Source organism: Lithobates pipiens, unplaced genomic scaffold, assembly GCF_037356315.1.
Source record: "Lithobates pipiens isolate NorthernLeopardFrog02 unplaced genomic scaffold, aLitPip1_a1.2 Scaffold_16, whole genome shotgun sequence".
NCBI lineage: Eukaryota > Metazoa > Chordata > Amphibia > Anura > Ranidae > Lithobates > Lithobates pipiens.
The window spans coordinates 549,406,229-549,478,317 of record NW_027507748.1 but is presented as its reverse complement, the minus strand read 5'-3'; the positions used below and the strand labels follow the sequence as shown (position 1 = coordinate 549,478,317).

The 72,089-nt window shown below is 42.9% G+C and overlaps 1 protein-coding gene across 6 annotated transcripts; it reads left to right on the top strand.

Annotated features, from left to right (window-relative positions):
• Positions 1-17,933: 17,933 nt before the first annotated feature.
• IKZF4 (IKAROS family zinc finger 4) lies at positions 17,934-66,700 on the top strand. Of its 6 annotated transcripts, none has more exons than XM_077483415.1 (8): positions 17,934-18,061; positions 34,485-34,539; positions 39,631-39,732; positions 49,772-50,032; positions 54,825-55,028; positions 57,558-57,707; positions 63,005-63,133; positions 63,738-66,700. In XM_077483415.1, exons 1-8 carry the CDS (start codon positions 18,029-18,031, stop codon positions 64,439-64,441), a joined length of 1,638 nt encoding a protein of 545 aa, XP_077339541.1. In that variant the 5' UTR covers positions 17,934-18,028; the 3' UTR covers positions 64,442-66,700. The 6 variants fall into 6 exon arrangements, with proteins under 6 accessions (XP_077339541.1, XP_077339542.1, XP_077339540.1 ...); XM_077483416.1 differs by having other exon boundaries at positions 17,939-18,070; positions 57,573-57,707; XM_077483414.1 differs by having other exon boundaries at positions 17,939-18,070.
• Positions 66,701-72,089: the final 5,389 nt, after the last annotated feature.

Below are 72,089 nucleotides of genomic sequence, written 5' to 3'. Positions count from 1 at the left end.
CAATTTCCGCAGATATCAAAAATATTTTCTTTTCGGCCATCATTGACCTGAAGGCAGACTTACTGTCATTGACAGAAAAAATGGCCACGATGGAGAAAGCAGGCAGCAGGAGAGATATGGCCATAACTCACCTGGAAGCTACCATAACATCACACTCTGCCCATTTGATCAAGATAAGAAAACACCTAGAAGAGCTTGATAACAGAGGCAGACGGAACAATATCAGGGTGCGGGGGTCCCTGAAACTGTTAATCCAGATCAAATCCACTCAGCCTTGAGATCAATATTTAACAATGTTATGGAAAAACCTGCGGATTCTCCCATTGAATTCGTACAGGCTCACAGAGCTTTGAGAATGAAACCTCCTGATGCAGCTCCCCACAGGGACATAGTATGTTGCATTCAGAGCTTCCATTTGAAAGAAGAAATTCTTAACCAGGCCAGAAAGAATGATCAAATTATTTTCAACTAAAGTACAATCACTCTATATCAAGATCTGTCCCCTATCACTCTGCAGAACAGAAGGGCCATGTGCCCCCTGCTGGACATATTCAGAGAAAATGGAATTACATATATGTGGGGATTTACCTTTGCTTTGCATGCTACCGCAAAAGGGAAAATTGTATATTCTGCGTATGCCAGATGTTGTTTGCCCAATTACCAAAGATAATGTACTGAGATTTGATATGAGCTGCTGCCTGCTATAGGAGCCTGTAAATATCCTAAGCCCTTCTCTGTCATATCCTTCTGGACAAATGTCTCAGGGCTATGATCCACATACTGGTGTAACAGCTCCTTTACTCCAACATTTCACTCCCTATTGTTCTTATGGGTAATTGTATAGTTGCAAATGTTTGTCCCTTTACAAGTAATATTTCCAAATGTGGGTTATAGTTTTTACACACTATTCTGGTCTCACCATATGACCTCAACCAAGACCTGGAAGTCTTGGTGGTCACGGATACATTTTTCTGTCAGCATCCTATTAACACGTCTACCCATGAGTCAAGTGTTTAATGACTGTGCTGCATTTATTTTTATTTTTCTGCTCTGAAAGGATGTGGTGTTTGGTTTTGTTCTGAACTTTTTTTGTGATTCTCATGCAGAATAGAATATATGCTAGATCGCATTGCTATTAAGACAGTTCAGGAAACTGGCAACACGTGAATATAATTGGACCCCAGATACCCATAATATACAGGGCTACCAAGGTACCAGCTGGCTTTTCCACTTGCAGGACAACCCACTGAAATAGTGTCCCACCCCATTAGGCCTTTACTACCTAGTGTATTATGACCAACATCTTGTATTGCACATCACTGTCTGTTGGCAAGCCTAAAGGATAAAACTGCTCTAGGTGCTATACTACTCTCTCCAGACTAAGGTCCTGTGCTCACTTACATTTTCTGCTCATTCATATACCGTTCATATATTGCAATTGATGGTAATTTAGGCATGGTCTTTATTCATATTCAATGTTTAGCTACATTTTTTATGTATGACTTATTTGAGGCTGCGGGTCTCATTACTAGCTCTTTTTGTATGTTCAGTTATACACCTGTTTATTAAAAATCTAACTCCTAAATTAGCTTCTCACACTGCTCCCCACCAGTGTGTGGTGCTGCGTGACAGGGATTTGCACAGCTGCTGCTCATAATTGAAACAGAGCCTACAGCACCAGTTGCTGTAGGCAGATACTCTAACTTGTCTCTACACCCCTAGCTCCTACAGGGATTTCTGTGTATAATAAATTTCTATTGTTGTTTTCTTTTTTGTGTGTGTCATATAGGTATAGTTGCTCATTGAAACCATGGTATACTCGTCCTTAGGCCAGAGTCCCACCCTGATCTCACATTATGTCCAGGGGTTGAACTCTCCTGAGAAACTAACTTCCCTTCTTTGGGAACTTGGTGAAAACTTTTTTCGTCTTCCTACAAGAAACACATTTCCAGTCTGGGAAAATCACAAATTTGTACCATAAGTACTTTCCTAAAGTATATCATGCTATGAATACTGCTGCCAAAACCAAAGATTCTTATCAGCAAATCAGCGGGGTTTGAGGTTGCTCATCAACTGGCTGATCCAGACGGCAGGTTTCTCCTCCTCAAAAGGTACATGGGGATCGATACCATTAAACCTGGCAAATGTTTATTTCCCCAATACTACACATGTCTCGTTTTGCAGACATCTCATTGAAAAGTTGAAAGGCTTTGCCTCAGGGTGTATCGTATTGGGGGAAGATTTCAACTCGTGCTTTTGAATCTCCTCCAGGATAATTCCTTGGGGAAATCCAGCTTAATTTACCGCAGTTTAAAGCACATCAAACTCCTACTCCAAACTTTAACTCTCATAGATTCATGGCGCACGGTAAACCCGATGGTCAATGATTACACTTACTACTATGCACCTCATGATGCGATGCGATGAGCGCATTGGCATATAAACATGCTCAGACCTATTTCACTTACTGTAAATCCTCCTGAAGCTCATACCAAACCTTGTATGTGGAGACTGAACCCATTTCTATTGACAGATCCTGACTCACTCCAAAAAACGACTGAAACATTATGTAATTATTTTTCTGAAAATTACACGGAAGAACTTTCCCCTTTAACAATCTGGGAGGCACATAAGTGTGTCCTCAGAGGAGAAATCATGAAATTAGGGGCCCAACGCAAATGAACATCGGAATGGCAAATTGCTAACATGGTAACTAAGATAGCCCAACTAGAGGCGCTCTACAAACTCTCCTTGGGAAAACAATCAGCAGCCGAACTACTGGAGGCACGCCAAAACCTTCCGGATTAAAACTTAAAGCCAAACGCTCCCTTTTCTTCAAGAAAATTATTATGAGCATGGGGATAAAGGGGGAAATATTTTGCTAGAACTCTGCAGGAAGCTTCTCTATCATCAAATATTTTGGCGATTAAATTGGAGGAAAGCACACTACACCACCACACAGACAAAATTGCTTCTAGGTTTCAAACCCTAAACCACCAGACCTACAGGGAGATAGGAAGCAAATCATTAATGATTATTTGATACAAAGCGGTATGCCCACCCTTTCTACAGAGGATGAGGAGTCTCTGAATAAAAAGCCTTAAACCAGGTAAGAGCTCTGAACCAGACGGCCTTACGGCACATTACTACAAGACGTTTAGCAACATTCTTCAATATAACATACACTAAACTTCTTAATGTATCCCCAACAAATACCAAATTCATTTCTATTGGTACATGTCTCAGTGCTCCTCAAACTGGGCAAAGACCCAACTGAGTGCACCATCTACAGGCCTACATCCCTGGTCAATATCGATCTAAAATGACTTGCTAAAATTGTTGCCAACCGCTTACACACATTTCTTCCTCAACTGATAGGCCCTGAACAGTTGGGTTCATGCCAGGGAGGCAAGGGATAACGTAACAAAGGCCCGTAATCTGATCCAAACTGGTTTTGAAGGTTTTCTCCTGTCAACAGACGCAGAGAAGGCCTTCGACAGGGTATCATGGGACTTTTTATTGGCTACCTGTTCCCATATAGGCTTGAAACCACGTATGCTTACGTACTTACATGGATTTTCTCGTTGTATCAGAATCCAATGGCCAGGTTGAAAATCAATGGCACTTTTTTTAACGCAACCACACACGTCTATCCCTAATTTACTACATGCTTTTACTGTTTATGGATATCTTTCCAACCTTTAAAATAAATTACATCAAATCAGAGGCCATGAATCTTACTCTCTCCCCAAACACAGTTATACAGGCACAACATAACAGAACTCCTTTAAATGGGTGTCCCATGCACTCAAATACCTAGGGGTCTGGATTACACCTTTGCTGAACAATATCTTCACACATAACTTCAAACCAATGCTCTGTCAGATTGATCTTTCCAAATGGTCGCTCAAACACTTTTCCTGGTTTGGCACAGCTGCCATCATTAAAATGACCATACTTCCACGACTATTGTATCTTTTCCACACATTATCAATTAACTTACCAGCCAGCTTTTTTAAATAGTTACCAGCCATACTTTGGAAATTTCTATGGGCACACAAGAAACCTTGAATCAGTTTACGCTTGCGCATGAAGGCCTAGGTTTCCCAAATTCTAAACTATACTACACATTTGGTCAAAATTGCCAATTGACATTGCCACTTCACCAATAAGGATTGGGTATCCCTAGAAGAGAGTTTCACTAAGGGTTTTTTGAAATTTCCACTCTGGATTCCCTGGGCCAAATGTCCTCCAGATCTTAAACAACATCCACTAATTGGAGCACCTTTAAAAGTTTTCCACAAAACTACCCTATCTTACCACACTTCCACAGTCCCGGGACTGTTCATTCTGCTTTTCAACAATCCGGATTTTCCCCCAGGCTTGGGCTTGAAAATATTCCTCACAAAAGACACAGCTCCCTTCAGGGTTGGTGCAAGGTTTTTGACACCCTAGGCCACCCTCTTGGCTCCACCCCTTTTTCCTGCCCATGTAAACCCCACCTTTTTAATGAAGCACCCATCAAATGCAGCCCACCAGCGACAATCAAATGCAGCCTCACCAGCGCCCATCAATGAATGTTTGCTTGCTTCCATTCATTCAGGATTCGGGATACAGATACCTCCACCACTGCTGCGCCTCTGACACTATGTGCAAACTTAGCAGCAGCTGCCTGCTGATGCTGAGATTAGTTGCTTGCCGCAGAGAGAAGAGAGTAGGAAAACCAGTGGCTGGGCACCTTAGGCATCACCCCCCCCTAGGTGGCTGCCTAGTTTGCCTAGTGGTAGCACCAGCCCCGACTCCCTTACTAGGCTCACATTGTGTGGCCGCAGGCAGGATTTGAACTTACGATAAGTTGCTGAGTGACCTTGCACCTTCGGCCTTTACACACTGGAATTATAGGCAAATTTGCCACTACCTTCTTTCCACCCATAAGAAAGGTGATATGATCAGGGATCCTATACCCTTTGAATTAATCTGTTTGACTGGTGATCAGATTGAGAAAACTACCTCCCTAATTTACTCGTGTCTCCAACAGGCTGATACTGCTGATTCTGCCAGATTCAGAAGCCAATTGGAATTTGCTATTCATTTGCATTTCTCAGATACTCAGTGGAAAAATGCATGTATTCTAGCACATAAATGCTCAATTAGCACAAGATTACAAGAGAATTCCTACAAATTATCACATTGGTATGCAACTCCAATAAAGGTGAAAAAAATGGTACCCGTTGGCTTCGGATTTGTGCTGGTGATGCAAAGAGGCCACAGGAGACATGTTGCATATTTAGTGGGACTGTCCTAAAATAGCCTCTTACTGGACCAAAATTTTTGAATTGATCCTTCACATTACTGACACTTATTCCGCGTACACACGACCAGACTTTTCAACATCAAAAGTCTGACGGAATGATTCCGGCAGACTATTCGATCGTGTGTGGGCTGCAGCGGACTTTTGATTTGCAAAAGTCTGACAGACTTTAGAAATGGAACATGTTTCAAATTTTTCCACCAGAACTCCGCCGGACCCAGTTCCTACCGAGAAATCCGCTCGTGTGTGTGCTGGTCCGACGGACAAAAACCGATGCGAGGGCAGCTATTGGCTATGAACTTCCTTATTCTAGTCTGGTCGTACGTCATCACATTCGAATCCGTCGGACTTTGGTGTAATTGTGTGTGGCCAAGTTCGTTCATTCAGAAAGTCCGTCAGAACTCCGTCAGAACTCCGTCGAAAGTCTGTCGGACCTAAGTCTGGTCGTGTGTACGCGGCATAAGATCAAACTCACTCCTGCATGCTGTCTTTTATACATCTCTTCCCTCTTCCAGATGCAAATGATCCCTAACAAAACATCTGCTGAACGCTGCTAAATCCTTGATTCCCAAATACTAGAAACTGACAAAAATCCCCTCACTTAGAGAATGGGCTCATAGAGTAAACCACATTTTCGAAATGGAAGAAACACTTGCTATAACCAATGAAACTTCCGATAAGTTCTATAAAACATGGTCTGCCTGGTTTCAGTTTAAATACTCTGAAGATTATGCTGGTCTGACAAAAGGGTGAATGCATCCCTGAGCAACTATTGTAACTCTTAGTAGTTTGACCAACCTACATCTGTTGTATATGACCTACCATTTATAGAATACATCTATACCTGTGACAACCCAACGGGGTACCTTTTGACCCTTTTTTTTATTATTTTAATTTAATTTCTGTTTAGACCTCATAGTATCTATCTTTCATTTTTCTCTACATTTCCAATGAAGTCATCTGTGCTCTGTGTACCATTCTGGACTTCATTCTACTTAAAGATTTATAGGTATTAAACATATGTGAAACATTTGTTGAACAATGTTAATTATTATGCTACTACTTTACTGTATTAAGTTCAAATGTAATCAGCTTTGTTTTGTTTTTTTTTGTTTTTTTATTGGCTTCATCATTCTATATGTTGCCTAATTTTGCTCAATAAAAATTTTGTTAAAACAAAATATTTACACAAAACAGTGCTCTTGGGACACTTGGAATAAAGGGAGAATTATACTTTTGTTTCTAGCAAGTAATATCTTTGTTTTCCACGTGCATGTACATTCATTTGTTGAGTAAGCTGTTAAAGAGAAATAGAGCTGTACTGCTGCTAAATCCAAGAAGTCTGTCCTTTATTCACAGAATGAGCTCATTTACACCTTGACGCAGGCTCCACCACTGGTGCATTTTTTAATGTAACTGGGCTTAGTTGTGGTCCTCTGTGTCTAGCCTTTTTGTTTTTACTAAAAGCATGTACAACACCTCCTGATAAAGTCCAGAAAAATACAAGATTAGGCTCTCACACGATTAGTGCACACTAATTCAATGTGCATTTTATTTATTTCAGGTACTTATAGCGCATTCAATTTATGCAGCTTTTAGATATATATTGTACATTCACATCATTCCCTGCTTACAATCTAAGGTCCCTATCTCACATTCATGCATACATATAATAAGGCTTACCTGTAGGTACTGTGAGTGTCTCCTAAATTTGCACAGCTTACAGTGCCGGACCTTCAGAGCCTGTGCCGTAAAAGGCGGCTCCCACATGCATGGGCAGGAGTGATGTCATTGTGCTCCCCCGGGGAAGATGTCAGCCTTCTCAGTGGTGACATTTTGGGGCTGGAGAGCTTTGTTCTAAAGTAAGTCTATCATAATGTGCTAATACAGTGCCTTGAAAAAGTATTCGTACCCCTTGAATTTTCCCACATTTTGTCATGTTACAACCAAAAACATAAATGTATTTTATTGGGATTTTATGTGATAAGCCAGTGATTCTCAACCAGGGTTCTGTGGAACCCTAGGGCTCCTCCAAAGGTTGCTAGGGGTTCCTTCAGCATTGAGCAATTTATGCCTCTCAGATAAGTTCCCACTGACACCATTGATCTTTTTAGCTATCTGTAAGGAGGTAATTCTTCCCAATGACCACAAGTGTAAGGACCATTCTTACCACTGACCATCACACTAGTGTATCATGAGTTGTAGATTTCTAAAATTAGCAGGGGTTCTCCGAGACCGGAGAACTATTTCAAGGGTTCCTCTGTGTTGAAAAAGTATGTGATAGACCAACACAAAGTGGCACATAATTGTGAAGTGGAAGAAAAATGATACCTAAATGGTTTTCAAATTTTTTCACAAATAAAAAATGTGAAAAGTATAGCATGCATTTGTATTCAGCCCCCTTTACTCTAATACCCCTAACTAAAATCTAGTGGAAACGCCAGAGTCCACCTGTGTATAATTTAATCTCAGTATAAATACAGCTGTTCTGTGAAGCTCTCTGAAGTTTGTAAGAGAACCTTAGTGAACAAACAGCATTATGAAGGCCAAGAAACACACCAGACAGGTCAGGGATAAAGTTGTGGAGAAGTTTAAATCAGGGTTAGGTTATAAAAAAAAAAACACAAGTTTTGAACAACGCACAGATCACTGTTCAATCCATCATCTGAAAATGGAAAGAGTATGGCACAACTACAAACCTACCAAGACATGGCCGTCCATCTAAACTGACAGGCCAGACAAGAAAAGCATTAATCAGAGAAGCAGCCAAGAGGCCCATGGTAACTCTGGAGGAGCTGCAGAGATCTACAGCTCAGGTGGGAGAATCTGTCCACAGGACAACTATTAGTCGTGCACTCCACAAATCTGGCTTTTATGGAAGAGTGGCAAAAAGAAAGCCATAAGAAGTCCCATTTGCAGTTTGCAAGAAGCCATGTGGGGGACACAGCAAACATGTGGAAGCAAGTGCTCTGGTCAGATGAGACTATAGTTGATATTTTTGGCCAAAAAGCAAAATGATATGTGTGGTGGAAAACTAACACTGCACATCACCCTGAACACACCATCCCCATCTGTCACCACCAAACATGGTGGTGACAGAATCATGCTGTGGGGATGCTTTTCTTCAGCGGGGGCAAGGAAGCTGGTTAGAGTTGTTGGGAAGATGTATGGAGCCAAATACAGGGCAATCTTTGAAAAAAAACTTGTTTGAGTCTGCAATAAACTTGAGACTGAGGAGAAGGTTCACCTTCCAGCAGGACAACGACCCCAAACATACAGCCAGAGCTACAATGGAATGGTTTAAATCAAAGAATATCCATGTGTTAGAATGGCCCTGTCAAAGTCCAGACCTAAATCCAATTGAGAATCTGTGACAAGACTTGAAAATTGCTGTGCACTGACATTCTCCATCCAATCTGACAGAGCTTGAGCTATTTTGCAAAGAAGAATAGGCAAAAATTTCACTCTCTAGATGTGCAAAGCTGGTGTAGACATCCCCAAAAAGACTTGCAGCTGTAATTTCAGCAAAAGGTGGTTCTACAAAGTATTGACTCCAGGGGGGCTGAATACAAATACACACCACACTTTTCAGATATTTATTTGTAAAAATGGTGAAAACCATTTATCATTTTCCTTCCACTTCACAATTATGTGCCACTTTGTGTTGGTCTATCACATAAAATCCCAATAAAATACATTTACATTTTTGGTTGTAACATGACAAAATGTGGTAAAAGGGTATGAATACTTTTTCAAGGCACTGTACTAGGGCCAATTTAGATAAGATCCAATTAACCTACCAGCATGTCTTTGGATTGTGGGAGGAAAACAGATTACCCGGAGGAAACCCACACAGATACAGGGAGAACATGCAAACTCCAGGCAGGTAGTGTGCAACATATAACAATTAAAGTGCAATAATGACGCAATCAGTTCATATATCATGAGTTCACAAACATCTATGTGCAACAAGGAAACTACAATAAAGTGTCTGTATGAGTGTTAAATCATGTAAAAAATTAAGCAACAAAAGAAACACCAATAAAATGTCCATGTACTGTATATAGTACAGCACAAACTCTTCACCACCTCTGCTAACTGAATACATGTGATCTGGAGTGCCCCTTTAATAAAAATGAAAATCTATATGCACTTGAGATACAGTCTATAGAGCCCCTTTCACACAATAAGCCCTCTTGGATCCGCCTATTCATTTTTCAGGCAGATCCAAGTGGTCCATCCATTGACTTCTATTGGGAAGCGGATGTCAGTGGACATGTGTCCGCTGACACCTGTCTGCCATCCGATCCCCTAAAAACAGAGGTATGGTGATATGTTTGCCATCTTATCGGATCGGATGAGATCTGTTGAAAACGGACATGCTCTCCATAAGAATCAGCGGCGCTGTGAGAGACTCCTCCCCTCTCAGTTGGCAGAGATGGACCTTTCATTCGTGGGCTTAGTGGAGATCAACGGAGCGATCTGCTGAGCTGTCGGATTCCGCTACATGGATCAGTATCATGTGAATGTGGACTAACTCTCATTCCACCTCTGGAAAGGCCAGCTCTTTGGGTTCACCACACCATTTTCTCCAATAAAGCACCGCAGGAGCGAGCATCCACGACTGCAAACCATCCTCATGTATAATCAAGCATGGGAGACACAGACCAAGGACACGTTATCGTTTACCACTTTATTAAAAATTACCCTCACATAAATACCCACACCTGGAATGACCAGCTGACTAAGAAATACAGGAAGACTCAGCTGCTCCGCTAACCCTAGAGCCAGCATGTGTTCCACTGAGCAGAAGTGACATCACAAACCGGAAGATTTCATCACATCAAGACATCTTCAGGCAGTTGGACTTGACAGCACACACTACAGCCCCCATCCTTAACCACTTTAATACAGGACATTTATACACCCTTCCTTCCCAGACCAATTTTTAGCTTTCAGTGCTCTCACACTTTGAATGCCAATTACTCAGTCATGCAACACTGTACCCAAACAACATTTTTATCATTTTTTTCGTACAAATAGAGCTTTCTTTTGGTGGTATTTAATCACCACTGGGTTTTTTATTTTTTGCAACATAAGTGAAAAAAGAGCGAAAATGTAAAAAAACAAAAAAACACTTTTTTTTAGTTTCTATGATAAAAATTTTGCAAAGAAGTCATTTTTGTTCATAAATTTGGGCCAAAATTTATACGGCTACATCTCTTTGGTAAAAATAACCAAAATTAGTGGATATTATTTAGTCTCTGTGAAAATTATAGAGTCTACAATCTATGGTGAAAATCATTGAAAATTGATGCACTGACGGTCTCTCTCATTTCTTGAGGCCCTGAAATGTCAGAAAAGTATAAATACCCCTCAAATTACCCCTTTTTGAAAAGTAGACAGTCCAAGGTATTTAGCAAGAGGCATTGTGAGTTTTTTTGAAGTTGTACTTTTTTCCTACAATTCTTGGGAAGATTAAGAATTCTTTTTTCCACAAAATTGTCATAATAACAAGTTATTTCTCACACACAACATATGCATACTTCAAATTACACCCCAAAATACATTCTGCTACTCCCCCTGAGTATGGCGATACCACATGTGTGAGACTTTTACACAACCTGGCCACACAGAGAGGTCCAACATGCAGGGAGCACCATCAGGGGTTCTAGGAGCATAAAATTACACCTCTAATTTCCTAACCACCTATTACATTTGTGAAGGCCCTGGAGCCCCAGGACAGTGGTATTACCCCCAAAATGACCCAATTGTGGGAAGCAGACACCCTAATGTCTATTCTATGAGGCATAATGAGTCCTTTGAATGGTTCATTTTTTTCCAAAAGTCTTGGAAAATGTAGAAAGAAAATAAAAACTTTTTTTTTTTTTTTTTACACAAAGTGGCCAGTTTAAAAGATATTTCTAACTCAAAACATGTATATAGCAAAAATGACACCCCAAAATACATTCTGCTACTCCTCCCGAGTATGGCGATACCCCATGTGTGTGACTTTTACACAGCCTGGCCACATACAGAGGCCCAGCATGCAGGGAGCACCATCAGATGTTCTAGGAGCATAAATAACACCTCTAATTTCCTAACGACCTGTTACACTTTTGAAGGCCCTGGAGCACCAGGACAATGGAATTACCCACAAAGTTGTCAATTTATAAGATATTTCTAACACATCATATATATATATATATATATATATATATATATATATATATATATATATATATATAGCAAAAATTACACCCCAAAACACATTCTGCTACTCGTCCTGAGTATGGCGATACCACATGTGTGAGACTTTTACACAGCCAGTCCACATACAGAGGCCCAAAATGGAAGTAGTACCTTCAGGCGTTCTAGGAGCATAAATTACACATCTCATTTTATTCCTACCTATCACACTTTTGAAGGTCTGGGAGCAGCAGGACAGTGCAATTACCCACAAAATGACCACATGAGACATGGGCTGCAGGTAGGTACTTGGGTACTCTGATGAGCTGGTGACAGGTACTTGGGTACTCTGATCGGCTGGAGATAGATACTCGGGTACTCTGATGGCCTGGTGACAGGTACACGGGTGCTCTGATGGCCTGGTGACAGGTACTAGGGCGCTCTGATGGCCTGGTGACAGGTACTCGGGCGCTCTGATGGCCTGGTGACAGGTACTCGGGCGCTCTGATGGCCTGGTGACAGGTACTCGGGCACGCCGATGGCCTGGTGACAGGTACTCGGGTACTCTGATGGCCTGGTGACAGGTACTCGGGTAATCTGATGTATCATGTTGTAAAATCTCTGATCAACTCTTGTATCATGTCCACACACTCTCTGACAAACTCCCGCATTATGTCCACACACTCTCTGACCAACTCCCGCATATTGTCCACACACTCTCTGACCAACTTCCGCATCATTTTTGCACACTCTCTGATCAACTCCTGTATCATGTTCGCACACTCTCTGAGCAACTCCCATATCATGTCCGCACACTCTCTGACCAACTCCCGCATCATGCCCACACACTCTCTGACCAACTCCCGTATCATGTCCACACACTCTCTGACCAACTCCCGGATCACGTCCACACACTTCTGAGCAACTCCCGCATCATGTCCACACACTCTCAGACCAACTCCCGCATCATACCCTCACACTCTCTGACCAACTCCCGTATCATGTCCACACACTCTCTGACCAACTCCGGCATCAAGTCCACACACTCTCTGACCAACTCCGGCATCAAGTCCACACACTCTCTGACCAACTCCTGTATCATGTCTGCACACTCTCTGACCAACTCCTGTATCATGTCTGCACACTCTCTGACCAACTCCCGCATCATGTCCACACACTCTCTGACCAACTCCCACATCATGTTCGCACACTCTCTGATCAACTCCTGTATAATGTCTGCACACTCTCTGACCAACTCCTGTGTCATGTGGATGGATATGGGATATGACAGGATGGAGATGTTTGGGTCATGATTAGACAGCTATGATTTGGGTAAAAGGTGGGGATGGGAAGAGACATTGTGGTGCAAAGATAAAAGACCAGGTCCGCCAGACTCAGTGCAGTATTATGGTATCTATTTAATAAAAGTAAAAACAAGCCAAATGGCTACTCACAAGAAAGGGGTAAATACAGGCACATAATGCAGAGTCCAGGAGGCAAAGATGCCATCCATATAATGCAAAGGTGGCGGGGTCCAGGTGGTGTGGACAATCAGCCGCTTGAGAGTAGAGTAGCGGTGTAGCCTCTGATGTTATCTGGAAGGCCGGGAGGTACAGGGTACAGGTGCACTATGCAACAAACAGAAACCGGAAACCAGAACCGGAAGTGCTTTCCAGCCTGGGATGCAAACAACAAGGACCGGAAGTGACATGGTTGGGGCAGCCAATAGGATGATGCGCTTCACAGCATCCGCTGTTTCTTCAGATCCAGCTAACTAATCAGGAGCTCATGTATAAATAGGCTAAGGGGAGGGGACAGAGAAGCGTCCCTAGCTAATATAGAGCTGCAAACAAACATAGATATGGATTCATACTAATAGATAGACCTTGGATCGTGATACACATATATCACCAATATAGAGAAAGACTATAAAAATATACTAATATTATGCATCTATATTTTAAAAAAAAAATGAAATACATAGATAAAATGCCAATAGACCTATTATAGCAAGGAAAATTAAAATTAATATGATATTTATATCCAATTATTCAGGAATGTTCAACATGACTGCGCACCAGTGTACAAAGCAAGGTTTATAAAGACATGGATGAGCGAGTTTGAGGTGGAGGAACTTGACTGGCCTGCACAGAGTCCTGAACTCAACCTGATAAAACATCTTTGGGATGAATTTGAGCGGAGACTGTGAGCCAGAGATTCTCGCCTAAACATAGTCAAACTTTTATATAGACACACACCTAAACCTTGTGGACAGCCTTTCCAGAAGAGTTGAAGCCGTTATCGCTGTAAGGGGGGGGGGGGGGGGGGGGCAACTCAATACTGAACCCTATGGACTAAGACTGGATGCCATTAAAGTTCATGTAAAGACAGGCATCCCAATAATTTTGACAATAAAATGTATTTGCAAAACGCTTAAGCCCTTGTACACACGGTCGGAGAATCCATCGGAATGTGTCCTATTGGACCGTGTTGTCGGATAATCCGACTGTGTATGGTATGCATCGGACTGTTTCCGTCTGACCCAATTTTCCAACTTGTTGGAAATATTTTCCGACAAACTGGTCCGATCGGACATACTCCGATCATGTGTAGAGAATTTTGATCGGACAAAGTGCCACGCATGCTCAGATCAAATTCCTACACCAAAGCTATTGGCTACTAGCATGAACATAATCCCGTCGTAACGAAATAACGTCATCACGTTCTGAACGATCGGATTTTCCGACAACTTGGTCCGACCGTGTGTATGCAACAGTTTCGGACACAATCCGTCAGACAAAATCCGTTGGCCAAATTCCAACGGATTTGGTTGGCAGAATGTCCGACCGTGTGTACAGGGGCTAAGACTTTTTTTTCCTTCACTTTATTCATTTGGAAAGGTAAGACATACAAAACAGAGCCTCTGGGAATTCCCGACTTAAAAGTACAAAACTACCAGTAACCAAGTAAACACGACCGTTTTTTCCACCAGAATAAACTCTGAGGCCGCGTACACACGCGCGGACTGTTCGCCCAACCTTGTTCGTCAAACAGTTTCGGCAAACAGTCCGCTCAAAATTAGCATGGACGGACATGGCCACACACGACGAACGAACAGTTTGCTGAAACCGTGCGCGATGACGTGAACGGCACGTACGACGGGACGAAAAATACGACGTCCTATACACTGCATTATAACTTTCGGCGTGTAAATCCTTTCTGAGCATGCGCGGAACTTAGTTTGACGAACAAGCCTACACACGGGCGGACTGTTCGCTGAAACAAGGTTTCAGCGGACAGTTTTTCGGAAATTCCGTAAAACCTTGTTCGTCAAACTGTCCGCTGAAACTGTCCGCTGAAAGCCCACACACGAGCGGACTGTCCGCCCAAACACTGTTCAGCGGACAAAGTTGGGCGAACAGTCCGCCCGTGTGTACGCGGCCTGACGGTTTTTCCGACAGAGTTCCGCTGAAATGGACTTGCGTACACACGATCACACCAAAGTCCGATCGTTTAGAACACGGTGACATACAACAAGTACGATGGGACTAGAAAAAGGAAGTTCAATAGCCAGTAGCCAATAGCTGCCCTTGCGTAATTTTTGGTGTGTCGGAACAGCATACAGATGAACGGTTTTCCCGATATAAAATTGATTCAGTTGAAAATATTTAAAACATGTTCTATTTCTAGGTCCATCAGAATTTCCTCTGAAGCCCACACACGATCGGAATATTCAATGAAATTATTCCGTCAGAAAGTCTGACTGTGTGTACATGGCATAACAGTGCAGCTAGAAAAGAGAGAACAGTCAACCTAGGAAACCGTCTCCTCGGACCACCAAAAAGGAGTTAGACAGCAACTGAAATGGTAAAGTAACAGTCAGTCTAGGTTCACACTAGTGTGAGCTGTGTGTCCTCCATTTGTGAATCACACAAAAAAAGTGCATGCACCTTTTTAAAAATGCAGCCACAGGGAAACTGCATGTTTTTTTTTGACCACACAATTTCCCTGCAGTTCCTGCACCCGTGAACACGCTGTGGGCTGAGATGTGAGGGGGTACAATTCAGAAAAAATGGCAGCCCCAAGCTTCTCCCAAGAGCAGTGCAATTTGGCTGGGGGTGGTTGCGGGTGTCGATGCAATTCCCACAACCAGAACATACATACTGTGCACCTAGCCTTATAATTCCCTAGGTTTTTAGACATTTTTTTTAAGTGATAGTAAACCGCTGGGCAGTGGCGGCTGTTCATGCAGAGCACACGGGCGCTGCCCCCTCTTATACATGCGTCCAGCCCCCTAATCTACATGTGGGGCATCGGACGCATGGATTTCAATGGGGTTTAATTTTTTTTGAAGCACATGATTAGAGCCTGAGGCTCTAATTTGCTTCCAAAAGGGGTGGGCTCGGGCCACAGAGCACTGCACCATGAACCCACCTACTCGTGTGACAATAGTGATTAATATTCAGTATTGTCTTCCTGATTCTCCTCCTGGCCAATCAGAAAGCAGTTCTTGAGAATCGATTGGCCAGGGAGTCTTAGGACTCCTGGCCAATCGAGTCTAAGTCAGGACCCACTTCCCATTTGGCCTGGAGAAGTGATAATCCTGGAGCTGCAGCCTGGATCCATGTCTGCTTCCCTCCTAAGGATGAGCTCAGGCATGTTTGCCTGCCAGGAAGCCGACACTCCGCAGTCGTGGATCGGGAAATGTCTCACTACCTGTGATTAGCGCTGTGCAGTGTATGCTTCCTGGTGGCCGCGGGCACATGGAGGTCATCCTTACTCCTAAGGTAAGGAGGCCTCTGATCACTGCATCATTCCTGTCCGTCTCCCATGGAGGGGGTTGGCCCGGGTGGCCATTCCTGCACTGATGACATCACCGGCTGCATGTACAGTAATATCTCCTAAATGGCACACGTTTAGGAGATATATATACTGTACATTTAGGTAAGCCTTATGATAGATTTACCTATACATACAAGTCGAAGATTGAAGTTTACAACCACTTTAAGCTGCTTTTTTCCTCCCCTGAAGCAAAGGTGTCCCTATGCTGGGGGGGACACACACCCCATTTCATGCCTCCCAACATTTTGAGATGGGAATGAGGGAGACCTACTATCAAACGTATGTAGGCATAGGACACGCCTCCTGCCACACCACCTTAAAGGAGAATTAACCCAAAAAAAAGGTTAATTAAATCCACAAGGGCTTTTTTTTTTTACTACTATTCCTTTATATTGGTTTTTAACCAGTTGTGGACCAGCCGCCACAATTTTACTGGGGCAGGTTGGCTCCACTGCGCAAAATCACATTATATTACGTGATCTCACAGGGCTTGGATAGCAGGCACCTGCCGCGAGCTCTGCGAGTCCAACCGTGGGTCCCGCGGACTCACTCCCTAGGACACACTTACCCCCTACAGCGCCACCTAGTGCTAACCTCTTCACTGCCAGTCACATTTCCACAGTAATCAATGCATTTTTAATTGCACTGATCGCTGTATAAATGTGAACGGTCCCATAAATGTGTCAAAATTGTCTGATGTGTCTGCCATAATGTTGCAGTCATTATAAAAATTGTGCATCGCTGCCATTACTAGTTAAAAAAATATTAATAAAAATGCCATAAATCTATCCTCTATTTTGTAAACGCTATAGGTATTGCTCAAACCAATCATTACGCGCTTATTGCGATTTTTTTTTCCCAAAAAATATGTAGAAGAATATGTATCGGCCTAAACTGAGGAAAAAAACATTTTTTATATATTTTTGGGGATATTTATTATAGTAAAAAGTAAAAAATATTGCTTTTTTTTGTTTATAGCGCAAAAAATAAAAACCACAGAGGTGATCAAATACCACCAAAAGAAAGCTCTATTTGTGGGGGGAAAAAAGACCTGAATTTTGTTTGGGAGCCACGTCACACGACCGCACAATTGTCAACTAAATCGACGCAATGCCGAATTGCAAAAAGCGCTCTGGTCTTTGGGCAGCCAAATGGTCCGGGACATAAGTGGTTAAAAATTAGCAAATGCAGCAATTTAAACATTTCATGAAAGGTTTAGCACTGGGAATCACTTTCTGAAAAATAAAAAGTGCATTTTATATACAACTATATAGATCAGACCAAAATGAGGGACAAATGAGGGGGGAAGAGGTGACATTGCTGCAAATCAGGGACAGTTGGGAGCTATAGTATTTGCATGAGATCTTAGAACTCTTTCACAAAAGTAAAGGCCTATTTTACGGGGACTGTCGTCCACCAGAAGCGGAGATAACCGAGAGTAGACGGTTATGTACGAAGCAGCGCAGGCCACGATTGAAAAGACTGCTCTCTTCCCAGCGGCTCATTCGATCAGTTCTGCCTTTGGCTACACCTGTCTGGTAAGGCTGCTGCTAGGACCTGCGCTCGGCACTCCTCTATCCGTACTGTCGCCTGGCAGCTGCCCCGGAAGTTGTCGCCGGGGCCGGTTCAGCTCCGGTAAAGTCTCCGCCGGACAGAGTCGGCTGGCGGGAGAGTAGCCCGGGGTGGATGAGGCTCCGGGCGAGGGAGCTGCAGCAGCAGGTGAGAACTGTGAGTACCGGGCATCTCTTCTCCCCGGGGGGTGACAGGTTCTGTGACCGCCCCCTGCCTGTCATCTGTGTACCTGGCTGAGGGGAGCCGTCCTATCCCCAGTGTGCTGTGAGGAAGGCGCTCTGTGTATTATGTGTCCTCATATGACTCCTCCACTGTCTGCACACACACGTGACCAGCACCATCCGCAGTGTGTACACAGCTCTGTCACCTATGTACATCCGGGCTCTGCTCTCATACTGCTCCTCTATAGTCTCACTTTTCATGCTGCATTTCACATCATTTACAAAAATCTAACAGGATCCATAACCCCAATTCACATACCTGTCAGAGGGTGGAAAACTGCAGACCCTGAAAGAGCGCTGACCAGGCCTTTTCTGGAACTTTTTGTTAGCCACCTCAGCTCTGGAAGGATTTACCCCCTTAACCACTTTGGCACCGGAAGGTTTTACCCCCTTAACCACTTTGGCACCGGAAGGTTTTACCCCCTTAACCACTTTGGCACCGGAAGGTTTTACCCCCTTAACCACTTTGGCACCGGAAGGTTTTACCCCCTTAACCACTTTGGCACCGGAAGGTTTTACCCCCTTAACCACTTTGGCACCGGAAGGTTTTACCCCCTTAACCACTTTGGCACCGGAAGGTTTTACCCCCTTAACCACTTTGGCACCGGAAGGTTTTACCCCCTTAACCACTTTGGCACCGGAAGGTTTTACCCCCTTAACCACTTTGGCACCGGAAGGTTTTACCCCCTTAACCACTTTGGCACCGGAAGGTTTTACCCCCTTAACCACTTTGGCACCGGAAGGTTTTACCCCCTTAACCACTTTGGCACCGGAAGGTTTTACCCCCTTAACCACTTTGGCACCGGAAGGTTTTACCCCCTTAACCACTTTGGCACCGGAAGGTTTTACCCCCTTAACCACTTTGGCACCGGAAGGTTTTACCCCCTTAACCACTTTGGCACCGGAAGGTTTTACCCCCTTAACCACTTTGGCACCGGAAGGTTTTACCCCCTTAACCACTTTGGCACCGGAAGGTTTTACCCCCTTAACCACTTCGGCCCCCGAAAGGTTTTACCCCCTTCCTGACCAGACCCTTTTTTTTTTTTTTGCAGTACGGCACTGCGTCGCTTTGGCAATTATGTGGTCGTGCTGCTCTGTACCCAAATAAAATTGACATCCCTTTTTTCCAACAAATAGAACTTTCTTTTGGTGGTATTTGATCACCTCTGGTTTTTATTTTTTGCACTAGAACGACTATCGGGGGGGGGGGGGGAAAGTGTAAAATATATATATATATAATATAATTATTTTTTTATTTTTTTTCTATAATAAATATCCAAAACAAAAAAAACATTTTTTTTCACCAGTTTGGGCCAATATGTATTTTTCATTATTTTGGTAAAAAAAAAAAAAATCCCAAAAAGTGTATTTATTGATTGGTTTGCACAAAAGTTATAACGTAATATAATAATAATAAATAAGGGATAGATTTATGGCATTTTTATTATTAATAATATTTATTTTTATTTTTTTACGAGTAATGGCGATGATCAGCAATTTTTAGCTGGGCATTGCGGCGGACAGATCGGACACTTTTTGTGGGACCATTGACATTATTGCAGTGATCAGAGCTTAAAATAACCACTGATTACTGTTAGAGCTGCACGATTAATCATTAGGAAACCCGGGCAGTCTGCCAAGAATCACAACATTCTTTAGCAGTGGAACTTTAAAGAGGAGTTCCCCAAAAAAAAATTAAAAGTCAGCAGCTACAAATACTGCAGCTGCTGACTTTTAATAATCGGACACATACCTGTCCCAGGATCCAGCAATGCGGGGGAAACAAAGCCCCGCTTGGCATCTCCGTCATTCTAACTGTGGGCACCCGACTGTGGCTTCACAGCCGGGCACCCACTGCGCATGCGCGAGCGGCGCCGTGATTGGCCGCACAGTCATCTGGGACCTGTCAGGTGTCCCAGATGACTGACAGGAGGGAGCGGGCAGAGCTGAGCCCTTCCTGCACTTTGGGGAAGGAATTTTGGAGGAGGTTGAGAGCGATAAGGTTCCTTTTTGAGTTAAGAATACATACCTGAATAGATTTTCATTTTTAAACGAGTTTAGTGTCACTTTAAGTCCTGGTTCACACTGGTGCGCTATATGATATCGCATTTGATTCGCACTGCAGTGCAAATCGCATGCAATATCTGTGTGATGCAATTTTAGCCATACAGATAGTATGGCTGAATTTGCATTGCATTTGGACCAAACTCACACAGGACCCTTTCTTTGGTCTGCACCAGAATCGGATCACATGAGTGTTCATACCGATCTGTGATCCGAACGGGTCAACCTGTTTGGATAGGCACACCCCGCGATCTGCAGAGCTCTCCGCTGCCTCTGCCTTAAAAAAGGCTGTGGCTTTGGCCTAGCTCTGGAGCGGCAGCCATCTTGGTACACCCGGTGGCCATTTACAATGTGATCACTCCATCAAATGACGGAGCGATCACTTGTAAACAAACCGGCGTCATGTCATGATGCCGGTTCCTCTCTCCCCTCTGTGTACTGATCTGTACAGTGGAGGGGAGAGATCGGATGGCATCAGCGATGTGGACTGGATCTGTAGTGCCCACAGCGCTACTCTGTGACACGTGCAGTTACATCCATCCATGCTCAGCCATCCCGTAATACCCAGCCATACTCGGCGGTACCCAGCCATGCTCAGCCGTACACAGCCATACTCGGCCTATATTACTGTGGGGGAGATTGTGGATATTACATTGGGGACTATATGGTGGTGGAATTTTCACAGGTTTTTGCAGATTCAATTATTTGCTGATCCGAAAAATTATCCGGTCTGTGACTCTGATCAGAGAAACCATCTGATCAGTGACTGTGATCCGAGGAACCATCTGATCCGTGAGTTTTTTTGATCCGTTGAACCCCTAGTGCAATGTGAACTGCCTTGCGAGTCAGGTGCAATGTGGGAACCCGCAGTGGATTCGCAGGGTTTCCGCATCGCACTAGTAGAGGTTATATTTGTAAACATTTTTTTTTTTTTACTGTTTACATAGAATCAGAAATTAATTTACAAATAAACTTTTATTAGGCTCCATTCACATCTAGGTGTTTTTCTGCTGTGAGCCTCAGCTCTAAAAACACCAAACAAGACCAATCCTGTTGATTTCAATGGCCCCTATTCACATCTGAGCATTCTGTCGCCTAAAGAAAAACGCCCGCCAAAAGTACATACTTTTTTTGTTTTGTTTTTTTGGCATTTTACTGCTTTTTCAATTGTGACCTTTGAACTTCAAAACACCTGTTGGTCTGCATTCACACCTGAGCGTATGGTTTTCAGACATAAAGTCATGCGATTTTGTACAAGTCAAAAGGTCACCAATGTAAAAAGCGGAAAAAAACGCCTGTAATCTGCCAAAAAAGAAGCCATTACTGGCAATGCCTAAATATGAACGGAGCCTTATGAACGGAGTACTCATGCCAGAAATGGCCATTTGGTATTCTAAGGCTCAGTTCTCACTATAAATCGCACAGCTTTTTCCTGTTCGATTCTCATGCAATTTGAACTGCATCGCACCAAAAGTAGTACATGCACTACTTTTGGAAACCCACTACCATCGGATCACGTAGTACATTTATATCATACAATCCGTGCAGACAAGCAGACTGCGTTTGGACCTGTTTGTGGTATCATTAACCACTTCAGCCCCAGACCAATAAACACCCTAAGGACCAGAGGTCTTTTTTTAATTCCGCGCTGCTTTAACTGGTAATTGCGCGGTCATGCAATATTGCACCCAAACGAAATTTGCGTCCTTTTCTTCCCACAAATAGAGCTTTCTTTTGATGGTATTTGATTGCCTCTGCGATTTTTTTTTTTTGCGATATAAATGGAAAAAGAGCGAAAATTTTGAAAAAAAAAAGATATTTTCTTCTTTTTGTTATAAGAAAAATCGAATAAACTAAATTTTAGTCATACATTGAGGGCAAAATTTATTCAGCCACATGTCTTTAGTAAAAAAAATGTCAATAAGCGTATATTTTTTGGTTTGCGCAAAAGTTATAGCGTCTACAAACTAGAGTACGTTTTCTGGAATTTACACAGCTTTTAATTTATGACTGCCTATCTCATTTCTTGAGGTGCTAAAATGGCAGGGCAGTACAAACCCCCCCAAATGACCCCATTTTGGAAAGTAGACACCCCAAGGAAATTGCTGATGGGTATGTTGAGCCCATTGAATATTTATTTTTTTTGTCCTAAGGGATTGAATAATGACAAAAAAAAAAAAATTTTATTACAAAAAGTTGTCACTAAATGATATATTGCTCACACATGCCATGGTTATATGTGGAATTGCACCCCAAAATATATTCCGCTACTTCTCCCGAGTATGGGGATACCACATGTGTGGGACTTTTTGGGAGTCTAGTCGCGCACGGCACCCCGAAAACCAATCACCACCTTCAGGATTTCTAAGGGTGCAAATTTTTGATTTAACTCCTCACTACCTAAAATGCCAAAATAGCACAAAACCCCCCAAAATGACCCCATTTTGGAAAGTAGACACCCCAAGCTATTTACTGAGAGGCATGTTGAGTCCATGGAATATTTTATATTTTGCCAAAAGTTGCGGGAATATTACAAACTTTTTTTTTTTTTGCACAAAGTTGTCACTAAATGATATATTGCTCACACATGCTATGGGCAGAAGTCAAATTACACCCCAAAATAAATTCTGCTGCTTCTCCCGAGTACGGGGATACCACATGTGGGGGACTTTTTGGGAGCCTAGCCACGTACGGGACCCCGAAAACCAAGCACTGCCTTCCGGATTTAAATATAAAATGCTACCAAAAAAACTGTTAGCAATCGCAGGGATCAGGCCTGACTCTGCGATCGCTGCAGTTATGTGTTTAGTGTTTTGTAATTGACAGTGATCGATCGATACTGCACTTGGGTGGGCTGGGCAGAGGGGCAAAACGCAGGTGCTAGCAGGTATCTGGGCTGATCCTGCTAACAATGCGTTTTTTTGGAACCCTGAACTGCTGGGGACGCTAGTATAGATCTGATCAGATATTGATCTGTTCAGATTCTATACCACTACGGGAGGTGTATGCTTTGCGCATGGGTGTTAGCGGTACTGGCACTAACCTAGCGCTGCCTGGGGCGACGCAGACCCTGACCCTAAAACCTAATTGATATCACCCGCCGGGTGATCAGGGGGTTAAACCTTTATTGGGTAATAAATGGTGGGTGCCCTGATGCTATAAAAAGCAAACTAACCAGAGTCACCCGTAACACTTATACGGTGATCAGTGGTGAAAGGGTTAACTAGGGGCAATCAGGGGGTACAAATTTTTATTAGGTAGTATATGGGGGTCCCTGGCGCTATATAAAAACCTGACGGGGAACCTAAATAACTAACTGGCTAACCAGCGTCACCAGTGACACTTATACTGTGATCGCTGGTGAAAGGGTTAACTAGGGGCAATAAGGGGGTTAAAACCATTATTGGGTAGTATATCGGGGTACCTAGCACTATAAAAACCTGGCGGAGAAACTAAAAATATAACTAGCTATCTAGCGACAGTAGCGACACTGATGCAGCGATCAGAAAAATGATCGCTTAGTGACACTGGCAAAAGGGGGTGAAAGGGTTAACTCTAGGGGCAATCAGGGGGTTAAATCTTTATTGGGGGGTGATGGGGGGCTACCCTGGACCTAACACTAACTGCCCTGACAGTTTTTACTTTTACAACTGACACTGAATGCATTGATCAGTAAAGAAATGATCAATGCAATCAGTGACACTGACTGGGGGGGGAGGGGGGGATCGGGGGGGGGGGGGGGGGTTTGTGTACCTATGTGTCAGTGTAGTGTTTTGGTGCACTTACTTTTAGTCTTCTCCTCGTAGTCCGGTCAAAAGACCGCCCCGAGGAGAATGACATCACTTCCTCCTTCCTGTGTAAACAATACACAGTGGGAGGAAGTTCGTCATTTGGCCAGGAGCGATCGAGAGGGGGTGGCCAGAAACCAACGGCCATCCCCTCATCACGGATCGCTCCCGGAGGGAAACGGACCGCCGTATCCAGCGGAATGGGGGTCCGATCGGACCCCCCACCCGCTGGAAGGCAGGCACGTACATGTACGTGCTTGTGCCTGCCTGTGCCATTGTGATGACGTACAATGGCAATACGGCGGTCCTTAAGTGGTTAAATAACATTGACACCCATCGCAGATTGCAACTGCAGTGCATTTTGAACGCAATGCGGGAAACGCACACAGATCGTGAGTTTTTTGCAACACATTGTGTGGATCTATCCTAAATGGTTTGCTTTCAGACTCCGTGTTAGGGCCCAGTCGCACTTGATGTTCTTGTGTGTCACATTGTTTGTTACGCCATGTGTGAACGAGCATTGCATTAAGACAGCCCATTCATTTTGAATGAGCAGCCGGTGTGCAAGAACTGACAAAAAAAAAGTGAATGCAATATTTTTTTTCTGCACGCAGCTCACCAAACTACATAGTAACGACTGTTACTGTAGCTCAAAAGTGTGATTTGGCTTAATTTACAGTGTGCTACAGAGGAGGGGTTGGGAGGTGCCATGTGTCACTCTTCTGATTACTCACTGTGCATTAAATCTTAGCCTTAGCTATTGAGCACTGTAAACAAAGTTAGGCCTCATGCACACAGAGCTTTAAAAATGCTGCTTTTACAGGTTTTGAGCCTTTTTTTTTTTTTTTTTTCCCAGCCTGTCACCCTACGTCAGTGTTTCTCAAATCCAGTCCTCAGGCCCCCCCAACAGGTCATGTTTTCAGGATTTCCCTCAGATGAAACGGCTGTGGTAATTGCTAAGGCAGTGAAACTGATCAAATCACCTGTGAAAAATAATGGAAAACCTGAAAACATGACCTGTTGGGGGGCCTGAGGACTGGATTTGAGAAACACTGCCCTACGTTCACACCTATGTGTTTTTTAGTGCGGTTAGCAGAAACACACTATAGACCATGTGCTTTTGGCAGGGGGGGGGGGCTCTGCGCCCCCACCCCAAAGCACCTTGCCCCCATGTTGATGAGGACAAGGGCCTCTTCCCGACAACCCTTGCCTGGTGGTTGTTGAGGTCTGCAGGCAGGGGGCTTATTGAAATCTGGAATCCCCCCTTTAACAAGGAGACCCCCAGATCCTGGGCCCCCCCACACCCTATGTGAATGGGTATCAGTTACATCGTACCCCTACCTATTCACCAAAAAAGCAATGAAAAGTTTAAAAAAACAAGAGCCAGTGTTTGACAATTCCTTTTATTAGTAAATTAGCTCTGAGTCTCTGTCTCTCCCGATGTCCTCTCTCCTGGTGCCCTCGCCCTTTTCCGTTGCCGTTTTTCTCCCCGAGCTGTCATCTCCCGTTTGTCATCATCTTCTTCCTCCTTGCGTCGTCACCGCCGTTTTCTTCTTCTTCGTCGTCGCCGGTTACCCACTAAAAAACCCCCCAAAAAAATAGGCTTTTCGTGAAGCTGTCTTTCTCCATTCCTATGTTCCCCGGCACCTCTTATATAGGCATAGGGCATGACCATCCGATGATGTCTCCCAGAGAGCACGTCCCTTGGGACATGGGAACATAACAATGGAGGAAGACAGCAACGCGATGAGCAGAAGATGGGGACTACGCAAGGAGTTGGTGGAAGAAGAAGACGACGACACTGGGAGATGACAACTCGGGGAGAAAATGGCATCGGAAAAAAGTGATGGCGCCGATGAGCCCCGCACACCCCGACAACCAGATTTCAATAAGCACCCTGCCTGCAGACCTCGACAACCACCGGGCAAGGGTTGTTGGGAAGAGGCCCTTGTCCCCATCAACATGCTGGCAAGGTGCTTTGGGGTAGGGGGAGCAGTCATACCCCTCAATGTTGAGGGCTCGTCCCTTCCCTTTCCTGGTATGGATTTGGGGGGGGGGGGGGGTCTACGTTGTTTTTGTTTTATTTAGTTTAGTTTATTTTCAATTTGGCGTGGGGGGAGGGGGGGCTCTTCTCCAAATTCATCATAGACCCGAAGAGCCTGGGGAACCCTGCTGACAGCTAATGATTCATCGGTTGCTAAGGATGCGATGGCCAGCTTCCTGGGGCTCCTCCTTAGAAACCAGCTTTATACAGTGTGTCTAACCACTTCAGCCCCAGCAGATTTTACCCCCTTCCTGACCAGAGCACTTTTTGCGATTCGGCACTGCGTTGCTTTAACTAAAAATTGCGCGGTCGTCCGACGTGGCTCCCAAACAAAATTAACGTCTTTTTTTTTTTTTTTTTCCCACAAATAGAGCTTTCTTTTGGTGGTATTTGATCACCCCTGTGGTTTTTATTTTTTGTGCTATAAACAAAAAAAGTGACCATTTTGAAAAAAACGCATTATTTTTTTTTACATTTTGCTATATATCGAAAAAAATAAATAAAAAAAAATAAACGTTTAGGCCGATTTATGTATTCTACATATTTTTGGTAAAAAAAAAAAAAAAAAAAAAATCGCAATAAGTCGCAAATTTAAAGGGATGTACCCGTACACCCATTTGCCTGTACATGCCATTCTGCTGACGTACATCGACGTGCGCCGGTCGGGAACCGGTTAAAGAGAGGGGGGAAAAAAAAAAGTAAACTGTATGCAAAAATGCAAAAAAAAAACACTGGTTTTAAAAAACGTAAAATTCACTGAAAAACGTGCACCAAACACAGCTGCATAGGTGTGAACCTAGACTTAGGCTAGATTCACACCTATGCATTTTTAGCGTTTTTTACATTTTGCAGATTTGCACTACAGTCCATTTACCATGGTTTCCTATGGCACACGTTCTGTAGTGCAAATCTGCAAAAAGCACTAAAAATGCATAGGTGTGAATCCAGCCTTAAAACAGCTCTGTGTAAGCCTATGGTGTTTATTTACTAAAGATGGAGCGTGGAAAAATCAGGCTAATTTCTGTATATAAACCAACTGGCACATACAGTGCCTTGCGAAAGTATTCGGCCCCCTTGAACTTTTCAACCTTTTGCCACATTTCAGGCTTCAAACATAAAGATATAAAATTTTTATTTTTTGTGAAGAATCACCAACAAGTGGGACACAATTGTGAAGTGGAACAAAATCTATTGGATTTTTGAAACTTTTTTAACTAATAAAAAAATGAAAAGTGGGGCGTGCAAAATTATTCGGCCCCCTTGCGTTAATACTTTGTAGAGCCACCTTTTGCTGCAATTACAGCTGCAAGTCGCTTGGGGTATGTCTCTATCAGTTTTGCACATCGAGAGACTGAAATTCTTGCCCATTCTTCCTTGCAAAACAGCTCGAGCTCAGTGAGGTTGGATGGAGAGCGTTTGTGAACAGCAGTTTTCAGCTCTTTCCACAGATTCTCGATTGGATTCAGGTCTGGACTTTGACTTGGCCATTCTAACACCTGGATACGTTTATTTGTGAACCATTCCTTTCTAGATTTTGCTGTATGTTTGGGATCATTGTCTTGTTGGAAGATAAATCTCCGTCCCAGTTTCAGGTCTTTTGCAGACTCCAACAGGTTTTCATCCAGAATGGTCCTGTATTTGGCTGCATCCATCTTCCCCTCAATTTTAACCATCTTCCCTGTCCCTGCTGAAGAAAAGCAGGCCCAAACCATGATGCTGCCACCACCATGTTTGACAGTGGGGATGGTGTGTTGAGGGTGATGAGCTGTGTTGCTTTTACGCCAAACATATCATTTTGCATTGTGGGCAAAAAGTTTGATTTTGGTTTCATCTGACCAGAGCACCTTCTTCCACATGTTTGGTGTGTCTCCCAGGTTGCTTGTGGCAAACTTTAGACGAGACTTTTTATGGATATCTTTGAGAAATGGCTTTCTTCTTGCTACTCTTCCATAAATGCCAGATTTGTGCAGTGTACGACTGATTGTTGTCCTATGGACAGACTCTCCCACCTCAGCTGTAGTTCTCTGCAGTTCATCCAGAGTGATCATGGGCCTCTTGGCTGCATCTCTGATCAGTCTTCTCCTTGTCTGAGCTGGAAGTTTAGAGGGACTGCCAGGTCTTGGTAGATTTGCAGTGGTCTGATACTCTTTCCATTTCAAAATGATCGCTTGCACAGTGCTCCTGGGGATGTTTAAAGCTTGGGAAATCTTTTTGTATCCAAATCCGGCTTTAAACTTCTCCAACAGTATTACAGACCTGCCTGGTGTGTTCCTTGGTCTTCATGATGCTCTCTGCGCTTTCAACAGAACCCTGAGACTATCACAGAGCAGGTGCATTTATACAGAGACTTGATTACACACAGGTGGATTCTATTTATCACCATCAGTCATTTAGGACAACATTGGATCATTCAGAGATCCTCGCTGAACTTCTGGAGTGAGTTTGCTGCACTGAAAGTAAAGGGGCCGAATAATTTTGCACGCACCACTTTTCAGTTTTTTTATTTGCTAAAAAAGTTTAAATTATCCAATAGATTTCATTCCACTTCACAATTGTGTCCCACTTGTTGGTGATTCTTCACATAAAATTTTTATTTTTTATCTTTATGTTTGAAGCCTGAAATGTGGCAAAAGGTTAAAAAGTTCAAGGGGGCCGAATACTTTCGCAAGGCACTGTAGATTCTGCATGCATATGTACACAGTGATCACAACCACACAGGTGTCATTGCGAACATCAGAGCGAGAGCAATAATTCCCCAGACCTTCTGTGTAACGCTGAACTGGTAGCCTGTAAAAGTGTTTTTAAAGCGTCAACTATAGAGATTTTTTTTAGAATTAGGAAGGGTAGACTAAGGCCTCATACATACGATATAAAAATCAGAAGGGGAAAATTCGTAGGACAAGCTGTCTGCGGATTTTTGGATCATTAGTACGGTGCATTCGACAGCTGATTTGACTTTTTCGTCAGACAAAAGCTGGATGTGTAGGCTATAAAAAATGTTGTTGGATGTGACCTCAACGTCTGATTTTCGGATGGTTAGTACAGAAATCGTCACACATAAGTCGAAATTACAAACGCACATGATCGGAATCGAGGAACGAGCTGGAAGAGTTTGATCTTGTACACTACGTAATCTAGAATTAACAATCGTGACATGACAATTGATGAAATGTCGAAATGCAGCGAACATTCTCATCCTCTTTAATGGGATAATAATGAAGCTGCTTTACTGGTGATATTGATGGAGTTATGCCAAATGTATTTTAAAAGGAATTTGTTTTGTACGATCTGAAAATCATGAATTAACTCTCACCAAACTTCTACTAACACAAAATTAGCAGAAGGGGCCCAAAGGGTGGCGCTTGAGAAATTAACTTCCGTTTTATACTCTCATAGTACAATAGTACGTTGCCACATTCCTGTTTGTCAAACGACAATTTGCGTATCGTTAGTATGCTAGACAAAATCCTGCATGTGCCCTTTTGACAAAAATCAGACACTCTGTCGTCAAACAATCAGACCGTGTGTACGAGGCCTAAGGCCCCATACATACTATTCGATTTTCTGCAGATTTTTGTCTTCAGATTTATCAAAACCGTGTAGTGCAAGGGCCTGCCTGATTGCATACACATTTAAACTCTTAAGCCTTGTACAAACGGTCAGATTATTGGATGAATTTTCATCAGTTTTTTGTTGGAAGCCAGTCTCAAATCGAAAGTGAAGAGGGTACTAACCATCAGAAAATGTTTGGATGACAGAATTCTACGTCAGAAGTGATGTAATGTGTTTAATTGTTTTGCATGTGTTCTTTCATTTCTGAGCATGCCTAGTGTTGCTGTTCAGATTTTGTTTTGCCAGAAAACTTTACTAATGAAAAGAAAATCGGACGTTGTCACATTGGACAAAAATTTTGGAGCACGAACATGCAGTTTTTGTCTGCCGAAAATTCGTAATTGGCTGTCAAAAGCAGCATCCCAATGATCAGAAAATCGCCAGATTGTTCATCGGACGCAATTTAACTTAAAATGTTCTGACCATGTGTATGGGCCTTTAAGGTTTGACCTCATATTATATGGTTTTGGTAAATCTGAAGACAAAAATCTGCAGAAAATCTAATTGTGTGTGTGTGTATGGGGCTTTGGCACTTCTCCTTAAAGTGGAGGGAGATTTTTTTTTTTTCACTTGCCGGAAACGCTGTTGCTAGGTGGTATTCCTAATCTGCCTCTTCCTATTCCGTGCGCTTCCTCCTCTGCGGTGACCGGCCCCATTGCCTTCTGGGACATGTGTGTGTCCCAGAAAACAATGGTCCCATTCACAAAGCGCAGCGTGACTCGTGCATGCGCAGTAGGAAACTGGCAGTGAAGCCTCAAGGCTGCACTGCCTATTTCCCTTCGTTAGGATGGAGGCGCCAGCAGCTGATCCGATGGATGGATTGGCCTCGGGGCGGTTGACATTGTGGGATCGTTGGACAGGTAAGTGTCCTTATTAAAAGTCAGCAGCTACAGTGTTTGTGGCTGCTGACTTTAAAAAAAAAAAAAATGTATTGGGCGGAACGCCCCTTTGTCCTATCAAATATGTCAACTGAAGTGAAATTAGGTGAACCTCTGCACACTTCACTTAAGTGAAGCTTAAGCTGGCCATACACCATACAATTTTCTTATTCAATTTTCTTTAAATTTACCTTCAACTATGTAGTACAGCCTTTCTCAACCTTTTCAACACGGAAGAACCCTTGAAATAGTTCTCTGGTCTCAGTGAACTGCTAAAAATTAGAAATCTACAACTCCTGATACATTAGTTTGATGGTCAGTGGGAAGAATGGTCCTTACCCTTGTGGTCATTGGGAAGAATTGCCTCCTTATAGATAGCTAAAAAGATCAATGGTGTCGATGGGAGCTTGTCTAAGAGGCAGAAATTGCCCTATGCTGAAGGAACCCCTAGCAACCTCTGGAGGAACCCTGATTGAGAATCACTGATGAAAGGGCCTACCTGATTGCATACAAATTGAAAGTGTTTAGGTTTGACCTCCTGTTATATGGCTTTGGTAAATCTAAAGGAAAGTTGTACAAGAAAATTGTATAATCCGGCTTTGTACAGGGAAATGTAACGCGCTAGGTTTACACACATGCAAATTGGATGCATTTTGAAACACATCCAATTAGCATGAAGGTAAAGAACATTGCTTTCTGTTGTGCCTGTTCACATACAGTATGCGGTGCGAATTGAGTCCTGCCCAGTTTTCTGGTCTGGTTCAGGTGCAAATTCAGTCTTGTTGCCTTCTACGGTAATGCTTCTAAATCATACATGGCATTCAGCTGTGGGCAGGATAAATTCCTGACCTGATACTGATGCAATCCTGACCTGATCCTGATCAAAAACTGACCTGACTCTGAACAACTACTTTGTCAATTAGCTGTGAGAACGGAGCTTCAATGTGCACCACATGTGTGAACCCAGCCTAAAGCAAACTGCTTCAGACGGCTTTCAGGTGATCACGGGTGCACTTTACTTTTATACCTTTTGCTAAAATGGGCTCCTAATGGACAATAATGAGCGCTGTGGATGAAAGGAATATAAACGGATCCTAAAATCTCTAGGTATTTGTAGCCTGCTGAAATATCGGCACCGAAAAAACAATATCGGTTGATCCCTAGCTTTCAATGCAAAGGTGTGAATAAAGCTTTGAAAATGATGCAAATTAGACTTTGCTTTCAGTGTGTAAATATGCCTTTTAAGAGGAAGTAAAGGCCAAAAAAAAAAAAACACGCCCTGTAAGGCAAAGGCATAATGAGCTAGTATGCATAGCATACTAGCTCATTATGAATAACTTACCTGAGAACGAAGCCCCCGAAGCGGTCCTCCGTCTTCCTCTTCGGCACTGCCATGTATCCCAGAGCAACTTCCAGGTCTCGCTGCTGTGATTCGCCGGAGCTGCGATGACGTCACTCCCGCGCAAGTGCATGGGAGCCAATGCTCGCGGCATATCGCCGCAATCTGCTGCCTGCCCAGTGCGCCATGCGCGCCGCTGTCTACGCCGCATGCGGGTAAATATCTCCTAAACCGTATAGGTTTGGGAGATATTTCTTGGGCCTACAGGTAAGCCTTAATCTAGGCTTACCTGTAGGTCAAAGTGGTTTGTAAGGGTTTACAACCACTTTAAAGACTCGTTCACACAATAAAATGTGTCCTGGTGTACATTATGTAGGGTTAGGTGATGAGAAGTGTAGTGCTCTGTAACAACTGTTTATTTATTTTTTCTTCTAACCTTATTGAAGTGTAACAGGATAAAACTTCATTTCACTTGGAAAACCTTCATTTTCTGTGACCAGGTGTTCAGCCTGTGTTGATCTGCATAGCTCAACTGATCTGGTGTTACTGATCCTTTACAAGTGCATTCCAGCGTTTATGTTTACAGGTCTTGGTAAATGACGGGCTAATGGGATCGATCATGTGATATGTCCCAATTTGAGTTTGTCTCTGACAGTGATCATTTTCATTACAAAGCACATTTTCTATTGGATCTCATTTGGTTTTCCTCTAAACTTGAGGTTGTTGGTAAGCGCCACCTTGGCATTGGCCTCTACCCAAGGCAAATATTGCTCTAACTTATATTGCATTATCCTTTTTTTTATGTTTTAAGACTGAATGTCGTTACAGAGTGAATACATAAGCTTTTGTTTAAAAAGGCAAAGTGCACAGTACCCCCCTTGCGGTAGTAAATAGCAACCAGGCAGAAAAACTCCTTCAGCCATTTGCCCTAAAGTACTGAAAGTTTTAACGTGAACCTGTGGTCAGGCTATGGACATTTTAAGTTTTCTGTAAGGCTCGGCTCACATTTTATGCGATACTATCCGTATGGCTGAAATCGCATTGCACAGACATCACGTGATGTGCGGTATGAATCACATGCAATCTCTCAACACACTGGTGTGAACCAGCACTATATTTATATTTCATATTGAGGTTTGTGTATTAACCGTTTGCTAGCTGCCTGTTCCCACTAGCACTGACGATTTGTTGCAATTCTAAATGCCGTATTTATCAGCGTATAACACGCACCCTAATTTTAAGAGGAATGTTTCAGGAAAAAAACTTGCATTTTAAATAATGGACTTTGAAGCAAAATAAGGGTCAGTGCCCATTAATACAGCCTGATCAGTGCCCATCTGCAGCCACACCATTACCCTTTAATGAAGCCCGTTCAGTGCCCATTTGCAGCCCCGCTATTGCTCATCTGCAGCCTTGCCATTGCCCATTATTGTAGTTTGATCAATGCCCCTTTGCAGCCTCAACAGTGCCCATCTACAGCCTTGCCATTGTTCATCATTGTAGTCTGATCAGTGCCCATTTGCAGCCTCAGTAGTGCCCATCATTGCAGCCTCACCAGTGCCTGTTAATGTAGCCAGCGCGGATGTAGACAGAGCCAGATCTCCTGTGTATTTGGCTCAGCTCGGCACTCGGCTCACAATCCAGGACATGTGACATGCTAGGAGCCGTCCAGGAGGCGGGACTGGGCGTGACTGCGAGCCAAGCTGAGCCGAGTACACAGGAGGGCCTGGCTCTGTCTAATTTGGAGGGGCTCATTCCCTCCTTCTAGGCAGCACTATGTCGGCGTATGACACGCACCCATGATTTTCCCACGATTTTCAGGGGGAAAAAGTGTGTTATACACTGATAAATACAGTATATGTAAATATTTGCATGGCCATAGCCTGATCACATGTTAAAGAGAAACTCCTGAAAAGGTTAAACAAAAAAAAAATCAAAAAAATTTTATTGTAAGAGCGGAGGGGCAAAGAACTGGAATTATAAAAAGTAGATGGGAAACCTGAAGTATTAAAAAAAAATAAAAAATAAAAATAAAAAATAAAAAAAGTTCTGCAACTTTAATCACTTACTTGTAAAGATGTACATCCCACATTGTGCAAGCATCTGGAGTGAAATACTTGGACTGCCGTTGCTAATATTCCTTGCATGCTAGTTGCTAGGCTATTTAAATAATCTTTGTACCATAAGTCCAGTCCTCTGACTGTATTATTGGGTAACTGGTAACTGTGTCTCTATACAGGGTGTTTGTATATTGTTTATATGTTTTTAACTATGTTGTAAAATTTTTATATATATAATTAATATAATATAATTTTTTTTATTTTTATTTTTTTCCCCTCTCTCTCATTATGTGCCCACAAAGTCCATAATTTTTTTTGACTTGGTCAATCTTCAATATCTCTAGTTTCTAGGCTGTTATGCTGATCCAGTGGCTTTATTACTTTGCAAAGTGTCTGTAAAAGTTTTGAATTCACTGGCTGCATACTTGTTCTGGGTTACTGACTAAGTTATATTCCTTTTTTTTTTTTTTTTTTTTTTTTTTATTTATTTTTTTTTCTGCTAAATCTATTATGAAATAAACTTGATTTATTTTGATTTTAAAAATCTTCCTGATCACATTTCAGAGAACCCAGTCTAATATGGAAATTGAGGACTACAATGGCCGCTCTTATATGTCTGGTATGTAAAAACTTATTTCAGTTTCGTTATGTCATAATACATTTTTCTTTAGGCCTGGTTCACATTAGTGCAATTTCAAATGCAACTTGAGTAGCACAGAATCACATGACAATGGTAATGCCACTGTTTTCAAGGGTGCCTGGTTGACATCAAGGCAGCACTGTACGGCATGGTTTTGGGAAAGGGCCCCTTTACACTTTACTGTGATTCCAGTGTAATTTTGGGCCCATAGAATATGCAACCTAAATCGAAAATGCAACAAAGTTGGATCAAATTGCAGCTGCAGTAGTGTGAACCTAGTCTGAGTAAATTTTAATAATAAAGTAGGACTGGGTCACCCCTCCATTTAATTTGAGATATTATATTAACCCTTTATCATGTTTCAGACGAATGGAAAAAATGCAGAAACCTTTTGGGTGTGTAATGGTTTAGTGTGTTATGGTGTCAATCAAAATGAATAACCCTGTAGTTCACTGAAACAGAACAGAAGCTGGTTATCGGCATTTCCTTTCCTCATGCTGACAGCATGAGGCGAGATGAAGACAGCTTATGTCTTATGTAAAAGTGACATGTACGCTGATCGGGGCACTGATTATCAGTCCAGTCCCAACAGTGCCCATCAGTGCTTCATTTTGAGCCCATCAGTGCTTCATTTTGAGCCCATCAGTGCTTCATTTTGAGCCCATCAGTGCTTCATTTTGAGCCCATCAGTGTCCCTGATCAGCGCACATTTGTGTAGGAGAAATATTACCTGTTTACAAAATTTTACCAAATTATGAAAGGTGTGTTTTTTGTTTTGTTTTTTGTTTTTTTGTTTTTGTAATTTGTTTTATTTTTTTGTTTACTCAACGTAACATCATCTTTCACAGAAAAATATATATTAGTGAGTGCCTTGCAAAAGTATTCACCCCCTTGGCATGTTTCGTGATTTGTTGCCTCGCAACCTGGAATTTAACATGGATTGTTTGAGGATTTGCATCATTTAATTTACAGAACATGCCCACAGCCTTGGAGATTTTTTTTTTATTTTTTTTTATGGTGAAGCAAGCAACAAATAGGACAGTAACAGAAAAAGTCAATGTGCATAACTATTCACCCCCCTAAAGTCAATACTTGTAGCTTTGGATAAGTCTCTATGAGCGTGTCACATCTTGCCACTGGGATTTTTACCCATTCCTCCTTGCAAAACTGCTCCAGCTCCTTCAAGTTGGATGGTTTGCACTTGTAAACAGAAATCTTTAAGTCTGACCACAGATTTTCTATTGGATTGAGGTTTCGGCTTAGACTAGGCTGTTCCAACATCAAGGGTGAATGTTTCCCCTTAAACCACTCAAGTTTTGCTTTAGCAGTGTGTTTGGTGTCATTGTCCTGCTGGAAGGTGAACCTCCATCCTAGCCTCCTCACACATAGTGGTACAGGTTTTGCTCAAGAATATCCCTGTATTTAGCACCATCCATCTTTCCCTCAACCCTGACCAGTTTCCCTGAAAAACATGGTGTTCTTTGGGTGATGTGTTGGGTTTGCGGCAGACATAGCGTTTTCTTTGATGGCCAAAAAGTTCAGTTTTAGTCTCATCAGACCAGAGCACCTTCCGCCATACATTTTGAACGTCTCCCACATGCCTTTTCGCAAACTCAAAACGTGCCATTTTGTTTTTTGCTAAAAGTAATGGCTTTCTTCTGGCCACTCTGCCATAAAGCAGAAACTCTATGGAGCGTACGACTTATTGTTGTCCTTTGTACATATAACTCCAGTCTCTGCTGTGGAACTCTGCAGCTCCTCCAGGGTTACTTTAGGTCTCTGTGCTGCCTCTCTGATTAATGCCCTCCTTGCCCGGTTTGTGAGTTTTGGTGTGCGCCTGTCTCTTGGCAGGTTTTCTTTTGTGCCATGTTCTTTCCATTTTTGGTTATGATAGATTTGATGGTGCTCCTAGGGATCATCAAAGATTTGGATATATTTTTATTTTTTTTATAACCAAACCCTGACTTCTCAACAACATTGTCCCTTACTTGTTTGGAGAGTTCCTTGGTCTTCATGGTAGTGTTTGGTTAGTGGTGCCTCTTGCTTAGGTGTTGCAGCCTCTGGGGCCTTTCAAAAAGAGGTGTGTGTGTGTGTGTGTGTGTGTGTGTGTGTGTGTGTGTGTAATGACAGATCATGTGACACTTAGATGGCACACAGGTGGACATCATTTCACTAATTATGTGACTTCTGAAGGTAATTGCTTGCACCGGAGCTTTATATGGGCTTCATAACAAAGTGGGTGAATACATACGCACATGCCAATTTATTATCATTTTTTTTTTTTTTATTTCTGAAAAATAGTTTTAGGTATATATTTTTATATTTTTCTATTTTACTTCACCAACTTAGACTATTGTGTTCTGATCCATCACATATAATGCAGATTAAAAAAACATTGCACTAAAGGCTGTAATGTAACAAAATAGATAAAAAAACCAAGGGGGCTGAATACTTTTGCTGTGTGTGTGTGTGTGTGTGTGTGTGTGTGTGTGTGTGTGTGTGTGTGTGTGTGTAATATAAATCAAATATATATATATATATATATATATATATATATATATATATATATATTAGTGTATTTTATTTTTTTTTCCCAAAAAATGTAAAAACCCCAGTGGTAATTAAAAATCACAAAAAGCTCTCTCTCCCAACCGCATCTCAGGAGCTCAGCCACAGTGATCTTTTGGTTCTTTACCTCTTTCACCAAGAATCTTCTCCCCCGATAGCTCAGTTTGGCCGGACGGCCAGCTCTAGGAAGGGTTCTGGTCGTCCCAAACGTCTTTCATTTAAGGATTATGGAGGCCACAGTGCTCTTAGGAACCTTAAGTGCAGCAGAATTTTTTTTAATTATTTTATGTAACCTTGGCCAGATCTGTGCCTTGCCACAATTCTGAGCTCTTCAGTCAGTTACCTTAAGATTCTCATTTGCTCTGACATGCACTGTGAGCTGTAAGGTCTTTATATAGACAGTTGTGTGGCTTTCCTAATCAAGTCCAATCAGTATAATCAAACACAGCTGGATTCAGATGAAGGTGTGTACAACCATCTCAAGGACGATCAGAAGAAATGGACAGCGCTTGAGTTAAATATGAGTTTCACAGCAAAGGGTCTGAATACTTAGGACCATGTGATAATTCAGTTTTTCTTTTTTAATAAATCTGCAAAAAATTTCAACAATTCTGTGTTTTTTCTGTCACTATGGGGTGCTGTGTGTACATTTAATGAGGGGAAAAAAATGAACTTAAATGATTTTGGCAAATGGCTGCAATATAACAAAGGGTGAAAAAATTTAAAGGGGTCTGAATACTTTCCGCCCCCACTGTAGACATCAGTAAAAACAGACACTGATTCTAATCTTCCCCACTCTAACACTTTGATAGTAAACAGTGGAAAAATAAGAAAATCATCTTCTTAAAGATTATTTCCTGCTGCACACTATACTGAACCATTACAAAATATTATTACAATCACTTCTTCATGTTTCTGATTTGTATTGATAGCAAATGGATTAATGTCTGTATTCATTTTCATGTAGCTCTATTAATAGAGAAAGTTCATATTCATTACAGCTTTGCACGTGACCCTTACAGATGTTTACCATTTGCTCAGCTAGATTCTTACCAATGCATTTTTACGCACATGTGTTTCCATTGCGATCAATAAAAACACAGGTCAAATTGGTTTGATCTGGTGATCACCGTACATAGCTGTATCTGTTTCTGATCAGGTCACATGAAGCTGAGAAGGGCTGCTAGAAAGTGGACTGAATAGTTTGGCAAATGGGGCAAACCCATCATTGAAACAATCAAGCTTGTGCATGTTCCTTTTGTTGCCCCATGTGAAGCTGGGGAAATGATATTGATGGTACTTCTTGCAGAGGATTAGTGCTCTCTCCTGGGCACTAGTGACATTGAAAAATATTAACACCTTTTTAAGAAGTGGTGAATGTGAAATTAAACTTAATCCAAGTCCGAATTCTGGATTTTTTTATTTCAATAGCCTGGCTCGGTATCAAGGCCGCACATCTGCCCCCATAGCAAGCAGGCAGAAAACGCTGGACGCCCCTAGGAGCAGCTGTAAAAACATCCAGTGTGCATGAGGCCTAAACCCTAAATATGGACTTATAGTTGCTTCCCTTTTGGTCTGGTAAAGCTACCATTAAAGTATTACTAAACCCACAACAGTAAAATCAGTCTGTATATGCAGTAAAGCATGCTTGTTCTACTCGCTGTGGAACCTAAGGGCTTAATCCTCCGCATTGTGTATAAAGGCTGTTTTGATCCTGTCTTTTCTGATTCTCCCCTTCCAGTGTCCCCAATCCATCTCCTGATGGATCACACTCTGCACATGCTCAGTTTGGTGTGTATTGCTAGAGGTTATTTTATTTTATTTTTTCCTTGGAGTGCATATAATCAGCACAGGGCCAATCGGCACTGTCCAGACAGAGGGTCAGGGATCCTGCAGTCTTTAGGACAGTCATAGGAGAATTAAAACTCTTCCTACAAGCTTTAACCAGACACTGATAGAAGTCACAAGACTGCTACATACTGCTGGTGAGAAAAGGCATTTCGCAGTTTTTATATTTACTAAAATAATTACATTTCAGTGTTCTGTGTACTGTGGGAGACAGACCAGATATAGTGAATGCAGGGTCCTGGGTTTGGTAACATTTTTAAATGCAGTTTGTTTATATTTAAGTACAAAAAAATAATAATAATAAAAAAAAAATCATCAATCCCAGAAAGCCTAAGCCGATAACTTCTTGACATCCATGCCAATGCTCTTATCAGTGCTGTTTCCATTTTTCTCTGTGAATTACAGAATACCTCCCCCATATGTTGAGGAGAGGGAGAAGTCTTCTATAATCCTAACACACATCCTGCCCAAGGGAGACAACCCTGCTCCTTAATAGATGAAGTATATTTTGGAGAGCATTGTTGCCCTTGGACAGGTTTTATAATACTAGCAGGAAAAAAATCCGGGGGAAAAAAAGCAAAACAAATGCAACCACTAAATCTAATGACTGGTAAACTGCAATATATTAATGCAACATTGTCCTTAAAACTGCAGCTGGAGATTCATCTCTGGAAAAGGATTTCTCAGAAGCATTGATTGGACCCAATGTGAGCACACCAAACAGCCGACACTCATCCCCAAGTCGTTCACTAAGTGGTAAGTGTACTATTGTACCAGGTGAATTGCTGTTATAGCTTTGGACCCAGGTGTCTAAAAAAAAAAAAAAAGCTAATTTTTTTTTTTTTTTTTTATTCCTTATCCTGCCTGTCCTTTGAACTTGAGGGTGAAAGTGGCAGCCTCAAGTTCAAATGGAAGGATATCCTTCTAATAGTTTACATCTGTCTCCTGGCTTATTATTTTTAGTCATCCCCATGGATTTCCATTTTTTTTTTATTTTTTTTTATTTACAATATATTGCCAAGGAAAATATACCAAGCAAAGATGCATTCCAGTCAGTAGTAAAATAGAAACCTTGTGATACATTTTGGGAGCATGGCCTACCTGCTATATAGTTTGGTTTTATATTCTGCTATTACTGTAATGCAGCAATCCACCTTACATCTTTTTGGTCTGTAATCTCGTGATGCTGGAATGCATCTACTGGTGCTACTCAAAGATCCTCCCTATTGCCCCTTATGCACCGATGGCCTGAAATGCCATCATCAAAATATCACAGCAGTCATCACAGAAAGTCTCAGGCTGGGTTCACATATGAGCCACTTGTGGCTCACAGCAGGGGTCCGGTGTGTCCTGGTTCCCCATTTTTTTCAGGTTCCATTTCAGCCTACATTTTTGGCTGATTTCGGACCTGAAACAGACCAAAAGATGCACATTGTTTTTGTGCAAATCGCACTTGACTCGCAGCGGCGATATGTGAACCTGCTCCATGGAGAGCCGGTCAAAGTCTCCTTCTATTGCAGCTTGGATGCGGGGAAACCTGCATCCAGTTCGCAGTGGTGTGAACCCAGCCCCAAACTAGTTATGCTTAAGGCTGGGTTCACACTATCTTTGTAAGTCGCTCACAGTAGGGGTCCGGGGCGTCCCTGTTCACTGTTTTGGGTCAGATTTCAGCCTGAATTTTGGGCTGAATTGGGACCTGAAACAAACCAAAAGACGCACAGGGCTCCTGTGCCAATTTGCACCAGAGCCATGTGAACCGGCTCCAAAGAGAGCCATTCAAAATCTTCTTTTGTTGTGAATTGGATTCAGAAATCCACATCCAATCGCAATAGTGAACCCAGCCTAAAGCAGTATTTCAACTCAAAAGCAAACCTTTATTATATTGCAGCTCAGCATTTATTAGCTATGATGGCTGCATTTATTTTTATTTTTAGGCTTTTTCTTCTGGTTTCATTTTCTGATCCTGTCAGTAAACCCAATTTTTTTTTTTTCCAAAAGAACAAGCTCTCCAGCAGAATGCATCAGTTGCAGGAATGAGACCTACCAGTTAACACTGGCAGGGCTGCTTACAGTTATCAACATTTATTTATGTAAAATCTTTATTCTAAAAGGGGAAAAAACTTTTATCTGGTTATAAAATGCCAGCTGGAGTCTGGCTTCAATTTGTTAGGGTATCTAAATCTGCTAGTACATCTAACACTCTCCCCACAGACTTACAATACTGCTGTCAAAATGTGCCCCTTTATTCAGAGTGGAGGCCCTGTAATAATTTTTTAAGTTATTATTCAGGATTTATATATCGTCAACAGTTTGCACAACGCTTTACAATGTAGGAAGACGCTACACCAACAGTGCAATTTTAAAAAAAGGGGGCTAGAGGAGCCCTACTCCTGCCAGCTTACATTCTAATAGGGATGGGCAGATGAAACAAAAGGTAGGGACGGTGAGAGATGAACTGATGAGGGGAGTAGAAGATCCGGTTTTTAGCTGGAGGCGGAATAGGCCACCCTGAAGAGAATAATTTTCAGGGGTGGCCTAAAAGTGGACAGAGTAGGAGATAGGCAGACAGAATGGGGTAGTGAGTTCCAGAGGATGGGGGAGGCTCTGGAGATGAGCATAGGAGGAGGAGACAAAGGAGCAAGAGAGCAGAAAGTCTTGGGAAGAGCGGAGAGGATGGGTTGGGTGATATTTGGAGATAAGACTGGTGATGTAGCTTGGGGCAGAATTGTGAATGGCTTTGTATGTTGTTAGTGTTTTGAATTTTATTTGTTGTGCAATGGGAAGCCAGTGGATGGAATGGCAGAGAGGAGTGGTGGACACTGAACAGTTGGTAAGGTGGATGAGTCTGGCAGCTGCATTCATGATAGACGGAAGAAGGGATAGCTTGCAGAGAGGTAGGCCAATGAGAAGGGAGTTACAATAGCGAGAAATAACGAAGGAGTGAATAAGTTGCTTAGTGGTCTCAATGGTTAGAAAGGGGTGTATTTTGGAGACGTTTTGGAGGTGAAGTTTGGACGATTTGGACAGGGATTGGATTTGGGGCTGAAAGGTCAGGTCAGAGTCTAGGATTACACCTAGTACCTTGACATGAGGGGAGGGACTGATGGTTGTATTATTGAGCTTGATGGAGAAGTCAAGGGGACAGGCACGAGATTGAGGAAAAATGTATGTATGAGCTAAGTTTTAGAACATTTGAGGAAGTGGTGTGACATCCATGTTGATATGTCAGTTGGTAAGAGAGAGAGATTTGTGTTTCGTCGGCATAGAGGTGGTACTGGAAGCCATGGGAGTTTATTAGCAGACCAAGCGAGGAGGTGTAAATGGAGAAGAGAAGGGGTCCGAGGACAGAACTTTGAGGTATCCCTACAGAAAGAGGAAGTGGAGAGAAGGAAACAGATATAGGTTACACTGAAGGAGCGCTGTGATAGGTAGGAGAGAATAGAGTCTTGAAAGAGGAAGTAAACCCTGATGGGTTTACTTCCTCTTTGATTCCCTGCAAAGATAAAGCATAATGGACTACTATGCATCACATAGTAGTCCATTATGTGTCACTTACCTGAAGTCACCGCTGTCCCCTGTAGTCCAGAGCCTCCATCTTCTTGGTGGGTCTCGCTGCTCCGGCGCTGTCATTCATCGGAGCCGTGATGACGTCACTCCCACGCATGCCCACGGGAGCTGCCACTCACGGAATATCGCTGTTAACGGCGGCGTGCTCAGTGTGCCTGTCTTTCGGCAAATATCTCCTAAACCGTGTAGGTTTAGGAGATATTTCTTGGACCTACAGGTAAGCCTTAATCTAGGCTTACCTGTAGGTCAAAGTGGTTGTAATGGGTTTACAACCACTTGAAGGCCAAGAGAGTGGAGTTTTTTGAGGAGGAGGGGGATGGAAAACAGTATCAAAAGCTGCAGAGAGGTTGAGTAGTATGAGTATGGAGTAGTGGTCATTGGTGTTAGTAGGGCAGTTTCAGTGGAGTGTAGCATGCGGAAGCCAGACTGTAAGGGGTCAAGAAGGTTGTTGTCAGTGAGGTAGGAGCTAAGACAGTTGTAGACTAAGCATTCTAAAAGTTTTGACTCAAACGGGAGCTAGGAGATGGGTCTTAATTTGTTCAGGCTGGTGGGATCCAATGACATATTAAAGGGTAATGGGGATAAGATTCAGACTTGCAGGATGCCTTCCAAAGTGTTGGTTTGTAGTCAATCCAGAGTGCAGCAGAGTTCTTTGGGATTTTTTTCTTGCTGCTTTCGTTCAACTGCTAATTACTCCTGCAGAAAACTTACTCTTCCTAAACCTGTCTCTGACTTGCTCCATGGGCACAACTCAATTTATACAGAGATGATCAAATGAGGAAATCTTCCACTCCCTAATTAAAGCGGAGGTCCACCCTAAAGTGGACCTTCCGCTCATTGGAATCCTCCCCCCCCCCCCCTCCGGCACCACAATTGGCACCTTTCAGGGGGGGGGGGCAGGTACCTGTACAGTACAGGTATCTGCACCCACTTCCGGCGTAGATTCTGCAGAAGGTACGCCCCTTTCCGAAAGTCCCCCGCTGCCTGCTGGGAAACGCATGGATCCCAGAGACAGCGGAGACCATCCTTATTGCGCAGCGCGACTCGCGCATGCGCAGTAGGGAACCGGGAAATGAAGCAGAAAGGCTCCACTTCCTGATTCCCATACCCAAGATGGCGGCGGCAGCACCCAAGAGACGATCGAGAGATCGGCTTCGGGTGCTGACATCGTGGGCGCGCTGGGCGTGTAAGTGTCACTATTTTAAAAGTCAGCAGCTGCAGTATTTGTAGCTGCTGGCTTTAAAAAAAAAAAAAAAAAAAAAAATAATAAAAAAATAAACTGCGGACTCCCGCTTTAAGGATGGATAAGGAAAACATTGGGAGAGGAATGGCCAGAGATACACGGGCCACAGTCGCAAAGATGAGTATGAGCTCTTTCACACGGGACGGATCACAACATCGATCCCCGCTGAGCAGGAAGATGACAGGTCTGTCTCTGCACACTGACGCAGAGTCCATCGTCATCCGATCCGCAGAAGGATGGAAAAATCGTTTTTTCCTCCGTCACACTTTTTTGGATCGAAGCTGGTCAGAAGTCAGCGGACATGTCACCGCTGACATCCGACGCTCCATAGAGGTCTATGGAGCATCCGTTCAGGTCCGCCTAAAAAAACTGACTTCCGGAACCTGAACGGATCGGTCATGTGAAAGGGGCCTAACTCTTGGGTTCCAAAAAGAGATGAGAATCCATCATTACATTAACAACTGGCTAAGTTACAAATTTAAAAACAAAAAAACTTAAATGCATACCCCAGTTAAAACAATGTTTTGGAAAGCAGAGAGACAGTTTTTGAATTGTTTGAGAGTAATAGGACTTGTGTTGCTAACCAGCTCACCAGGAGAAAAAAGAAAAGAAAGCTAATGCAGCCTCCACATCTAATGATTGGTAAGCTGCAATATATTACATTTTTGGTTTTGGTTGAATACCGCTTTAAACCTATATTGGAAGCACTGAATTGAATTTGAAATGCAGGAAGCGGAGATGGATAAAGTTACATTGAACAGGTTTCTGTTAGTGCACTTTTAACTGCCTTCCTACTAATCTTCTATGGGATGTGTTTACACAGACCTCGTGCTATTTTTCTAATTCAAAGTACAAACATTTTATATTTTGCAGCTCACCAGTTCTCAGAGGTGGTGGCTGCATTAGTTAGGGAAGTATGGTCTCTCTCAAACCCTTGTGTAAAATCCAAGACTCCCGCTGCTGCTATAAGTACTCAGAAACACAAAGCAAAAAAGGACTTCCATGGTATAGTACGTTGATCATAAACTTTAATGAAAGTCTTGCACTTACAAGAAGGGAATAAGCAAACAGGCAGTGTGGATACAATAAGCCGGAGTTGTGATACAACCAACGGTCTCCCTCTACTTCCTATGTTGGGCGCCCATCCACCTTCTCGGAAGCAACGAACGGGATGACGTTACCGTTGGAGGCTTCACCCTACGCGTTTGGTCAGCAAAAAGAATGTTGTCTGGGGATTGGCCAGGATAATCGCCAGACGTCCTTTTGCTGACTAAACGCATAGGGTGGAGCCTCACAGTGACGTCATCACGTTTGTTCCTTCTGAGAAGGTGGATCTTCTTTCTGCAATTAATTTTGCTCATTTAGATGGCCACTTTTTTTTTTTTTTTAAAGAATCTATGGACTTTTTTTTTTTCTTTGATGGGACCTTGCTTTAGTTAGTTTTCTTTTTTTCACTTTGTACTCTCGCCAATTTTTTTTATTTACATTTACATTCATATACGTATGATTTAATTAGCGCTCCATCTTTTGTTGGATATTTGCACTTGAGTTTTTTTTTTACTGGCCTTTTTGATGTCCGCAGCTTATTTTTTTTTATTTCACTCATTTTCGGTTTTAGTGCAGCATCAGCCCTAGGGCTTCGCACTTATATAATAGTGGAACTATGCTAGATCAGCCAGCAAGGGACTAATGCCATAGGAGCAGCTGCTTCAATGAGCCTGATGCTGGAAACTTGCCACCAGCAAAAGAATCACTACAGGCAAATGGGGCTAATTTATTCTCCATAAAGAAAACATATTAATTAAAAGGTTGAATGGTTGTGTTTTTTTGGGTGTGGGATCATTAACAAAGCAGCTGCTTTACAACACCCCCCCCCCCCCCCCCCCAAAAAAAAACACTAAACAGTTACTACTTTTGTAAAATTCCTTACCATTGAAGAGAAAAGTCGAATTTAATTTTCAGGAAGTCCTTTCTATTAGGGATGAGCTCAGGCATGTTCGCATTGTCCACGTGCAGAGCCCGCCAGGAAGTCAGCACATCGCTGCACTAATCGCAGGCAGTGAGACATTGCCCAATCTCTGCAGTCGCGCATCGGGAAATGTCTCGCTGCCTGTGATTAGCACAGCGTTGCGCCGACTTCCTGGCGGGCTCTGCACATGGACCATGTGAACACGCCTGAGCTCATCCTTGCTCTCTATATAGTTCAAAAAAATGCAGCATGTATTCTGCCAAGGAGGAGCTGTTAGAACAGTGATTGCATCATATCCTCTCCCCCCTCTTTACACCTTCCTCAAACTACGTTTCTCTTCATGCTTTCCAAATTGTACTGAATGTGGGAGGGTACACTAGGCCTGTACATGTAAATGTGAACAAGCCCACTTCAACATAAATCGCACCCCCTCATTCTGCAGCCAGCCCCACTACTCAGTAACACACAGCAGGATAAATAGATTACAGCCTTATAAATGAAAAGCATGTTTGTGCTCTCCCCCCACCAGCCACAACAGTAGATAAACCTATTTCCCTTAGACCCCTTTCACACTGGGTCGTTTTGCAGGGTGTATGAGAACATCCTTAGCCTCAGTACAGAAAGAAAGAGCCGGGCCATGCTGCTTTACATCAGCATGTGACACGTCTAAATTGAGAAAAAAAAAATGTAGCGCTATCTTACTAATCAATAACACAATAATTGCGGAACCCTCTAATGTATGGAAATCTCAAACTTCAATATTACCACAATACCAGTCTCTGATATGTAATGTCACATATACAGTATCTCACAAAAGTGAGTACACCCCTCACGTTTTTGTAAATATTTTATTATCTTTTCATGTGACAACACTGAAGAAATGACACTTTCTACAAGTAGTGAGTGTACAGCTTGTATAACCGTGTAAATTTTCTGCCCCCTCAAATGAACTCAACAAACGGCCATTAATGTCTAAACTGCTGGCAACAATAGTTAGTACACCCCTAAGTGTCAATGTTTTGGGTGGCCACCATTATTTTCCAGCACTGCCTTAAAGCGTTTGTTAACCCAAAAAATAAAATAAATAATAATTAAAAAATATATTTATATTATAAATCCTGCTCCTTTAAAGAATTTTGCACAGTGCTTGTGTTGTGTAATTTGGACCCCTGTAACACCTAAAGGAAAAAAATAAAAATTAAAAAACCTGCCAGATTCTCTCTCTTTCCCTCTGCAAACAGACCACTGTATTCATTCATTCAAAACGGATAGTATTAAAATGTGAAAGTAGGTTAGCGACCACTTTAACCCTATTGGGCATGGAGATCACCAACCTTCACAGGTTGCTACTGGAGTTTCCTTCCACTCACGTCACCCACATCACGGAGCTGGTGGATGTTAGAGACCTTTCGCTCCTCCACCTTCCGTTTTGAGGATGCCCCACAGATGCTTAATAGGGTTTAGGTCTGGAGACATGCTTGGCCAGTCCATCACCTTTACCCTCAGCTTCTTTAGCAGGGCAGTGGGCATCTTGGAGGTGTGTTTGTGGTCGTTATCATGTTGGAATACTGCCCTGCGGCCCAGTCTCCAAAGGGGGGGGATCATGCTCTGCTTCAGTATGTCACAGTACATATTGGCTTTCATGGTTCCCTCAAACTGTAGTTCTCCAGTGCAGGCAGCACTCATGCAGCTCCAGACTATAACATTCCCACCACCTTGCTTGACTGTAGGCAAGATACTTGCCTTTTGTACTCCTCACCTGGTTGTTGCCACACACATTTGACACCATCTCAACCAAATGCATTTATCTTGGTCTCATCAGACCACAGGACATGGTTCCAGTAATCCATGTCCTTAGTCTGCTTGTCTTCAGCCATCTGTTTGTGGGCCTTCTTGTGCATCATCTTTTGAAGAGGCTTCCTTCTGGGGCCACAGCCATGCAGACCAATTTTATGCAGCCTGCAGCGTATGGTCTGAACACTGACAGGCTGACCCCCACCCCTTCAAACTCTGCAGCAATGCTGGCAGCACTCATACGTTTATTTCCCAAAGACAACCTCTGGATATGACGCTCAGCATGTGCACTCAACTTCTTTGTTGACTCATGGTGAGGCCTGTTCTGAGTGGAACCTGTCCTGTTAAACCACTGTATGGTCTTGGCCACTGTGCTGCAGCTCAGTTTCAGGATCTTGGCAATCTTCTTATCGCCTAGGCCATCTTTATGTAGAGCAACTTATTTTTTTTTTTTTTTCAGATCCTCAGTTTTTTTGCCATGAGGTGCCATGTTGAACTTCCAGTGACCAGTATGAGATAGAGAGGGCAATAACACCAAATTTAACACACCACCTTCCCATTCACACCTGAGACCTTGTAACACTAACGAATCACATGACACCGGAGAGGGAAAATGGCTAATTGGAGGTATACTCCCTTTTGTTGCCAGCAGTTTAGACCTTAATGGCTGTGTGTTGCGTTATTTTGTGGGAACAGCTAATTTACACTGTTATACAAGCTGTACACTCACTACTTTACATTGTAGAAAAGTGTCATTTCTTCAGTGTTGTCACGTGAAAAGATATAATAAAATATTTACAAAAATGTAAGGGGAGTACTCGCTTTTGTGAGATACTGTAATACACATCACACTGAAAATAAGACAAAAAATGACAGTACTTTGCAGGGATGTTGGAGACCCCTCCTACAGATCTTAGGCAGTGGACGGTGTCCGCTGATTATCAGTGAAGCCTCTCAGTGCCCATATGTGTAGCCTCATCGGTGCTGCCTTTTCAGTGCCCATCAGTGCAGCCTCATGAGTGTAGCTTATCCATGCCCATTAGTGCGGCCTCACCAGTGCAGTCCTACAAGTACAGCTTATCATTGCTCATCAGTGCAGTATCACCAGTGCAGCTTATCAGCGCATATTCATGTGGTCTCACCAGTGTAGCTTATCGGTGCCCATCAGTGTGGTCCCACCAGTGCAAGTTATCAGTGCCAACCAGTACAGCTTATAAGTGCATATAAGCACGGCCTCACCACTGCAGCTTATCTGTGCCCATTAGTGCAGCCTCACCAGTGCCCATCCATGCAGAGCAGGGATAGTTACCCTCTGCACTGGAGAGAGAGAGTGATGAGACCGCTGGCTGAGGGTACAGGAGGAATAGCAACCAGTAGTCTTAGAAACAGGAAGTCACCAGGCAATAATGTTTTTTCAGCAAAATCGGCAGGCTATTGCAGAGGAACTACAGAACTACTGGTACCGAGACACATTCTCTGGCTCGCTCTGTGCCTTACGTGGGCAGCGTGTGAATTTTCTTTGCTCAGGTTTTCAACCGTTTGGTTTTGATGAGTGCGACAGGTAGTGACACACAGGATTATTCTTGATAGCTTTAAACTTCAAAAGCATTAAACGCGTGATTTTGATTTTCTCTTTTTTTTTTTTTTTTTTTTTTTATTATTATTCTTATTGGTATTGCATCAGAGACTGGAATTTGGATAATCTATACAAGACATCTATTAGTCTTCTCCACCATCTAAATAACTTGGAAATGGCTCTTCCTGTCATTTTACATGAGCTTGTTCAGTGAATGTCTTACAGTGTAGCTATGTTACGTGAGAAGCTGAACCTCAATGAAACATTAAGAAAAAAAAAAAAAAAAAAAGAGAGATTTAGGATCATGGGACCTAAATTAAGATATGGTTAAAGAATGGCATCAAAGGGCCCTTGTTGTTTTCTTTCCACCAGCATCTCCAAGTTTGAAGTTTTCCTTTTTCCTATGTAGTTTTGCAGATTTGTTTTAATTGTTCTCCTCCTTTCACTTAATTTTCTGCACACATTTCTATAATCTTCAGACGCTCTGCATTTCTGTATGAGCACCAGGATTTATTGGTTGTACTGTACATATACTATTTTAAAGACAAATAATTATTGCATTTTGAAAAGTTTGCAAGTTTCAAAATAGGTTTTGTTTGCTGTCTCCATTATTATTTAGTGATATTCTGACTGATTTACCCTCCAGCAAATTCCATTAAAGTGGAAATGTATAGTGATGAAGAATCTGGTCGTCTTCTAAATCACGAAGACCGCTTGAGTGAGAAGGAAGATGGTGTTATGCCCGATGACTCGCTGGTCGAGCCGTTGGGGTATTGCGATGGTCCAGGACAAGACCCTCATTCGCCAGGAGGCATTCGCCTCCCCAATGGCAAACTGAAGTGTGACATATGCGGCATGGTCTGCATTGGTCCTAATGTACTGATGGTGCACAAGAGGAGTCATACAGGTAAGTCAACACAGAGGTACAGCAGCTTGACACTTTCCTTCTACCTTCTGTAGATAATCTATGCCAGGTTCACAATTGTATGTCCAAAATTAGCTACATTTTTACCAGCAATTGTTAATTTAGTAGATTTTTGAAATTTGTAAGTAAGCTATGATAAAGTAAAAAAAAAAAAAAAAAAAAAATGTAGTTCCCAGCATGCTTACCAGCTAGCATAACACCCCCCCAGAAATTGTGTGGGAAAGTCTCGTTCCAGGAGCAATTTCCTCACCACAGGTGAACGTGCTGCCATTGCGATCTGCATGCAGGTGCCAATGTATTGGTAACCCCAAATGCAGATCATGAACGCAATGTATTTGCAGTCACTAAACCCCTGGTACCATACAGTTTGGTGCAGAACATTTTGAAAAAGTAGTGCTTGCACTACTTTTTCAATGGTCCAGTGTGTCTTACAGCTCATTCAAATAAATGGAAAAGAGAGAATTTTTCTAAAGCTCACTATGAGCTCCTCCGTACATTTCATCATTCTTAGATCAGTTACCATTAAACACTATTTGCTCTATATAATTTGCCATCACATATAATCCTTGTCCGTTGGTCCACACAGTTTTATCTGGAGTTTTTGTGGAGTCCCTACTACTAACTCTGGCAAGGAACATTGTCCTAAATAAATAGTATTATATCTATAATCGATTCAAAATAACACACATACACTTGAAATTATCCTTCAATGCAGTATTTCTTTGTGACGAAGCTTTAAAGCGGAACTAAACCCATCAATTTAAAATTTTCCCCAAAAATGTAATTCAAGGCATGCCATGAATGATAACTGTCACATTTGCCTATGCTCTTAATTGAACTGCCAAGCCATCAAATTGCTGGTGCCCTAACTGATGACATTTGCAGCACCACAGCAACAGCGGATCAAACACAGACTAAGATGGCTGTAAAGAATATATAGGGAGGGATTACTTTTGCTTTAGGTCTGCAAATGTCATAGAACATTAGAATATGCAAATTTAATTTTGATAGCATCTAATCTAAAAAGTCTTTCTGTGTAGCAAAGCGACATTTTCAGTTAACCTTTTGCTAAACAATTAGAGCAGGCATGTCAAACTGGGATTCTTTTTTTTTCTTGGGCTGTGTACAACCCATCAGATAATTTAGGAATTTTAATGAGACCCAAGCCGCCTTCAGTTGGTAAAAAAAATATATGCTACTTTACATAACTAAAATCAGGAAATTTTTATAGCCACTTACCCTAGGATAAATTATAATAAGGTTATGTACAGTGGACATTAAAATGTCTACACATCCCTGTTAAAATGTCAGGTTTCTGTGATGTAAAAAAAAAGAGACCAAGATCAATCCTTTCACAACTTTTCCACCTTTTTATTGTGACCTATAAACTATATGACTCAGTTGAACAAAAAAATGAAATATTTTTGGTGGAGGGAAGTTAAAAATAAAACCATATGGTTGCATAAGTGTGCACACCCTTAAACCAATACTTTGTTGAAGCACCTTTTTGATTTTATTACAGCACTCAGTATATTTGGATTTGAGTCTATCAGTATGGCACATCTTGACTTGGCAACATTTGCCCACTCTTCTTTGCAAAAACACTCCAAATCTGTGAGATTGTGAGGGCATCTCCTCTGCACAGCCCTCTTCAGATCACCCCACAGATTTTCAATCGGATTCAGGTCTGGGCTCGGGCTGGACCATTCCAAAACTTTAATCTTTTGGTGAAGCCATTCCTTTGTTGATATGGATGTATGCTGTGGGTCCTTATCTTGCTGAAAGATGAAGTTCCTTTTTCATTTTCAGCTTTCTAGCAGAAGCCTGAAGGTCTTGTGCCAATATTGACTGGTATTTGCAACTGTTCATAACTCCCTCTACCTTTACTAAGACAGGGGTGAACACATCCAGCTGAAGAAAAACAGCCCCAAAGCATGATGCTGCCACCACCATACTTCATGGTGGGTATGGTGTTCTTTTGGTGATGTGCAGTGTTTTTGCACCAAACATGTCTTTTGGAATTATGGCCAAAAAGTTCAACCTTGGTTTCATCAGACCAGAACACATATTCCCACATGCTTTTGGGAGACTTCGGATGTGTTTTTACCAAATTTAGCCGGGCTTGGATGTTTTTCTTCGGAATTAAACTTTTGCCACTCTACCTCTAAGCCCAGACATATGAAGAATATGGGAGATTGTTGTCACATGTACCACACAGCGAGTACTTGCCAGATATTCCTGCAGATTTAATGTTGCTGTAGACCTCTTGGCGGCCTCCCTGACCAGTTTTCTGATTGTCTTTTCATCAATTTTGGAGGGACTTCCAGTTCTTAGTAATGTCACTGTTGTGCCATATTTTCTTCACTTGATGACTGTCATCACTGTGTTCCATGGTATATCTAATGCCTTGGAAATTCTTTTGTAACCTTCTCCTGACTGATCACTTTTAACAGTGAGATCTCCCTGATGCTTTGGAAGCTCTCTGCAGACCATGGCTTTTGCTGTAGGATGCGGCTATAGAAATGTCAGGAAAGACCTACTAGAACAGCTGAACTTTATTTGGGGTTAATCAGAGGCACTTTAACCACTGGCCGACCACCCGCTGCAGATGTACTGCGGCTGCACAAAAACGCCGTACCGGCACGGCAATTCATGCACCAGCTTTCGGACTCTATGTCCACCGGCCGCCCGCGGCCCTTCCCCGCAGAGACAGAACAGGGATCTGCTGACATAAACAAGGCAGATCTCCGTTCTGTCAGGGGTTGACACTTCTGTCGGGATGTTAAGCAGGAAGACTGATCTATGTGTTCCCCAGTCGCACAGTCCCCCATACAGTTAGAAAACACAAACTGGGAACACATTTAAACCCTTGATCGCCCCTGATGTTAACCTCTTCCCTGCCAGGGTCATTAGTACAATAACGGTGCATATTTTTAGCACTGATCACTGTAATGTCACTGGTTCCCAAAAAAGTGTCAAATGTCAGGTGTGCGATCTATCCCCCCCGCAATGTCGCAGTCCTGCAAAAAAATAAAATAATTACTGATCGCCGCCATCATTGGTAAAAAAAAAAATGCACAGAACAATCAATATACGCTTTGTTTTTGTTTTTTATAGCGAAAAATAAAAACCGTAGAAGCAATTTTTGTTTGGGTACAGCGTCGCATGACAGCGCGATTGTCAGTTAAAGTAACTGTATCGAAAGTAAATGGCCTGGTCATTTAAAGGGATAAATCCTTCCGGGGCTGGCTGAAGAGGTAAAATGATGGGAGGTGTGTACTGACTCCTATTTAACATGAGTTTGAATGTGATTGCCTCATTCTGAACACGGCTACATCCCCAATTATGAGGGTGTGCACACTTATGCAACCACATTTTTATTTTTTTATCTTTACCCCCTAAAAGATTGCAGTTTGTTTTTGAACTGAGTTTTACAGTTTATAGGTCACATTAAGCCCAGGTTCACACTGACAGCAGGAATGAAATCATGCACATTCAGCTGAACTCGCACAACCTTTATTCCCGCACGTCAGTCCCGACTTCGGGGGCGATTTCAGAGACATCTGTGTGGGCTTCCCCCGAGGTCACCAAAAGTAGTACAGAAACTACTTTTGGGAATCGGCGCGGTGCTGCAAAATTGGTGTTGCACCGATTCGGGCAGTGCCATTGCTGGCAATAGCTGCCAATTTGCTTTGCGATTTGACATGTCAAATCACTGCAGTGTGAACCAGGTCTAAAGGTGGAAAGGGTTCTGGAATTATTTATTTTTGTCTCATTCTTTTTTACATCACAGTAACCTGACATTTTAACAGGAGCATGTAGACTTTATATATCCACTATGTTACTATAATATTAAAGCACTATTAAACCCAAAAGCAAAAATGTATTATATTGCAGCTTACCATCCTATATGTGATGGCCGCATTTATTTATTTTTCTTTTAGGCTTTATTTCTTCTTTTCATCTGGTGAACTGGCCAGTAAGCCTCTTGTTTTTCAAAAGAACAAGCTCTTGTGCAGGGATCTCTTAGTTACAGGGATGAGACAAACCATTTACCTCTGACAGAGGTGTTTACAATGATCATCTTTTATTTGTGTAAAACCTTTATATCAAAATGAACAAAACTGTTGCTGTAACTGTGTAACCGCAGTGTGAGCTGGAGTTTGGTTTAATTGTTTTAGTGTATTTCAATCCACTAGTACATCTAACAGTACCCTCCCCTCAGACTGACAATGATGCTGTCCAAATGTGCCCACTGTGCTCCTTTTATCCAGAGTGGAAGCATTATAATACAGGTGTTACTGACCAGATCACCTGGGGGGGAAAACTTAAAAAAAGAAAACTAATGCAGCCACCACATCCAATGATTGGTGTACTGCAAAATATTAAATTTTTGGTTTAATGCAGCTTTAATCGTCCATGTTCTGTAATTGTTTTGTAAGAGTTACACAAGTGTAGGCATACAGAGGGTCCTTGAATAATTCCACTCCAGGTGCCATGTGTCACTCTTCTGACTACTCAAGTTCATTCTTGCTGTTTTGAGTTTGACATGACAACTTTAGGGAGTTAACGTACTATAAAAAAACAAGCAGAGCTGTTGGTAGGCACTACCATGGCTCTGTAATAAAATATATCCCAAGTAGTTAGATGCTATTTATGGTTCATTTTGTAGGCTAAGATTTCCAATTGATAAGAGGAAATAAGAACTTGTTGCTTATCTCCATTATAAATAGCATAAGTCTGAGATTCTAACCAGCTTGCTGTTGTGTTGCAGCACTCAGCGAGGACTTTATGTTTGATGCTGTTTCAGGTGAGCGGCCTTTCCACTGTAACCAGTGTGGTGCCTCATTCACCCAGAAGGGGAACCTCTTAAGGCACATTAAGCTGCACTCGGGTGAGAAGCCTTTCAAGTGCCCATTCTGTAACTACGCTTGCCGTCGGCGAGATGCTTTAACGGGGCACCTGCGCACCCACGCTGGTGAGTGTCTGACATCAATGTTCGTTTTATTTTTATTTTTTTTCCATTCTTACAGTTGTTTTGTTGGTGTTTACTGGTATTTTACTGTGATGGCTTAATATCTGGAAAACATACCTGCTAACCTCAGATCATGTCATGCATTTATAAGTTATATGTTAAGGGTATATGACTAAACTTTTGTGTTTTTTTTTTTTTTTTTTTTCACCTTTAATGCATCCTATGCATTAAGGTGAAACACCTGGCAGTGACCCCCCCCCCCCCCCCCAGCCCACCTGTTTTACTTACCTGAGCCCTGGAACTTGACCCGGCTGTGACGAGCTGTCTCTCTGCCTGGGGTTCTCGGCTCTTGATTGGATAGATTGATATCAGCGCAGCCATTGGCTCCCGCTGTTGTCGATCAAAATCAATGACGCAAGCCCCGGGGGGCGAGGCCGAGTCATACCCGCCGAATGCTGGACTCGGGAGCGTGACCGCAAGGTAACCCCCTTGGGAAAGTGCTTCTCCTAGGGGGTTATCTGATGTGGGGAGGAGCCGCCAGGGCCTCCAGAAGAGCAGGTTCGGGGCCACTCTGTGCAAAACAAGCTGCACAGTGGAGGTAAGTATGATATGTATGTTATTTAAAAAAAATTAAAACAAACCCTTACAATCGCATGAAATGGTAAGCATATTCTGGCAGGAGACAAACAATAATAAAGAAATGTTCTTCTTTCTTTGTAGGTATGCATGATGAATTGTATCTAGATTTGGGCATGTATATTGTAGTCCTTTATTTCAAAGCTTAATTTCATTTGTTCACAGGAATGTATTACTAGTTTGCAGATGGTCCGCCACAGCTGCTATAATTGAATGTGTAAATGATAAAAGTTGCTAAAGTATATTTTTGAAAACCTTCACCAACAGCAGGAGAGCTTCTGACTTACCTCTATCTTCACTACCACAGTTTCAGAGACTCACTCAACCTATATACCAGATCACCCAATATTTTGCCAGTGAGCGCTCTGCTTTTCAGTTTTAGATTTTTCTTCACATTTTGAGATGATCAAATACTAGATCAGTCAATAGAATGAAGAAGGGGGAAATGGATGAAGGGGACTGGAGGGTAACCAACCCCCGGGACTTTCTTGACGGTACCAGATATATATAAGAAAAGAGTAAAATCAATAGAATTTTATTTGATGTACAAAAGACATTTCTCACATAGGACCAACAATTATGTCCATATATAAAAAGAATGACAAATACAAAAGCTAATACAGAAGCTTGTATAACTCCACAGATTACCACATTTTTGTAAATGATTAAGCCTGCATTGTTTTTTTCCTACATGTTTCGCTCTCTTGAGCTTCCTCAGGACAATTGCAGCATATGACAGTACGTGGAAAACTGAAAATATACAAAAAGTATTCTCCATGAGTCTGCAGAGGCGCGAGAGAATTATATACTGTTATTAAGCCATTTGGGTATAACACCCTTATGGCAAAAAATCAATGGTAAAAAGACCAACATACCTGGACTGAGCCCAGAAATGGCTGGAATGGAACCAGTTCTATATTGCCAATGCCCACAGAATTTTTCTTTTTTTTTTTTTTTTTTTCCCCCTGTTGCATCGAATGCATTAGTCTTTTTGTGTTTAAAAATAACAAACATGTCATACCTGCTCTGTGCAATGGTTTTGCACAAAGTAGCCCAGATCATCCTCTGCTTAGGTCCCTCGCTGGCACTCCTACCCCCTCTCTCCTGCCGTGTTCCCCCACAGCAAGCAACTTGCTTTGAGAGCACCCAAGACGAGCCGCTGCTCTGTGTGTCCTTTCAGACATGGAGCAATGGCTCACACCCACCCCCTCTTTCTATCATTTACTCACTGTCCTTGATTGACAACAGTGGGAGCCAATGGCGCCCTGCTGCTGTCTCAGCGAATGAGGGAGAGTCCCAGACAGCCAAGACTCTTGTGCAACATCGCTGGATCGAGATCGGGCTCAGGTAATTATGAGGGGGGCTGCTGCACAGAGAAGGTTTTCTATCTTAATACATAGAATGCATTAAGATATAAAAAAAAGTTTTTTGCCTTTTTAGAACCACTTTAAGGTAAAAACCTTGAGCCTTTAGAACCATTTTAATACAGACTAAGCTAATCGGTTTACAAAGGCCAAGGTATATTCTGGTTTGTAGAGCCATTCTTGTTCTGCACACCGCCCAGATTACTGCCAAGCCTAACAATATATTGTAAATTCATGTACTACATTATTTTTGGTGTAAAAAAGCAATATATTTTCATCAGCTAGAAATGGCAACGCAGGTAAGTGAAAGATACAACGTAAGAAATTAGTCAAAGTTTGCTATTTGCTTCATTTTGTCTGGGTTTTTCATAAAGATTGCATCACTGAATAATAAGCTTTCATGTTTTGATCCAATTAGGCACAGAATTAATGACGAGTTCTATTTTCCCGGTGTATTGTGATCCCCCCCGTATCTATGTGAAGTCTTTAGGACACCTATCTATGGGCAGGCCCTGTTTTTCATTTTTTCCAGTCTCCTCCCCCACAGTCGGCAAGCCTTACAAGTGCAACTACTGCGGTCGCAGCTATAAACAGCAGAACACACTGGAGGAACACAAGGAGCGCTGTCATAACTACTTGCAGAGTCTCAGCAATGAAGGCCAACACCTCTCTTCACATACAGGTGAATAACCCTCTGTAGATGGGGACTGACTGAGGCTCCTGTGAATCCCCTTCTTCTATAGTGGTTGTTGTGGTTATGGTATTTTTAACTTCCTAAGTTACAAATGTTTGCAAAGTTACATTTTTAAAGTGCCTATACAGAACCAATCACCAGAAGAATGTTATTTTAGAACTGTTCTGCTTATATTTGTGTGTGTGGTCCTATTATCAAGGCCAAAAGGTATATTTGTTCAGACATTAAAGTAGGCATAGAAGATAGTCATACAAGCGATTTTACAGTTCTATTTCCTTGAAGCAGTGTTCCACCCAAAAATTGAACTTCTGCTCTTCTCCGCCATTGTCAAGCTGACTTTGACAGCAGCGGCAGCCAATCAGGGGATGGTGTGTGTTTTTATTTATTTTTTATGTTTTTTACTTTGGATGTAAAAGATGTGAGTTCAAATGTCAAATGGAGTAATTCTCTTGATGGTCACTATTTTATTGATTGACTATGCAGGGATTAGGAACCATACTAAAAGTGGGGGCTGATAAGTGCTGTTGTAACACACAAGCTCTTGTGATCATATATGTTAACCCACAAACAGTCTGGTTATTGCTAAAAGCACTATGGCTATAGAACATAATGCATGACCAACTATATATAATGTTTCATTTTCAGGCAGCAGGCGGTAAAACAGTGCAGGTGTTGGATATAGATGGCTGTAGTCTATACTCAACTGTGATTTGGTACCTTACCATTGTGGACATTGCCAGTTCTTTCATTGAAATGTAGGAAGAGGAAGTGAGACCTGTAAACACACCCGATTGACATGCCTACCATAGAAAAATATTTTAGCGCTGTGGCCTAAGGCAGACCATAGATAATGCAATTTTCTTTCCTGCAACCTGTGGTTGCAAGAAAGAAAATCGCATTAACAGAGCTATTGTGTTCTTGGGGCGGGGGCACAAGGAGCCGTCCCTGCTGGGAGAACACAGTGAGTATTGCTAGTGACTATAATCACATGTTAAAATCCGACATGCTGGTTGTACCCAAGTCAATCCAATCGGTCTGCCCATAGATGGTTCGAATATTGGCGGGTCCCTACTGAACTGGTCTAATTTCTAGCCATCTATGGCTTGGTCAAGTGAGGAAATGAGATTAGAGTGTAAGTCTCTACACTAGGTTTTTCACCAGTGGCACAAATATCCTAGGCCATGTATGCCCTGTTTGAATGATTACATTTATGTTTTCTGGCAGCACAGTTTGCTTTCCACCTATTACCATTGAGGAGGGAAAATAAATTTCTCAGCAATAGATAAGAATATGTGATTGTATAATGCCATGTTTTACACGTTTCAAAAGCATGACGTTCCCATGTGATGCGTTGTACGTAGGGTTAAGAAACCTACACCTGTCTGTTGACTCAAAACCTTATCGGCTATTGTTGTAGAAAGTATTTAAACCCAAGCAAAGTTGGAATATATTTTAAAGGCTAGGTGTACCTTTGGAACATGTAACAGCATCTGCACGATTTGCCCCTCACCTGTGACAGCGGGTAGGGGTTTTTCTCCCCACAGCCACAATTTTGCCCGCACGGCTGCATCATTCACGGTGTCCTGTGACTTAAAGGACTACTGCTGACGGCTTGTAGGTCTAAATGAACTATGAGGGCGCTGGGGAGCGCTCTCATAGTTCATTGATCTTCCTGCTCTCAAGTAACTGCCGGCCTGTTTTGGAGGTACAGTCAGGCAGCAATCCTAAGGCCGCGTACACACGGGCGGACTGTCCGCCCAACTAGGTTCGTCAAACAGTTTGACAAACAGTCCGTTCAAAATTTGCATGAGCGGACTTGACCACACACGACGAACGAACAATCCGCTGAAAACTTGCGCGATGACGTGAACGGCACGTACGACGGGATGAGAAATTCGGCGTCCGATACACTGCAATGCAACCTTTGCCGTGTAAATTCTTTCTGAGCATGCGTGAGACTTAGTTTGCCGAACAAGCCTACACACGAGCGGACTGTTCGCTCTAACCAAGTTTCAGCGGACAGTCTTACGGAAATTCCGAAAAACTTTGTTCGTCAGACTGTCCGCTGAAACTGTCCGCTGAAGCCCACACACGAGCGGACTGTCCGCTGAAACACTGTTCAGCGGACAAAGTTGGACGAACAGTCCGCCCGTGTGTACGCGGCCTAAGGCCGCGTACACACGCGCGGACTGTTCGCCCAACCTTGTCCGCTGAACAGTGTTTGGGCGGACAGTCCGCCCGTGTGTGGGCTTTCAGCGGACAGTTGGACGGACAAAGTCTTTCGGAAATTCCGAAAAACTGTCCGCTGAAACTGTGTTTGAGCGAACAGTCCGCCCGTGTGTAGGCTACTTTCGAAATGAGCAAACTGTTCCCGCTCGGAAAGTCCGCCCATTTCGAGCGCGTGTACAGGTAGGCGGGGCCCGCGAAGGAGACGTCGCGGGCTCCGCCGCCTGGAATGGGCTTAAAGGGGAACCCCAACGCCGAAAAAAATCGGCGTGGGGGTTCCCCCAAAGTCCACACCAGACCCTTGTCCGAGCACGCTACCCGGCCGGCCAGGAAAGGGGGGCGAGCGAGCGCGCCCCCCCTCCTGAGCCGTACCAGGCCGCGTGCCCTCAACATGGGGGGGTAGCCTTGGGGAAGGGGGGGCCGCGCGGCCCCCCCACCCCAAAGCACCTTGTCCCCATGTTGATGAGGACAAGGGCCTCTTCCCGACAACCCTGGCCGTTGGTTGTCGGGGTCTGCGGGCGGGGGGCTTATCGGAATCCGGGAGCCCCCTTTAAGAAGGGGGCCCCCGGATACCGGCCCCCCACCCTATGTGAATGAGTATGGGGTACAATGTACCCCTACCCATTCACCTGTGAAATAAAGTACAAAAAAAAACACAACACAGGGAAAAAATATTTTATTGCACAGCTCCGGGGGTCTTCCGTCTTCGGGGGTCTTCTCGCCGGACTCCTCCGCTATCTGTGTGTAGCTCTTTTACTAGCGGAGGAGTCCGGCTTTCTTCCTCCCCGCCGCCGGCCTCTTATCCCGACTTCGGGGGTCTTGTCCCCCTCTTCGGTTCTTCTGCTGGGCCACCGCGCCTTCTTGTAGCTCTTTTGCAGGCGGTGGCCCGGTCTTCTGTCGCCGCTGCCTTCCGTTCTTCTGTCGCCGCCTTCGGTTCTTCTGCCGGGCCACCGCGCCTTCTTGTAGCTCTTTTACAGGCGGTGGCCCGGTCTTCTGTCGCCGCCGCCGCCGCCGCCTTCCGTTCTTGTTCTTCTTCTTGTTCTTCTTCTTCTTCCCCAGGAGATGTTGACTCGACGAGCTCTCCGGCCGGAATGCCAGAGCTGCGCTGTGCGGTCACTTATATAGTGACAATGGGGCGGTGTCACATGGTATATGTCACATGGGTTGGTCACATGGGTTGATGTCACATGGGGACTATGACATCGTAAGGGGGCGGGGTCACCATGTGACCAACCCATGTGACATATACCATGTGACACCGCCCCATTGTCACTATATAAGTGACCGCACAGCGCGGCTCTGGCATTCCGGCCGGAGAGCTCGTCGAGTCAACATCTCCTGGGGAAGAAGAAGAAGAACAAGAAGAAGAACAAGAACGGAAGGCGGCGGCGGCGGCGGCGACGACAGCGGCGACAGAAGACCGGGCCACCGCCTGTAAAAGAGCTGCAAGAAGGCGCGGTGGCCCGGCAGAAGAACGGAAGGCAGCGGCGACAGAAGACCGGGCCACCGCCTGCAAAAGAGCTACAAGAAGGCGCGGTGGCCCGGCAGAAGAACCGAAGAGGGGGACAAGACCCCCGAAGTCGGGACAAGAGGCCGGCGGCGGGGAGGAAGAAAGCCGGACTCCTCCGCTAGTAAAAGAGCTACACACAGATAGCGGAGGAGTCCGGCGAGAAGACCCCCGAAGACGGAAGACCCCCGGAGCTGTGCAATAAAATATATTTTCCCTGTGTTGTGTTTTTTTTTTGTACTTTATTTCACAGGTGAATGGGTAGGGGTACATTGTACCCCATACTCATTCACATAGGGTGGGGGGCCGGTATCCGGGGGCCCCCTTCTTAAAGGGGGCTCCCGGATTCCGATAAGCCCCCCGCCCGCAGACCCCGACAACCAACGGCCAGGGTTGTCGGGAAGAGGCCCTTGTCCTCATCAACATGGGGACAAGGTGCTTTGGGGTGGGGGGGCCGCGCGGCCCCCCCTTCCCCAAGGCACCCCCCCATGTTGAGGGCACGCGGCCTGGTACGGCTCAGGAGGGGGGGCGCGCTCGCTCGCCCCCCCTCCTGGCCGGCCGGGTAGCGTGCTCGGACAAGGGTCTGGTGTGGACTTTGGGGGAACCCCCACGCCGATTTTTTTCGGCGTTGGGGTTCCCCTTTAAGCCCATTCCAGGCGGCGGAGCCCGCGACGTCTCCTTCGCGGGCCCCGCCTACCTGTACACGCGCTCGAAATGGGCGGATTTGCCTCCTCCTTACGTGGGCGAGTCCGTTCATTTCAAAAGTTGAGCGAACTGTTTGGCAAACAGTTCGCTGAAACAGTCCGCTCGTGTGTGGGCAAGTCCGCTCATGCAAATTTTGAGCGGACTGTTTGCCGAAACTGTTTGACGAACAAGGTTGGGCAAACAGTCCGCGCGTGTGTACGCGGCCTAAGAGTGTGCAGGAGCCTGGCATTGCACCTGCAAAGGAATGCATGTGCATGCAAACACATTTTATAAATTGTTTTTAAAAAGTGTTAAGTATTTCAATAAAATTGAGAAACCCTGGTCTCTACATCTGGTAGCTGTTTTTGAAAAGGGTTGCATCTTTCATCAGATTAGAGCAGTCGAAACACTGGTGAAAAAAGATGACTGGTTGCTGTAGGTAGTGCATTTTTCATTTGCAAAGAGTCTAAGGCTGGGTTCACATTGAAGCATGGAGCAGCTCACAGCAAGGGTCCGGTGCATCCCTGTTCTCTATATGTCCAATTTCAGTCCAAATATTTGGCTGAATTAAGACCTGAAATGGACCTCGAGACGCAAAGGACTCCTGTGCAATTCGCTCTGGAGATGTGTAAACCAGCTCCATAGAGAGTCGGTCACAATCTCCTGACGTACGAATTAGATGCAGGGAAACTGCATCCAATTCGCAATAGTGTAAACCCAGCCTAAATGTGCTAAATTTTGAGCACTGTTTTAAAAATGTTAGATTGAGTTTACAGAAACTATCTATCTAATAAATAAAGCTGGGTTTAGACACAACCTATCACATAGCACCAATATTTGGCCCAATCTCTTCTCTCCTTTGCTTCAGGTGAGGAGACACGAGACCTGGATCTGGGACCAGATGCCCTGATGCATCCCTCTGACCCGCCGTCTTTTATGGACCGGCTGGCAAGCGGCCTTACAAAGCGCAAGCGTTCCACACCTCAGAAATTTATGGGTAAGAGCACATGCTCCTGTGTGCTGGAGGTGGATGGTGCTTGTGATGTTGATCGTGTCTGACTCAGTGATGCCATTAGTGGCATTTATTATACATTAGACCAGCATACCAGAATGAACACTTGTTCTCTGTGCCATGGGTATGCCATTAGTTGATGGGGTTTTAATTTAATTTCTTGGGTAAATTCACTTCTTTTTCATTATCTTGAATGTGTACAGAATTTTCCACTTTGACTTGGTAAAAAATGTCCTCGTTCTTTACAAAGAAAAAAACTTCTGAAGCAATTATTTGTTTTGATTGAAGTTAGTATGCCATAGTTTCCAGTTGAACAACATGTAAATGGCATACAAATCTTTAAACAAGTGAACACATACTGCAGTTTTTTATCTAGTTTAAGTGCACCTTTTCTTCTCAATTTATACCAGACAGGCCCAGTTGTTATCAGCACCAATATTTTTGCTTTGCAATACATTTGAAAAAAGGCTATTTGGTCTGTTTTGTGGATTGGTTGTACCTTAGCAATGCAAGTCCCCATTGAGGGACTATAAGGATATGTATAGCACAGCTGGGTACATTTTACTTAAAGTTTTGCCATCTGTTTTAGGGGAGAAACCAATGCGGCTTAGCCTGGCTGATCTTCCTTATGAAATGAACTCCAGTTTTGAGAAGGATATGGAAATGGTCCCACATCATCCTCTTGACCCCACTTACGGGAATGCTTTAGCTTTTGTTGGAGGTCCTATGCGCTTACCTCCCACAAACTGCATCTCAGAGATCACCCCAGTTATTAGTTCAGTTTACACCCAGCTCCAGCCTATGTCAGGGAGGCCAGAGATGCCTGGAAATCGGGAAGCAGCAGAAGGCCATGAAGACATACCCGATGGAACACAAAGTCATTATAGAGGAAGGACTGAGCAAGGAGCTTCTCCTACCAATGGATGCCAGGACTCTGCAACAGACACAGAAAGCAACCATGAGGAGAGGGGCTCTCAGGCCACCAGTAGCAGGCAAAGTCCTGCCTATGCCAAAGAGGACCAGAAACTCCCTGAATCAGGAGTGATAAATCCATCACGCTCTGCACCTGGCACAGCCAAAGAAACCCTGCGAGTACTGGGAGAGGATGGCGAGCCTGTTAAGGTATTCAAGTGCGAACACTGTCGGGTGCTCTTCCTTGATCATGTCATGTTCACTATACACATGGGTTGTCATGGCTTCAGAGACCCTTTTGAGTGCAATATTTGTGGCTATCACAGCCAGGACCGGTACGAATTCTCATCGCACATTGTGAGAGGGGAGCATAAAGTTTAACAGTGGGGACAGGGGTGATGTGAGGCAGCAGCCCTCACCCCTGCAAAAAAGGAAAGCAACGGGGCTCAGTTACAGCGGGTGGTCAACTCTGTTTTTGACCAAATACCCTCAAGATACCGTTCCCTTGAAATGGTTTTTACCTTTTGATTTTATAATCTGCGGACTAGTAAAACACGGACCCTGTAAGCACTTTTTAATTTTTGTTTTTCTTTGCATCATATACTTTGGCACTACTGTATTTTAACATTTTTTTTTTTCATGTGTGTGTTTTTTTTTTTTTTTTTTTTTTTTTTTTACTACAAAGGAAAGCATATGTGATTTGCATTGAGATAAATATGCTGACCACATGGTAGGTATTGTGGTTTAAAACATTACATTGTGTAGATTAAAGGCTAGTACAAAAGGTAGCAAGGCGCTAGGTCCAAAGCAGTGTCAGATTATCACATCCATTAGTTTCTTCATAATAAAAAAAAAGCATATTGTCTGTCACAGCTAATAGATTACTTGTGTGGTGAGTTACTAATTCTCACCTTTTTGCCAAAGAACATCTAGCTCCACCATTCTGTTATCTAGGCACCATAGCCAGGTCAATGATCTCACTTTTCTCCACTGCAAAGTCCAGCCTCCAAGGTAGACAATTAAGGGTTAGTTCACATTTTAATGGTAATTTAAAAATATCCCAATGCATTCCCAGCATATTGCACGCCACTCCTCTTCTGTTTAAATAGTTGCTCCTGCCCCTCCTGCATGTGGGCCGTATGCAGCCCGCATGAAAAAAATCCTAGTAGCTGGTGAACTAACACTTTAGGGAACTGCACCACACTGGATAACTTTCTGCTCATTTGTCTTTATCCTCAGCAAGTTCCCAATATTGGACTGTACAAAGCAGTAGCGCTTGATTGGCTCTTCATCTCTGAGTCCTCCCTGACAAGGGATTACAGAAATATAATATAAAGATGAAAATAAGGTTATTTATACTAGCTGTGTTTTTAAGAATATATGTAATGGTATTTAATGAAGACTTAATTCAATTAAAAAGTAATTGTTAATATATGCTGGGAACTCTGAAGGTTTTATAAGGTTTTAAGTGGCATAGCAGGAAAATAATTACATATGGCCTTATAAATAACAAGCACATCAGGAATAATCTTTGAGTTCCTTTTGTGTTTTCTTATTTTATTCAATACCTGTTGTTAGTTTGGTTTACATATCTGTAAAGTCTTGTTTGATTTATGCACTTATAGCACCTTGCTACCCTTTGCGTTGTATTTGTACTACAACACAACATTGAATGTTATGCTGTTATGGCTCTGCCACCAGTATGTAACTTGTGGAAGGGTACAATTTGACAAAAATGTAAAAACTGAAATGAAAGGCTTTATTTCTGGCCAGACAAATTTCAGTTGTCCCTTTTTTTTTTTTTTTTTTTTTTAAGCACTAGCTGTAGGCTTTACATCAATTTTTATACTTTTAACATTATCAACTTTTTGGGGTTAGCAACATTTTAGCCCAGTAGATCCAACACATATATTGTACATCTATTGCTAGCCATTAGATGATAGAAGATGTCTTTCTGTAGATACGATTGCCTTTCTTTGCTCAAATTGTTTGTTTATTTTGTATGTTATGGTCTCCTAATTTCAATGTCCAGTGGCCTCCTGACTGCCAGTAAGGACTAGTGTTGCTGCACTATTTTCAGACTAACTCTGGATACTCGCGGAACAAGAGTAGCACCTTTTTTAAAAAGACTGTTTTGGTAGTTTGGAAATAATAGTTTACCCTTAAGCCTCAATATGGAATAGAATACTTCTGTCCATTCTGATGTGTTTACTCTTTGCACTGACCGAAAAACTATTTGAGACTAGTTTCTAACTCGATAAACAGAAGTATGCTATCAAATGTAAATTTTTTTGACCCTTTTTTATTGAATGATACGTTTTATTAGTCTTGCTTACTTTTCCAGGTAAATATTTCCTTTCATTTTGTCGGGCATAATGAAAGGTGAGCATTTGTCCTTGGGCATCCCTTTTTTTTTTCCTATCATGTGTATATATGTTGGTCATATAGGTCCCTGTGTATTGACATGCGGTTACTAAAAAACAGATTTTCTACTCAGCCACCTAACAGTTTGAATCTGATTGGTGGTTGTGGAAAAATAACACCTGTTCTTGGAACAAATTTATTTATAAGCCCCAGAGAACTGAGTGTACCCAACAACCTTCTTTTTTGTGTTTTAATAAAAGAGAATTATTTTTGTAAGTCGATGAACAGTGTGAAGTATTCTACAGTCACTTATTCAAGCTTATATTTCACTGATTGTCTTTCAGTAAAGTGAAATCTGTTTGCTATGGAAATGCACTGTGTAAGACAGGTATTTTTGTGCTGTCTTATGGAATCAGATCAATATTGCATTTTAGAGGTGTAGTTAGAAAACTATATTTGTCAGCTCAAACTATTTTTTTTTCTTAACATGGTGCTTCTACTTTGTTTCTGATTTCATTTTGTGATTTAAATGAGTACCGTATATACTCGAGTATAAGCCGAGATTTTCAGCCTCTTTTTTGAGGCTGAAAGTGCCCCCCTCGGCTTATACTCGAGTCATCGCTGTCTGCCCGCTCGATCAGCGTGTCGAGCAGACAGACAGCGGCCATTCTGATTCAAAAGCCGCGCCTCCGGCTCTGCCTTCGCCTGTGATAGGCGGAACACTGAATTTCCCAGCAGCCTGTGTTCCGCCTATCACGGGCATCTTCTCATCCTCGTACTACGGACGAGGATGATACGACGTCCGTGATAGGCGGAACACAGGCTGCTGGGAAATTCAGTGTTCCGCCTATCACAGGCGAAGGAGGAGGCGCGGCTTTTGAATTTTACAATGGCCGCCGACGAAGAGGGCACGGGACGGAGGCAAGGCAAGGCACGGGACAGGACGGGACGGGACGGGACGGGACGGGACGGGACGGGACGGGACGAAGGCAAGGCACGACACGGGACGGAGGCTCGGGACAAAGGTAGGCTGGACACACACACACACACACACACACACACACACACACACACACACACACACACACACACACACACACACACACACACACACACACACACGGATGGAGACACACACACACGGATGGATGGATGGAGACACACACACACACAGGGATGGATGGATACACACACACACAGGGATGGATGGATGGAGACACACACACACAGGGATGGATGGATGGATGGATGGAGACACACACACACACACAGGGATGGATGGATGGATGGATGGATGGAGACACACACACACAGGGATGGATGGATGGATGGAGACACACACACACAGGGATGGATGGATGGATGGATGGATGGAGACACACACACACAGGGATGGATGGATGGATGGACACACACACACACAGGGATGGATGGACGGACACACAGGGATGGACGGACACACAGGGATGGACGGACACACACACAGGGATGGACAGGCATGTCTCACCCTCGGCTTATACACGAGTCAATAAGTTTGCCAGTTTTTTTGGGGGTAAATTGGGGGCCTCGGCTTATATTCGGGTCGGCCTATACTCGAGTATATACGGTATATGCACTTCCTTTTTAATTTATGTGAAAAAATCTAAATACACCTAAATGTTCTGAATGTCTGCCCTGGTCCTCATAACATATTTTATCCCCCCCCCCCCCATTGTGCTGTTTGTGGTTGGGACTAAACATATTGGTTTTAAATGGCAGCAGAAGAAGAGAAATGCACAAGGGCTGTTTCATACCTCTCACTGTTAAAGTAGCTGGTGGAAAGCGAGTACAAAAACAAAATCTGCTATTGCATAGTGCTGTTACCTGTTCTGTGTTCTACTGGAGCCACCAATATTCCCACTTCTAAAGGTTTGACTGAAAAAGCAAAAATGTGCAAAGGGCCAAACTAAGCTCCCCCGACCCATTGTGTTGGCCTGATTATCAGCCCCAATCACTGTATTGTGGGAGGCCGAGGCCTTGCTGTGTTTTAGATATCTAAAAGTAATGGATATTTCCAAGGCTCCGTCAGCATATTCTAGCAGAGGAGATAGTGGTAAGAGCAGGCTACAGGATTCCAGTTCAGAGCTTGAAATTCAGCAGGATCAGCAAGGACCTGACACATTTTTGATCAACTTCTGTAGAAAGCACATGCAGGCTCTGATCAGTTTATTCTGACAGAGCTGGGTGCCACTGTCCTAATAGAATGTCGGGGGGGGGGGGGGGGCGCTTCATCCACCTTTGTTCTGAACTAAAATAAAAAAAAGTGCGTGGCCAGCTTGAGCCATAGATTTGCAGGCACATGAAGTTTAGTTCCTTTTTGATGTTTCTTCAGGCTGAAGAAAGATACAAACAGGTGCTGGATGGGGACAGGCACCTAACTCTCATGAAGTGTCCTATTGACATAAAAGGGGCAGCATAATAAAGGTAGTGACTTTGCAGCATCAGTGAGGTCATCATCTAATCCAGGGGTCTCAAACTGGCCGCCCTCCAGCTGTTGTGAAACTATAAGTCCCATCATGCCTCTGCCTGTGGGAGTCATGCTTGTAACTGCCTGCCTTGCAATGCCTCATGGGACTTGTAGCTTTGCAACAGCTGGAGGGCCGCCAGTTTGAGACCCCTGATCTAATCCCTATTAGCAGGCTAGATTTTTTTTTTTTTTTTTGGAAAGTCTTTGTGTGTTTTGCACCACATTTTGTTCACACACCTTGCTTCCCAAAGGGAACCTATGAAATAAGTGATGGAAAAAAATGCTGCAAAAATAATTGTAAAATATCCTCATCAGTTCTCATTTGCCAAATGCAACCAGACATATGCTGCAGCTCAGTGGTCCTACAGAAGGCAGTGACAGCCATGCAACAGCCTATGATGCAATACAGTAGTTGAGTGCTTTCAAAAGGTTTCCTTTTATTAAATATATTTTCTTTGACAATTGAGATTAAAGTAAGGTCCAGTGTACATTTGTGACATGTCAGATCTTGATGTGCCATGACCAAGAAACACTACAAAGGGGTGTGGAGTACTTTTTAATATATGTTTTTCACGTACCTTTTATTAGTTTTAAATCTCTTATTTTTCTAGCTATAGTTTATTTCCATTTTTGCTGGTAATTTATTGTTCCTTGAGTTTATCCTTTTAGGGGTGGCCGAAGTTTGAGACACTTTATTCCATTATTTCTTTACACACTAACTTTATAATAATTTTAAAGAGCCAAAACTTTTATTTTCTTTAGTTTTGGATATATTAGGAACATGTGAGATGTTCGGTCATATTTTTTTATTTTTTATTTAAGGCTCCGTTCACACTAGTGACCTGTCATTCGACCTTTGGACACATCAAGTCGCAGCTCATTGAATTCAGTGGCACCTGTTCCAATCTATGTGACTTAAAAAAGGCTCCTGTACTACTTTGCTGCAACTTTTTTGCAGCTTGAGTGTCGGAGTGTAAAGTCGCTTGAAAGTCTTTCTTCACTAGTGTGAACTGAGCCTTAAACTCCAGTCTTTTTTGGAGGATTTCCTCTCTCCTCCTATCCTGTTGACTGCCATGTCATTGTTTAAACCTAAACTTTTTGAGCTTTTTCTCTCTATTCGTGTATTTCTTTAGAGAATCCACTAGGTGTTAGAGCTACATTGAGATGGGAATGGGGAATTCTTAGCTGGCAACAAGGTCCTGGTGGCCACTGGGACAGGAACTGAGGAGCAAAAGCGATACAAACCCAAAAAAAAAAAAAATCGATCTAGAGTTTGGTTTATCATTGATGCCTCTAAAGATGACCTTAATATTATTTTATCTACAATTTGCACTAGACTAATTCAGAAAAAAGGTTTCTAGAAAAAAAAATATATTTTTAGGACATATATAAAAAAATGAGCACTTGATGATGATAAGTAAACTGTGCTACATTCCTTAATTGTGGCTTTATGCTTCTAAAGATTCACTATAACGTTAAAGAGTTTTTTTTTATCACCACAAATATCGAATGGTGCCTAAAACATTTGTATACTGAACCGGAACTACTAGTAACACTGAGGTATAAGACACATGGGGGGCCTATTCAATGAAGTGATGATTTTGGAATATTAATACACTAGTGAAATTATCATTTTCTGGGCCCCTCAAGCAACGTTTTTGGAAATATTCTATACTTACCTGAAACACAGTTCCCTGGAAATCTTCACTTCATCACCACTTTTCAAATGTTTCACAATCCTGCATCATGTTAGAGCAAAACTTTAAATGTAACACTACAGAAATGTGTACGTTTTTAAAACACAGTGAACAAAAATCCCTATATAATCTGTTAAATCCAGGAAGTATTTTATAAAAAGTTTTCACTACTTAATTATGTGTGTGTGTTGTGTGTATTTTTTTTTTTTTTTTTTTTTTTAGGTTTTTGTTGTTTGTTTTTAGTCTCCCAGCAGTGAAGTCATTTTTAGGAAACGGTGCATACAACCTATCCGTCCAAAGTAAGGCTTTAGGCTTTCACCAGCTTGATTTCCAGGCTTTAAACCAAAGGCTTTTTAGTAAACCTAAAGATTTCACATTCCACACATTTTAATTAACTTATTTGTAAGGGTTTTTCTTTTATTAAATAAAGATTTCTGAACTGAAGTATGAAGAGAAACGGTACAAAACGACCAAGAGGTTGGTACTAAAGGCAAATAGACTGTGTACTTTGCAAGTGCAGTTGCACCAGAGCTTAATAAATGAGGTAAAGCTGCACTTTAAAAAGAATACCCATGCAAGGAAAAAAAAGGCATGTTTGCTTTCATATTATTGGTTGAAGTGATTGTAAAGTCTTGTTTGAAAAAACAAAAAAATAACCATGTTACACTTACCTCTTCTGTGCAGTGGATTTGCACAGGGCAGCGTGGATCCTCCTGTCCTCAGGTCCCTCTTTGCAGCTCCTGGCCCCTCCCTCCTATCGAGTGCCCCCTTCAGCCAGCAGCTTTGTTTGGAGGCACCCGAGCCAAGTCAGAGCTCCGTGTATCCATTCAGACACAGCCCTGACCTGGCCTCGCCCCCTTTCTCCCCTGACTGGCTGACTGACTTTGACAGCCGCTGGAGCTAATGGCTCCGCTGCTGTGTCTCAGAATGCATTAAGATAAATAAAAAAAACCTACTTTTTTACAACTCCTTTAATGGAAGTCAGCAGAGCTTCTCTTCGTTCACTAAGCTCTGGAGCAACTGCACTTTCAGAGTGCCACTGCACTTGTAAAGTGCTCAGTCTATTCACCTTTACCAAATCAATCCCCGTGTTCTAGTTGAGACAGATTTACTAGCAGATTGCAGCTTGATGGCTTTTCTTACCACTGGTCTGAAATAGGACTGTGCCAATATAAAACACCCTCCTCTATGTTTGTCTTGGCCTCTTTTTGAGACCCCCCAGACTGCATCTTTAAGCTCTTCTCTCATGTAGCTAAAACGTAAAAAAAAAAATGCTGTGCTTGTAAAAAAGAAAGCAAATAATTTGTTGCTGTCAAACATTGCTCTCCTGAAGATAATTCTCTGGCTAAAGTTTATTTTGAAACCAACATATCCAAGGATGTCCGTTTCCTTGGTCCTTTCTGTGCCTGCTGGTTCCTCCTGCCATGCCCCAGATCTGTACAGGGTACAGTAGTGACATGAA

Excerpts from the sequence above, each read along its gene's own strand:
- IKZF4 (XM_077483414.1), top strand. The coding sequence starts at position 18,029 with ATGAGGCTCCGGGCGAGGGAGCTGCAGCAGCAGGTGAGAACT. Across the intron at positions 34,540-39,630 it reads TGGCCGCTCTTATATGTCTG|CTGGAGATTCATCTCTGGAA; the intron begins GTATGTAAAAAC and ends TTAAAACTGCAG. Across the intron at positions 55,029-57,557 it reads GCACCTGCGCACCCACGCTG|TCTCCTCCCCCACAGTCGGC; the intron begins GTGAGTGTCTGA and ends CATTTTTTCCAG.